This window comes from Panthera pardus, unplaced genomic scaffold, assembly GCF_024362965.1.
Source record: "Panthera pardus isolate Hobbes unplaced genomic scaffold, ASM2436296v1 HiC_scaffold_12, whole genome shotgun sequence".
Taxonomy (NCBI): domain Eukaryota; kingdom Metazoa; phylum Chordata; class Mammalia; order Carnivora; family Felidae; genus Panthera; species Panthera pardus.
The window spans coordinates 88,038,041-88,089,951 of NW_026526677.1; the positions used below are offsets into that span (position 1 = coordinate 88,038,041).

At 46.9% G+C, this 51,911-nt stretch overlaps 1 protein-coding gene across 1 annotated transcript; it reads right to left on the reverse strand.

Moving 5' to 3' along the window:
- Positions 1-7,205: 7,205 nt before the first annotated feature.
- ADAMTS15 (ADAM metallopeptidase with thrombospondin type 1 motif 15) lies at positions 7,206-35,921 on the reverse strand. The gene is made up of 8 exons (XM_019421427.2): positions 34,596-35,921; positions 22,558-22,690; positions 21,873-22,040; positions 21,356-21,639; positions 15,619-15,796; positions 14,392-14,573; positions 14,111-14,286; positions 7,206-12,107 (listed from the first exon to the last, which is right to left on the reverse strand). The coding sequence occupies exons 1-8, from the start codon at positions 35,550-35,552 to the stop codon at positions 11,333-11,335; spliced, it is 2,853 nt and encodes a 950-aa protein (XP_019276972.1). The 5' UTR covers positions 35,553-35,921; the 3' UTR covers positions 7,206-11,332.
- Between the last annotated feature and the right edge of the window lie 15,990 nt (positions 35,922-51,911).

Consider the following 51,911-nt stretch of genomic DNA (forward strand, 5'->3'; position numbering starts at 1 on the left):
AATTTTAGAAACATAATCCAGAGAGGAGATCAAGAATATCTAATTTCCTCTCCCTCTGTTCTGTGGTCATATCCATGTGTCAAAATGGCCTAATTTTATACTTTCCTTTAAAGTGAGGAAATCATTGAAAGGGAAAACATTAATCTGCAGTTTCCTTTGACAATTCATTCACTGTCAGGCCCTGTACACAGTTAGTTATCAAGACTGGCTCACACTTGACCTTACATATTTCTGGAATTTATGTCATCCTCTCCAATTCATTTTGACATTAGTCCAGACTATCAAGGTCCTAAATCTGTATTATTGCAGGGACCTCTTACTTGGTTTTTCTAATAACAGTCTTTTCCTATCCCAGTCCATGCTCACTACAAACTCACAAGACTTGTGAGCTCTTAAAATATGATCTGATTTAAAAATATTTTTTAAAATCCTTCAATGGCTCTCCATTGCCCACCAAACAAAGCACAAACTCTTTAATGTGGCATAGAAGGCCCTTCATGATGACACCCCAACCAAGCTTTGAAGACTCATCACCACCACCCTGCCCCTTGCATTCTGTATGTAGTTCAGCCATATCATACCATACTATGCCCATTCCTAAAGCTCCATCCATACATGCTGACCCCGTTATGAGGAATGCCTTCCCTCCTGTCTACTAACAAATTCAATTCATTCTTCAAGACCCAACTCCAACATTATTTCCTCTGTGAGGTCTTCCCAGATCCACTGAAAGTTATTACTGTGATTGCTTCTTCTATAATCCCATAGATTAATATGCCTGCATCCAATATAGCCTTCCCCACACTGCATCAGAATCATTTGCTTATGCCTGCCCCGTCCCCAATAAAAATGTGAGCTAAGTGTTTCATTCTATAATTCTTTTGATAAACATGGAATTTAGAGTCCTGACTCTGTCACTTACAAGTTGAGAGAACACATGCTAGATCTTTAACATCTTTGGCCCTCAGCTTCCTCATACACAAAAGGGTGCCATAATTTAATATAATTCCTAATGCTGTTGTGAACAATAAATACAATGACACAAGTAAAGACCCTAACATAATACTTGTATATAGTTAATGCTAAGTGATGGCTGTTATATGTATGCCCAGCACTTATGAAATGCAAAGTCATTTAAGGCCTACTCTCAAAGTCCTTAGAGTATAAGCCAAGAGAAAGATAACACTGTGCAATATCAGAAGGACACAGAGGATGCCAGGAGAGTATGAAATGGGTCATCTACTGTTTTGGCTGAAAGTCATTCTAGAAGGAAGGATTGAAAAGGGTTGAATCTGGAACCAGAGACAACAAGGATAGGCTATTGACGTCCTCCAGGTGAGACATGATGCTGGCCTACAATAAGCTAGCAGCAGTAGAAAGGAACATTTAGGAAGAAAGACATTTAGGAAGTGGAATCAAGTCATGTGAATCAATGAATGATAAGATGTGGGGGTCCCTGCCAGAAAGTCTGAATGTACACAGGTCCAGGAGAAGTATGGGTATGCCAATTTTTTTTTTCAGGAGCCATCATTATGCTTTTTTTTTTTAACTGAAGCAATGTGAGAGCATGTGATTCCCCAGGGAAAGTGTGTGTGTGTGAAATGAGCCAAATAAAGGGCTGCAAGGAACACCAGTGTTTAAAGCTAAAGGAAGAAAAGTTGCTAGAAGGGAGACTGACCGGGAACAAGCAGAGAGAGAAAAGGAAGACAGAAGCACAGAAGCAACCAAGGAAGCAGAGAGAAGAATGTTCTTGTTATTCTTAGTGCCTGATACTTGGTAGATATACAGATACTTGCAGAATAAATGAATGAATAGCTGAATTTAAATGACCCACTTAAAACTGAAGACATATGGAAGTCCTCTCATAGGAACAGGGATACATCTATTATTTTACCCCCATAGTCTTCAAGGCACTCAAGATCATGGACAGAGGGACCTCAGCATTCAGTAAAAGAGTAGGGAATCCAACAGCTGGCTGAAATCCATCCCATAAATGAAAGAATGACAGAAAGAAAGCACAAGTTTCCTCAAGACCATCCAGAAAAGAGTCAGAGAAACCAACTAATCCAACAGCTTCACTACTGGTGGAACAGCTGGCATGATGAGACTTCCAACTTGCTGCAACAGAGAGCCACACAGGAAACACGGGGGGGGGGGGGGGGGGGGGGAATGGAACAAGTCAAAAGGCACCATGAGGAAACAGAGAATTAAATTCAATGTGAGAACCTTGATTGGATCCTATAAAAGACATTCTTAGAACAACTGGAGAAATTTGAATATGAACTGGATATCTGGTGCTATCATGGAATTGTTAATTAGGTATGATAATGATATCAGGCTGTGTGAAAGACTGTTTTTATTCTTAGGAAATGTATGCTAAAGTATTTAGGAGTGAAGGGTCAGATGCACCTGAAAATTTAGTCTCCAGAAACTTGGAGAATCATGTCCCAAAAACTGTTCTGCAATATCCAGGAAGCAGGAACCACACTGACTCCTGAAGAGCTAGATAAAAGGCAGCATAAGAAAAGTACAAAAGGGGACACCTGGGTGGCTCAGTTGGATAACTGTCCGACTCAATTTCGGCTCAGGTCCTGATCTAATGGTTCATGGGATTGAGCTCCACATCACGCTCTGTGCCGACAGAATGGAGCCTGCTTGGGATTCTATCTCTGCCCCTCCCTCGCTCTCTTGCACTCTCTCTCTCTCTCAAAACAGATAAACAAACTTTAAAAAAAAACAAAGTACAAACAAATAGAGATATCACATGTCCTATTTTTTAAGACATTAAGGAAACAACTATGAGAAGAATAACTTTAACCTACTTATATTTCAACACAGATTGGGAAATAACCATGAAAACTCTTGGAGAATTATTTTTTTTAATGTTTTTATTTATTTTTGAGACAGAGAGAAACAGAGCATGAGCAGGGGAGGGGTAGAGAGAGAGGGAGACACAGAATCCGATGCAGGCTCCAGGCTCTGAGCTTCAGCACAGAGCCTGACGTGGGGCTTGAACTCACAAACTGTGAGATCATGACCTGAGCTGAAGTCAGACGCTTAACCAACTGAGCCACCCAAGCGCCCCTCTTTGAGAATTATTAAGCCAATGTAATTACTCCTGGTTTAGAGTATAATGAGCTGGCATTGTTTGAGCACTTACTATATAACAGCATTGTGCTAAACACATTAGCCCACTGAATTCACACAATAGCTATAAGAGGTAGGCACTATTATTTCCCCTTTTATAGATTAAAGCTGTGTCTCACAACCAAAAGTCTCAACTCCTGTCAGGCAGCCCCATCTACCTAAACTTCTCTAACTTTGGTCCTCCAAACCATTTCTCCCTTCACCCTTCAAGGCCAGTGTGGAAACTGAGCCCCACAGTTACTAGCCTTGGTGCTACACCAGCTCTTGGGATTTCCCTACCCCACCACCCACACCTTTGTAAACTCTTCTTTATTCCACTCTTTCCTCAGATTATCTCAATTTGAGTGTGTCATCTATTTCTTTCTGGGATCTCAGCTGATAGTAAGAAAGAGAAACAGAGGGGGAAGAAAACTAGAGAAATGTGAATCCTACCCAATAGTAAGGTGGATCAGGAAGCAACCCCCCTTGGTGGACAAGTAGCCCCTGAAAAAAAGAAAGGCAAATTGGCAAAATTCTGGGCATGGTAAAACCACTTGGGAGAATGCATTGCAAATAGCCCATGATAAAGTTGAAGATGGATATACCCTATGGTCCAGAAATTCCACCCCTAAAATCTCTCATATAATACATGCACTGGGAAACATTTGCAAGAATTTTCACAGCAAAAGTTTTGTAATAGCAAAATTCTAGAAACAACCTAAATGTCTATCATGCATATCCACATAATGAAGTAATATACCAGACTGAAAAACAAGTAGAGCTACATGTATGCATATGAATGGCTCCCACAGGCTTAATGTTAAGCAGAGAAAGTAAATTGCAGAAGAACACAGTTGAGGTGCAGGTATACGCAGGTATACGCAGATGCTACCCTATCTGACTTTACCCAGTTGAAAAGCATGCAAAGCAAACTACATTGTTTGGGGAACCAGATATATGTAGTGAAAGAATGACAGAATGGCTGGGGATAATAAACACCAAATTCCGGATAATGGTTAACTCTGGCAGAGAAGGGAGGGGCATGAAGAGGGGAGGTATCCTCTGGGAACTTCAACTCTACTGGAGATGTTTCAGCTCTTACACTGGGTGATTGGCATCTAGGCTTTATTCTCTCATTCTTTGTTCCTTCTGTGTGTTTTAAGTATTTAATTACTATTTTAAGGCAGTGAAGGGAGAAAAAGAAAAACTTCTGGAGGTCTCCAGGGAAAATGAAGAGCCACGTGGATTGCTGGACTCCATTGCCAGTTTTACTCCTTGCCATTCTTTTCTGCTCCTTTGACACTCAAAATAATTCAAACCATTTGAAGTTTCTGGGGCTCATCTGAACTCTAGGTTCATTTGATGGCAGTGTGCTTCCAAGAGCCAGATGCAGGTCCTAAAAACCTCAGAAGAAGCTCCACTGGGAAACATACCAAATAAGCAATCAAGTGAATTGGTTTCCTATTAAGAGATTATGGGGATCAGGGCAAGTTTGGGTTAAGAGATCTTTTAGAAACCATAAAACCTTGCCTCAAGAACATGCTCCCAGGTCATTTCAAAAAATCTTTCAGGACAAAAGAAACAGTTAATTGTCTCTCTGCCTCAAGAGCGGCTGGAAGGCATCCTAGAATACAGCAGAGTCTTGAAGAGCCTAGTTCTGGAAGGAAACAAACTCAAGCTTACATCCTGGCTCCCACTCACTAGGCTGGCTTTGTACAAGTTACTTCACATTTTGAAAGCCAGGCTTCAGCATCTATAAGGCTGGATTGGTCAACCCTCAGAGGGTGGTTATGAAGGCCAAATTGAAACTTGTTTGTAGATTAGAACAGTGCCTGCACGGAGAAGTATCCTCATAGTTCCAGAGAAGATGGTTCTGTCATCACCTTGGGGCCAGATTCCCTAGACAGTGCAGACCCAGTGCAAAAAGGGCTCTTGAAAATGTCATGTCATCCTTCTGAATACCCTTCCTTAGGCTTCTCAAAGTCTCTTTCCTCAAAATCCTCAACACCAACACCATGACATGAGTACCTGCTGGATCACCTGTGGTGGAGGTGATGGGTCCTCTCTCTGCAGAGACACTAGGATCCCAGTCCCACAAGGTTATCCGGCAGTTGGTCAGAAGCCCCAGACACAGTGGCCTAAGCCGCTGTGTATACAGTCTAAGATTGTGGCCCAGATGGGGCATGAGAAGGGGGTGGGTAGAAGGGGACTACTGGTAACAACTTAGGGATGCGGCTGAAATCTTAACTTCCAACCATTCACCATGATGATATTTTCGCCATTTTCCCGATTCCAATTCTTCATGAGGAGATCCCTCTGTCTTCCTCTCTATCTTACTCTTTCTGCCAAAATAGCTCTCCTTTGGGAACAAATAGTTCTGTTTCTTCTTTGGAATGCCTCTGGAAGCCAGGAACTCTTATCTCCCTCAACAACATTCTGGCCCATGCTCGGAATGTGATTTACATTACTGACCAGAGTACAGGAGAACAAAACAAAGGAAGGGCTTCCCAGTAGAGCATGAAGGGGGCAGGGTGGAGAGTACGGGGTGGGAGCAAAAGGGGGAGGGCAGAGTTTCTGGAGTAGCGTGGGGTCTGACCCGCTGCCCCGTCCTTCCACACACAATTGGGAGCAGTGAACGTGTCATTGCAATTCTCTTGTGGGCTGGGGTGATGCAGTGGCATCCAGAGAGCTTGAAGAGAGATGTTCTGCTCTTCTGGGATTTGTTGCTAAGACTGCAGGCTTCGGAGCTGACTCACTCAACAGTGCTGGGTGCAAGCCAAGGAGGCACGGAAAGACTCTCGGGGTCACACACGCTGCCCTCCGCGTGCCAGCTCAGGCTGCTGGGGACCAGCCAGGGCTCGCCGGGCAAGGGGAGTGAGACCCAGATAGTCAAGACCTTTTTGCAATTATTGAGGCTATTTCTCCACTGGGGCAAGAAAGCATTCCTCTCATGAGGATGGATTACAAAGCAAATTGTTCCCGCCTCTCTTCAAAGGCCAAGGAGGTTAGGAAACCACTCCTTCCTTCTCCAGAAAGCCTGAAAACTCAGGCATATTTGTCTGCTCCAGATGGCTTCAGTGTGACATGCTACCTCCTTACCCTACCTGGCTCTTTTGAACAGCCTAACTAGCTGCAGGGTGGGACCCAGACTTGTCTCCTTCCTCTTTTATTTGCTGACCTCCTGCAACATGAGAAATATACTTTTGTCTCCATGCCAAGTTCCTGACACTGGACTTGTAAAGCCCTTTTAATTTCCTGAGTAATAAGGGTACTAGCAGCATTTTTTATTCTGTTTGGTCTTTGACCCTTGTTTCTAACACAAAGCTCCTAAATCCCTTGGCTTCCTGGGTGACAGGAGCATTTCTTATTCTAACAAGGCGACTCTGGGTAGGCATCTGAATAGCTTCAGGATGGGGACTTAACACCAGAAAGATCAAGCCATGATCAGAAGCTGAGAACTTTCAGCTCAACCCCCCATCTTCCAGGGACAGGAGAAGAGCTGGAGATATTGAGTTAATAATCGATCATGCCTACATGAGAAAGCCTCCACAAAAATCCTTAAATGACAGTTTTGCATTGGTGAACACACTGAGAGGGTGACACTCCCCACTCTCAGAGACAGAAACTCCTTCACTCTGGGACCCTTCCAGACCTTGCCCTATGTATTTCTTCATCTATATCTTTCATCATATCCTGTAAAATAAACCTGTAAAATTAAGTAAATGTTTCCCCGAGTTTTGTGAGCCAAGCCAGCAAATTATCAAATGTCCCCAGAGACTGTGGGAACACTCAACTTTGTAGCTAAGTTGGTCAGAAGTGTGGATGCCCTGGAGACCCACTGCTTGTGACTGGTGTCTGAAGTGAGGGCAGTCTCTTGAGACTGAACCCTAAACCTGTGGAGTCTGATGCTAATTCCAGATAGTTAGTGTCAGAAATGAATTAAATTCTAGGACACGCAGTTGCTGTCTGCAGAGTTGGAAAATTGGTTAGCGTGGGAAAAAAAAAAACCCACACATTTGGTGTCAGAAGAATTGTAAGCAGAGAAGCCATTTTTTTTTACCCAGAGACCAACCCGTGGGAACTTTTCCTCAGAAAGGTTTTATTGGCAATTGCTACAATAGAAAACAGAAGGGGTAACAGAAATAACAACCCCAGGATTATGACAATGCTTTGAGAAATTTTATAAAAACCTTAAAGTTGCTGACTTCTAGCTTAGACATCAATCAACCCAAACCCTTCCTGGTCCCTTCCAGGCCTCCAACTAGCCCATAGTGTCAAAGTGGGTTCTTCTGGCTAACTCCTTCTTCCACCAGAACCTTCTATCAAGTGCTAAAGCTTCATCCAAGCTCCCACTCCACACCCCTCGCCCTGGGCCTCTAGGTTTCCAATCAGTCATTCATCCCATGGCCTTGCCCTGCAGGAAAGGCATGAAAGGAACCCCATTCATCTCTGAACACCAGACTGAAACCAAATAATCATCTGCCAAAGTGTAAAATGTAACTGTGCCTAGAAACCCAGACCACTAAAGCTGGAAGCACCTTAAGGAATTAAATCTACCTTTCCCACTTTGCAGATAGAAAATGGGGCCCCAGAAGAGGCTTTTAGACCTAAGACCAACGCAAGTTTCTGGACTCCTCCTAGTTGGATGTTCATTAAAATGGGTCACACCAGTCCCCCGCCTGTATATTTGTTAACATTGTCAGACCAAAACCAAATAAGGAAGAGGGAAACAGTCTTCAAACACAATGAAACTTTCCCTCAGGAGACTTAGTAGGGCCCTCAGGGGTCTGGGAAACCCCACATGAGGGACCCTCCAGCCTTCCTTTGTGCCTTGCTCCCTTCACCACAGTCCTGCCTCAGAGGCCTTCTCTCAGACCCTCCTGCACACCTGGTCCTTCCAGTCACCAAGTCCCAGCATGCTGCTCGTCTGCTGAAAGTCTCCCATCCCCCTCTCAAAAGGGTTGTGCATTTCAATATTTGCAACCTTATTAATATTATTAATATTTGAGGGCCCAAGTTTGGCATGTATACTAAGTGAGGGTCTATTTAGTAGAGACAGACTCTGAATGCTGTCTGACACTTAGATGCTAATCACAGAATGTCCCTAAATCCCATCCTCTGCCAGGCTTTCCCTGGGCACTCTACCCCACACACCACACACACCCAGATGCAAGTTCTCTTTCTTAGCATCAGTTCATCTCTTCCTTGCACCTACCTCATCTGTCATTATTCTGGATCTTTGCTTCCCAACTGTTCACTCTGCCTCCCCAGCTAGCCTGGGGGCTGCACAGGACAGAGACTGTGCCTGTCCTAGTCACTGTTGTGACTATCATAGCCCCTATTCCCATGGCTGGTGCATCGTGTGTGTTCACAGCAGATACAGGGGAATCTATGCATGGATAAGATGAAATCACAGAAGCAGGACACAGATTTTAAATACTTACAACTTTATTAGGAGCAGGCTGTCGTCCCTGCAGCAGCCAGCTCCCATGTATACACAGTATACACAGCCTAGCCAGTACCCAGGTCCTTCCATCCTTCTGCAGCACGTGGAATGCAAAAGAACCAAACACAAAGGGGGCTCTGTAAGTGACAGTGTCTAGTGCCTTTGGGAGCCAACTCCCGGGCTGGGAACAACCAAGCCCCCCAGCTCACCCAGCCCTCTACTCCAGCACAGCAAGGTTCACAAGGTTGGACTCCTCCAGTCAGTGCACACAAAGGGCAGAGGAGGCAGGGGGCTCCAGAGCCCAGATCCTTACTGGTCCACACCCCATGGAAGAAGTTTCTGGAGCCCACAGAATCTCCCTCCTCTTCCACAGACATGAGATACCACCTTAATTTTTTTTTTTTTATCCCATCACCAGAAACCTATACCTTGAGGCTTATCTCTGCTCAGCCTTGGAGAGCATGGTTGGATTAGCAAAATGGTCAAGGATAAGACAAACCTCCCAAGTTGTCTTGGTCATACTTATTTTAAAAAGAAAAAAAAAAGGAAAAAGAAAGACATCACAACAGCAAAAAGCACTGAGACCCAGCTTGTGTCAGGAACAAGATAGGTTGTCCCTCCTTGAAATAATTTGTAAAGCTGCTCTGCTAGGGGGCCAGTCACCCCCACTGATGGCAGCTCCCTTCCCTCCCACCCCATTCCCCTGCCCATTCTGCACAGCCCCTGTGCCACCACCTCCTCACCAAGGATGGGTGCACCAAGCACAGGGTGCAGTGCTATCGTCGGCTAGTGGGGGTCTACATCTGCCCTAGAGCCCTGGGTTCCCTTTGATGCTGCAGCCCCACAGTGTTCACCCACGCAGGGGGGAAGATTCCTCCTCGCTTCAGTCTTCAGAAGTGACTGCAGCCCTGCCTCAGAAATCCACATGCCCTCAGCCCCTCTGGGGGAGCGTTGTTCAAGGGCTCAGCCTGGGGTTAGGCTGGAATTTGGAAAACCATCCCAGAGGCTTGCCTGGATGGCTGGTTTGTGGGTTCTGGCTATTAGGGGATGCCAAATAAAAGGAATGAACCCCTTTCCCAGGGAAGATACTTGCTCTGATGTCACCTTGCTAAAGTCCAGTATATATTACGTGACTCAGAAGCAGAATCTCCCATGTACATGCTGGAGCAGCTGCACCTTCAAGAAATACCCTGCTTAACCAAAGACTGCTAACTCCAAAACATCTTCCCATGTGGAGCTATAGGAAACACCCTGGTATCTATATCCCCAACATGTTTCCAGGATAGACAGGAGTTCCCATTGTGGCTGCCAAGGGCTTCTGGGTCAGATTATTGATTCTTGGTGTCACCTGAAACTTGTCCCCAAGGCACTTGAGGAGAGAGATCCTGTCTTCATATTTGGAACACCAGTGGGTGGTTGGCTGGGCTATGCGGAGCAGGACACAATGCACCACACAATCATCTTTGTGTCTGGGCAGCTCAGTCTATAGGAGGACAACAGCCAGGTCTGCTGGAAGCACCAGGGTCACCACTGCCCCTGGGGAGGGACAAATGTTGGTTCCCAGAGAGCATAGCCTGAGGTAGCAAACAGTGAACCCCACTATCCAACTGCAATGTCATGTGATGTGCCCAAAGCCAGACCACATGTAGCTGGCCAGATGAAAACCAACCTGCAGGCATGTGGATGTTCAGCACCTAGCCCTCTGTGCATTTCCCACGCCCTTCTTAGTGGGGACAAGACCATGGCCACTCTGAAGGTTCTCTGAGGCAACACAGACCCTAGGTAGCAGCCCTATTTATACCTGCCTCTCTGGAGGAAGAAGCCATCTAAACTGGGGCCTCCTCCTCCCCATCCCAGGGTGTTGTGTGCCATAAGTTCAAGCCCAGCCACCAGTGATACAGAACCCCCTACATCACTCTTCAAACTCCGTGCTTTACCACAGAATCCATCATCCCTTGTATCTTATTTTAATGGTCAGATCCCTCTTGAAGAAGGCAGTAGGCTCCCTATTGGCTTCCTATATCTATATGCAGTGTGTCAGAGGGCATGTACTTGGAAGCCCTCCCACCAGCCTGATGTCATAGACAACACAGTGAGAAGAGGTGGGTGGCTCTTCAAGGAGGGCCAGGAGTAGAAAACCGATGAGAAAACTCCAGACTCCCCCTACACATATACCTCTTCCCAAACGGGGTGGCCCAGGCTCCAGTTATACCTAATCCCACTCTCCCACCAGTTTTTGCCCACCCCAGCCATTTTTTATTATTCAGTCCTTGTCAGTCAGAAAGAAAAGGTGGGCTGACAGCACCATAAAAACCTGCCTGTTCAGAAACGGCTTAGAGCCCCCCGGGGCCACCTGAGGGTGCCAAGCTGCTGGGCCATGGCTCTTCCAGCAGCCTGTGGCCTCCCTGACGGGGGCCAAGGTCCCTGAAGTTCTTCCTGGTAGGTGCCCATCCTCCAGGTCCCTTGGAAACCGGGCCCCGGCGCCTCTGCCCAGTGCCCGCACCTCTCAGCCTCTCCCAGAGACTGGGCCCTGGAGGAGCCCGGCGTGAGGTAGACTGTGCATTAGTCACTTGGCTTCCCCCACCGAGGCCAGGGAGGAAGAGGGGACCTCTCACCCCTGTCCCTGGTCCTTGTCCCTGGAAGTGGGTGACGTCATGGCATGGACCCCCAGCCACTGCCCTCTGCCCATGGCTCCAGCTGGTCAGAACAGTGGCAGCACCAATTGGGCAGAGAGTAAGAAGGAGAAAAAGACAGTCCTATTCAGCATGGCCTCAAGATGCAGAAGTCCAGCTCCTGGGGCTTCCGGCGCAGGTTGCACTGGTCCCGAGCCAGCAGCCGCCCTCCAGGGCCCAAACACTTGAGTGGACGCCTCTTAAATCCCCGGCCGCAGCTCTTGGAGCAAGGCGACCAGGCACCCAGCTCCCAGGTCGGACAGGGCTCCCCACAGGCTCTCGTTTCCACTGGCCGATAGGCTGCATCACAGGCAGACGCCACATGCAGCCCTGGGGGACCACGACAGTCGACCGCCCGCTTCTGCAGACCACTGCCACAGCTTGCAGAGCAAGGCCCCCAGCTGCCTGCCACCCAGCGTGCAGGGGGCCTGTCGCCCTGCTGCTCCACCTGATTGGAGAGGCTGAGGACACTGTTGTGGAGCACAGAGGGGCCCCGGGGGTCCTTGGGGTGAGAGGCCTTGTCTTCCCGAGGCTCCTTGGGCAGATAGAAGGAGTAGCGGACCCGGGGTGGCGTCATCTTGCCCACAGAGAGGACCTCCACGGTCAGGGGCTCCAGGATGGGCCGGGAGGCCTGCAGGCTCTCCACCGCGGTCCCTGTGCCACTATAGCGCAGTAGGCTGCCCTTCACCACCAGGTCCCGCTCCACGGCCGACACCACGAAGTGCCCATTGAGCAGGTACTTTCCCTGGCTATTCTTCAGGGCCAGGTAGTTGTCATCTCCAATCAGCCCCTTGTAGCCACGCTGGCGGATGTCGATACTCGAGGCACCCGCAGGGATGGCCACCACAAAATTGTAGCCATGCCTATGGTGAGAAAGGGGATCGTGCATTAGACACCTGCCTGGACATAATGCCCTCATCCCCCTCTAAAGTCATAGCTGATGCCCCTTTCACAACCCCTGCAGGAGGTCACCAAGATGTCAGCGACCGCTCAACCACAGCACGGGAGGTCAGGGGGCACACAAACTGGAAGGCAGTACCTCAGATTGTCACCACATCATCTAAAGCTGCGTACACTGGCTGTACCACCCTGTGGCCTTTTTTATTCAGGATATTTATACTGTGGTGAATTCTTTTATTTTAATTTTTTTTTCATATGTCTTTATTTTGAGAGAGAGAGAGAGCAGGGGAGGGGCAGAAAGAGAGAGAATCCCAAGCAGGCTCCAAACTGTCAGCACAAAGCCCAACATGGGGCTCAATCTCACAAACTATGAGAGCATGGCCTGAGCTGAGATCAAGAGTCGGATGCTTCCCCAACTGAGCCACCCAGACACCCCTACGTGGTGATGAATTCTAGAGCAGGAGTAAAGCACAGGTTTTGGAGCCAGACCCATCCCTATCACTGGCTTAGCTGTTGGCCTGGGATAAGTCACTTAGCTTGTCAGTTGCCTCATCTGTGAAATGGAGATCATAATCACACATACCTCATTAAAGCACATAAAGCCTATGGCATAGTGCCTGCCATCCAGTAAGCACTCAATATATACTAACTGTGAGAAGGAGGAGGAGGTGGAGGAGAAACAGAAGACAAGGCTTCAGTCCCTGAGCCCAAGGCTGGGGCTAGACGTAATGAGACACACTGGCCCTGGAGTTGGGCACCCAGATGAAGCCCTGGCTTGGACACCACCTCCTTGGTGGCTCAGACAAATCAGTCTCTCTGGGTTCCAGGGTCCTCACCCATACAGTGAGGGGGTCAAACTAGATGATATCTAAGGCTCCTTCCAGCTCCACTAGTCCATGAAAGGAGTGCCTGCCATTTAGCCAGTGAAGCAAGTCTGGGGGTGTTTACCTTTAATTCTCCACTTGGTCACCCCCTGCAGATCCCTGTGAACACCACCCACCTGCAGTGCCACCTGTTCCCAGAAAACTTGCCCACCTACAGGCCCAGCAGAGGGCACTGTGTCCAGAAGAGGCAGCTGAGGCTCCTGGACAGCCATCTAGGCCTTTCTATCAAAGCATCTGGCCTCCCAAGTTTTCAGAGCCAACCATAGCCTTGCTCAACTGAGACCTCAGGGACTCTGCTTGCTCCAGCTCCTTCCAGAACCTGGGGCAGGAGTTTCCAAAGGAGCACATTCCCCCTGAAAATAAAAGGGAACCTGCTGGACTTCAGAAAGCCAGGCTCTGGAGGTGGGAATAGAAGAGGCTTAGAGACATTTCTTCAGCTGACCCTGTACACATCTCCCAGGAAGAGGGAATCTATCAGTCCTAGCCACTCACTCTGCCGTTTATTGCCATTCTCACCTCAATCTTATCCCTGAGGCCAGGGCCTCAGGCTCCGGGAGATGGGCAAGCTGTCACATTTTGTCCCCAGGCATGTTTTGTGTTTTGTGATCATCATCATGAACATTTGGTGAGCATTTATTATGCACCAAGCACTACACTGAGCATTTTACTTAGAGTAACACCCTTAATCTTCACAATAGCACAATAGGAAATATATTCATGTTAGGCCCACTATACAAGTGAGGAAATCCAGAATTCCAGAGATGTTGTCACATGTTCAAGATCATCCAGAAAATGGGTAACTGAGATCTGAACACTGGCCAGTCTTACTCTAGAACTCTAGATAGACTCTAATGTTTCTCTGCCATCTCCCTAAATATCATCTTCTTTTCAGTGGTGGACTTCTCAAGCATTCATCTCTGTCAATTGCCTGGCTGACTGGCTGAATATCATACTCCCAGAAGAGTCTGAGTGGCCCCTACACCAAGGGCACAGCCCATTTACCCCAGTCTAACCCAAGTTTCCACCACCTGGGGACAGCTCCACTCATCCCTCCTACCCCTCCTCCAGGACCCAGAACTCACATGGGCTTGGTGAAGAGGCCTGTCACCTTCTTACAGCTCTTATTGTCGCCCCCACACACCCCACATTTGTCGAATTTCTTCTTGGAGCCCAGGTTCCCATCACAGCCAGCCTTGATGCACTTGCCTTGGACACAGACCGAGGTGGAGTCAGGAGTACATGGTGTACCATCCACCACCTGCAGTGCCCCCAGGAAAGGGAGAAAAGGAAAGAAGGGCAGTTCAGCCAGATGCATCCCAAAGACTTTGTCTCTGCTTTGGTCTCCTGCCCCATGCTCACTCACCTTGGGTGCCAACACATAGAAGTAGCCGGTGCCATTGGCTCGGCAGATGAGCTTGCACTTGTCCCGGGGAGAAACACCTGAGTACTTGGGCACCCATGCCACAGCAAGAGTGAGCCGGTTGGTGCTATGGTTGTAGCCATTGAAAGCCTCACACTGCTCCTCCCGGAAGCTCTTGCCGGAAGCTGAGGAGGGAGGAAGCACAGGCAGGAAGCTAAAGGGAAGAGTGATGGGGGAGAGAGAGCCCTCCTCCCCAGGGTGCTCAGTGCCTGTGGCCTTCAACACCTCTTACCCTCATCTGAGTTATCCTCATCCCTTTTCAAAGAACTAAAGCAGGCTAGGACCAAAGGATGCAGGTCACAGCCAATCACACAACCCCCAAGCAATAGGCCGCCTTCAATTCCCTCCATAACAGACACCCTAAACAGTTTGGGGCTACACAATCCTTCAGGAGTCTTCTGAAACTATTTTCAGAATGTTATGACATGAATAAAATAAATTAGATCAATGACAAATAATACTAATTATACTGATATACAACTATCAATATATATCAAAACATATTTGTGATATGTGTGCTCCTTGTTAGCCCAGTACATAACAAGATTCAATAGTGAGTCTAATAACCACCGTCATTTTCAAGTAGTGATGAGAAGAAATGGCATTCTGAGAAATGGCAATAGCTGAAATGTCATATGAACATATCCAAGATCTCTACTGGGGACAAAGTCGCGGGTAGTGCTACTAGCATTGCAGTTTGCTGTCTAATTAAAAGAAATAATAATTTTAGATAGAAAGATAAGTAAAAACTATACTAAACTACTAACTGAAGGGAATGATAAATTTTAAATTTAAAAAGGCTAGTAAAAATAGAGATGTAATTTTCTCCCCTCCAAGCTCATGGACCCTGGATAAAGAGTCCCTGCTTATGAGTGATGGGCTTGTGAGACTTAATTAACTAAGAGGACATCTAGTGTGTCACTCTCTTGGGCCACTTAGCCCCCCAGCCTAAGTAGGGGGAAGAAAACACCCCCGCCCAAGGGGAGTGGGGAAGAAATGATCCCAAGAGGAATCTGCTCCTCTGCACTTCCAGACTTTGTCCTAGGGGATAGAATCTTGACTGCTGTCAATCTGCAGCCATGAAGTATCCAGAGTGTGGAGGATGAGGGAGGGGTGACCTCCAGCCTCGATGTCCCCGGGCACAGGCCAACACTGCCCTCCCCTCCTCACCTGAGCTGGGGCAGGGCTCCAGGTTGCAGGATCGGTATTTCACCCTCACCCCCTCGCAGTATTTGCCCCCATTGGCAGGGGTGGGGTTGCTGCACTGCCTCCGGGCCAGCTGCACGCCCCCCCCGCAGGTGCGTGAGCAGGGGCCGTAGGGCTCCCATTTGGCCCAGGAACCGTCCACCTATGAGAAAGAGTCCGTCATACTCCTGCAGCAGCCAGATGCACACCGGGAGCCTGCAGAACAGCTACACGGGTACAGCCCCCACCATTCCATCCCGTCCCACTGGAACGAAGTCCACTGTGGATCATAAGGGGAAAATGACAAGCAAATGGTCAGGGTCCACACAGCGCCCACAGAACACTTCAACCTGGTCAGTAGCAAATGCCAACTGCACCCAGTTATAAATGAGGCCACTCAGAAGACAAGCGCCTTTGGGCTATGGAGTCAGATAGCCAAGTTCTGTCATCATCTCTGCCCTCACCACATGGGTGGTCTTGAGCAAGGGGTGAAACCTCCTTAAATTTAAGGTGCTTCATTAGCAAAAATGGGGCCAGTAATACTCAGGTGTGAGATCAGACAGATTTAAATGATACATCGTGTGTGAAAATTCCTAGCACTGTGTTTGCCACCGAGCAAGATGGGTTTCTCCTTACCTACTCTTAGTGTATTGACAAGAGTCTCTAAATCTAAGGCAGGGGCAGGCCCCCAGTCTTGCCAGAAAACCTTGTTGCCATAGATATTTGAATATTTTTATTTATAAATGATCCATAATCCAGACTCCTCTCCAAACCAGACTTAAGCAGATCTTAAGCTCAATCGGGCTGAAATTGAGAAAGTTTCACTGCAAGAGGTTCTAACATTTGTGCTCAGAGGAAATGAAGATAGGAGACTACAAAGCAATTCCAAAACTTTGTTTGGCTTCAGGGTGAACTATGCAGTGTTGTTTCATTTTTCAAGAGGGTGGAGAGGGGAGAGAAATGGTATAGTCTTCATTATTGTTTTTCTTAGGATGCCAGTAAAGCGAGTTTTCATCCCCTGAACACACATCAGTTGGGCAACAAAGGAAGCGGCCTAGTTGTACAAGCCTGGGATTAAAATGCTCTCATACATCATCCAAAGTGACTAACCCGCATGGAGCTAATCAGGAACTGGCTGCATGTAATCTAAATACTTTAACTTAGGCATACATGCAGCATAGTTATTCTATCTGCCCTTCTGTCCGATAGCTTTTGCTTCATTGAGTCAACATGTCTCTCATCCAGTGAAAGAATTACTTGCTGTTAGCCCCGCCTCCTCCTGCAACTAGCACCCCACCTCCTCCTGGCTTTTCACTTCCTAAGAGTCTCTACATTCGCTCCTTCCACCTCCTCCCTCCTTGGTGCCTTGTAATATGGGTTTTGTCCCCATCACACCTGGGAAGCTGCTCTCTCAAAGGCCTGACATGACCACTAATAAACTGAAGAGCTGTGTATACACCTCATTTTCTCCAGCTTTCCTTCAGTACTTAACACTGTCTCTGCAGCTTCTGAGATGATGCTGTTGTGTCGTTGTTGTTTTTAAATTTGCATCACTTTTTCCACCCTATTCCTACAGAAAACATTCATCTCACAGGAAACACTCCTGCCATGTGCCATTCATTCACCAAATACCTATTGAGTTCTTACTCCATGTCAACGCTGTGTGCATCAAATCCCTGCCCTGAAAATGACTGCATCCCAGCAGGGGAAGATAGACAATAAAAATAGGCCTGGGCATATAGTGTCAGAAGCGGTTAAATGCAGGCACTGGGGAGAGAGCGGTAGAGAGGGCCTTGGTGAGGTGGGCTGCTCTCCATTACAGGGGGTCATGGAGACTTCACTGCAGAGGTGACGGTGGTGCAGATGCCTGAAGGAAGTACAGGAGGGAGTTGTGCAGATAGGAGGGAAAGAGCATTCTAGGCAGAGGGAGCAATGCAAAGACCCTAAGGAGGGATGGGCCTGGAGTGCTCCAGCATCACATGAGCAAGAGAAACAGGAGGTGAAGGCAGAGAGAGGACTCACTTGTCCAGAGCACACGGAGTAAAGTCCCTGAAGGGTTCTGAGGATGTGGCATGACCTGACTTACATTTTAAAGGATCCCTCTGGCCGCTATGTTGGGAACAGTCTGTGACGTGTAAGACCAGCAGCAAGGAGATCAGCTAGGGTGCCAAGAGCAAGAATCCAAGGGGGAGTTGACAGTAGCTTAGCACAGGGTGGAAGCAGATAAGGTGGGAAAAATAGTTCAATTCTGCATCTGTTTTGAAGATAGAATCAACAGGAATTGCTGAAATAGTAGATGGGCGGGTGTGAGAGAACAGAGGGTTGGCATAAGCAACGGGAAGATGGAGTTGCCAAAGCAAGTTCAGGACAGATGATCAGGAGCTTGGTTTTACAGATGTTATGTTTAGGATGCTTATCTGAATGGAGAAATCAAGATTCAGCGAGGCATGTGAGTCTGTAGTTCAGGACAGAGGTCTGAGCTGGAGATACACATCTGGGAGTCTTCAATGTATCAGTGTAAATGGTACTTAAAGCCATTGGCCTAAATGAATCACCTAAGAAGTCAGTGTGGATAGTGAGGAGAGCTAAGGACTGAAAGCTGGAATGCCCAACACGGAAAAACAAGAATATGAGGAAGAGCCAGTGAAGGGGACCAGAAGGGGCAGCCAGTAGGGAGAAGGGAAACCAAGACACTAGCCTGTGTTCCCAGGGGAGAGAGTAATCAGCTGTGTCAAATGTTGCTAACAGGTCAGACAATATGAGGCTGGTAATCGATCACTGCCTTAAGCAGTGTAGAGGCCATTTGGCGACCTTAGTTAGAGTTATTTTTAGAGGAATAGTGGGACTGAAAGCCAGATTGGAATGGACTCCAGAGAAAAATGGCAAGACAGGAACTGGAGAGAGAAATTTCATACCACTCTTTCCAGGAACTTTGTGGTAAAGGGAGTCAGAGAGATAGATTTTGATTTACGGAGAGGAAGTAGGATCAGGAGAAGTTTTATTTAAGATGGGAGGAATTATAGCAAGTTTGTATCCTGATAGAAATAATTCAACTCAAGAGAGGAGAAATCTGACACTGCAGGAGAGAGACAGAAGAATTTATGGAGCATTTTCCTTGAATAGAGGGGATACTATCCTAAGCGCAAAGCACTGCACCGCCAGGCCCCATATGAGAATGTGGGCAGCTCATCCATAGCAAAGGAGGAAAGGTAGAGATTACAAGCACAGAAGCAGGACAGACAGCGGATGTGGTGGTGGGAGTTGGTGGAAGTTCTCTTCTGATTACTTGATTGCTTGTTTTTTTATTAATGAGATGGGAAGAAAGGCCACTGGCAAAAGTGGAAATGAAGAGAAAGGGTTGGTAATGGCAGAGAGAGGCGAAGGTGTGACATAATCGTGTAGGATGTTGGGAGGGTGAATGCAGTAAAGGAAATAAAATACCATATGACTCCTGAGCAGTATTGCAGGCCCCCCTAAGTTGTCAGGCCATTAGTTTAAGCTGAACCCACTGAGCATGGTTCCATGTCTTTCTCCAGCCGCACTCACCTCCACCTGCACAGTTGAGTGACAGTTGGATTCCACCAGGACAGTGGTTTATCCTAGCGAGTACGACAGAGAGAGGCAGGGGCATGGGAGCCACGAGTGTACATGAAGGAGTGATTTTAACAATGGACCACGGAATTGCAGCTCAAGAAGGAGATTGGTGAGGGCACAGGAAGAGCAGGTGGGACTGAAGAATTGCTGGAGTCCAAAACTAGAGGGCTGGACAACAGGGCCTTGGTAGTCAGAGTGTGATTCTTGCAAATGAGATCCCAGGGCAGCACTGGGGCTGTGTGATCAGTAAGATAAGCTTTGTGCTTTGACCTTGGCTGATTAGGGCAGTGTCCTTTGTGAAGGGCCAGGGTGGTGAAGGGAATGTCCAGAAAAGAGACTGAGGATATGGTGGATGTTGCTGTTGATGGACTGAGAATTCCAGAAAGCATGTGGAAAAACTGTCTTCTCAGATCATTTCCTATATCCAGTATCCTCTTGGGCAACATCTTTATCCTCCAGACTCCTCTTCCCAAGAGAAGGAGCTGGCCATGGCTGGACTGTCCTCGGGACCTTCTGGTGGTCAAGGCAACCCCAGACTAGCCCCAAACCACACCCCCAAAGCTGTTTCCTGTATAGCTCTGGCCTGTCCACCCCTCCAGCTTGCCCCACCTCCCTGACTTTGCTCCATCTCTGCCTGTTGAGACCCTACTCATTCCTCAAGTCCCTCTCCAAATCCGACCTCCTTGCCAAAGTTTTTTCAGACCCCCCCCCCCAATCATCATTAATCTCTCATTCCTTATTCCCCCATGACACGTTTCCACACTTCTATCTTAACACTGAATACATGCCTCTCTGGGTCTTGGATTACAGTGACATTTCTAGCTTCCCCACTAGACTGTGAGCCCACTGAGACACAACCCATGTTTTATTTCTTTCACTGACCACCACACAGTACCTCACATAGTTCTCTGAATACAGTGGGATGATGTCTAATAAATGGCCAAAGGCTTAATTAAATATATGTTCCCAAAACATAGAACAATATTTTACATAATTGTGTACCAAACCCAGCGCAGGGCAACTGATAATGTGCTGGCAAATGCTTTTGTATTATATTGCCCCCCTGAACATAAAACCCCAAGGCAAGGCCCTCTGCATCCAAGACAAGGATGGGGAAGGGACCATCATCTCCAGGATCCAGAAAGAGGATGGACTGCTTATTCCTGTCCGACAAAGTCCCAATCCCTTTGTGACCTCACCCCCCGACCAGAAGAATATAAAGTTTTTATTATATTCAGAGAATATGTGGGGTTTAAAATTTGTTCTTATTCAACTGTTATTCTTTTTACCATGAAAAAAATAACTTGCTCAGTTATGTCTTAGCTTCAAAAAACAATCACGACAGAAACTTGGTTTGGAATGTAGCAAATTACTGAAGCTTGCCCAAACGTCTGTTTCCTTTCAGTTCTGAGCCTGGTTCACCTCTGGCCCAGAGTTCCCTGGAAACAGAACACACTCAGAAATAGATGATAGGGGCACCTGGGTGGCTCAGTCAGTTGAGTGTCTGACTTTGGCTCAGGTCATGATCTTGCAGTTCACAGGTTCGAGCCCTGCGTTGGGCTCTGTGCTGACAGCCCAGAGCCTGGAGCCTGCTTCAGATTCTGTGTTTCCCTCTCTTTCTGCCCCTCTCCCACCCACAGTCTGTCTGTCTGTCTCTCTCTCTCCCTCTCCCTCTCTCTCTCCCAAAAATAAAATAAACATTAAAAAGTTTAAATAAAGAATTTAGAGTGAGTGCTCAATAAATTTAGTCATCATTATCATAAGAAAAAGAAATAGCTGATAAGGGGAGGCTGGAAGAAGCCAACAAGTGAGGAATGCCAAATATCTAGTGATTGGCTTTGGGTTCAGTGCTCACTCCTCCCCAGGTAGGATAAGGCACAGAACTCAGGGCTGGGCCCCCTTATTCCACATGAAAGACTTTCCTCACATGTCTAAGGCCTCACCAAGTTCTCTGACCTACCATATCTCTTGCCTCCAGGCTTAGAGTCAAGAAAGGGATAGGACCACAGACAGGTAAATGGAGGCACAGTGCAGCAATGTGACACAACTATGGCTACACAGCAAACCTGTTCCCACTGGAGGCCTCCGAGTCCACCCCCTGCCTCCCGCTCAGCTCCAGCACACTCACCCTATACTTATGGAGGTTGTGTCTCTCCACACAGGTCCCCTTGAGACAGAACTTGCCCTCGCCACAGCTGGTGCCATCTGCCCAGGGAAAGTGGCGGGTCTGGCACACCATCTGCCCCTTCGCCTTGCCAGTGCACCACAGTTTGGTGCAGTACTGCATGTAGGGACAGGGCTTCGAGCCCACACCAAAGGCAAGCTCACACTGCTGGCTCAGGCTGTAGCTGGCACCCGGTAGGTCCTCAGGCAGGGAGATGGGCTTGCTGGGTTGATCCAGGAGGCAGTCACCTACAGGGAGCCAAGGACATTCATCAAAGATGAGTTGAGAAAGGTGAGCTCAGCTAGCCGTGAGTCTGAATGATAGGGAGACATTGAAGCAAGAGCCAGTGGAATGGACTCCCTTGAGAGCCCAACTCTTTGGGCTCATGCACACCTTAGGTAACAGAGGACAGGTGCAGAGAGGTAGTGAGCAGTCACTCCAGTGACAACCCCGAAGTCCCTCCTCTGTCACTCTGGCTTACCATGCCCACTGTCCAGGAAGTCGGTGACGATGGCAGCACTGCAGGCTGACCAGGGGTTGGCACGGTCAATCTGGATGAGTGTTGGGGACATCATGTGGTTGGCTCGGAGTTTCCCAAACACCTCCTCACACACTTTCACATTGTCATGGGGCATGTTGAACACGTGGCCTGTGGGGCGAGGCAAGAGGACTCAGAGGGCAGAAGGATGTGGGCTATGCAGTTTTAAAGCAGCAGGGCGGAGGGGAGGGGAGGGCAGTTCAGCTGAGGAAGCTAGAGAGCCCATGTCAGCAATTTTCAGGCTGGTCATTTCTACCTAGTGATAGACTGACTGCTTTGCAAATGTTAAGATGGTGTTCTTGTGTTCTCTGTCCTGTCCATCAGGCTATGGGCTCAATGAGAGCAGCAGTGTTATCTAATATATTCTCCCCTTCATGCTTAATTGATGAGATACTCTGACTGCTGAGTCAGACAATATTGCTGGCCAACTGGGCTGTGGCAATCAGAAAAAATAAAACCAAGCAATTGCTAAGGCAGACTCTGACCCTAAGAAAGGATCCCTAAAGCTTCAGGACATGAGGAAGCAAAGACAGATGTCTACCCCCTGACTAAAGCACCCAGGGCAAACCCAGAAGGACCCCAGAGGGGAGCTCTCCTCCCTGTACCCAAGAGTACCCTCCAACCTTACCCAGCTCATGGGCAGTGGTGAAGGCTGATGGAAGCCCATCATCCTCGATCACAGAACAACTTCTCTTGGGGTCGCACATAGTGCCCACATCAGCCATGCCCAGCGTGTCACAGGTGGTGGCCCCACACAGGTCCTGCCAGGGTGGGGGAGAAGCAAGAAGCCAGGCAGAAATTAGGATGGGGTACAGAAGGAGCCTGGAGGAAAGAAAGGCATCCTATGGAATGCTCAGCTCATCCCAACTCCCAGTCTAACGAAGTCCAGCACCTTCCTAGCCAGGTCCTTTCTCTCAGGGTGTTGCAGGGCTACACATAGAATCAACCCAGACTGAGGGAGGAAGCATCAGGAAGAAAGCCCTATGGCTCACTGAGAAAACTGTGCCCAAATCCTACTCATAGAGATCCTGTGGGAGGAAATTAGGAGGTACAAAATTAAACTACAAGGTCATTGCTTTATATAGAGACAGACTTCCAAACCAGAAAATGGCGACTCCTACAGCTGGGTGAGGTTCCAGTCATGGATAACTGAGGCAGGTGGGAGTGGAAGGCAAGTGTGTTCCTCATCCAGAGTCAGCTCTGAGCAGTCTCGGTCCTTGCAGAGTGACTGGACAACCGTGAATTAAGCTCAGATTCTCAGCCAAAGTGTCATGGGCCAAGGACCCGCCCAAGCCAGAGATTTGGCTTCCTTGAATTGGGAGGAGGCAGAATGAGGCAGATACAGTCTCCTATCCAGACATAGCTCAACTGGCTACAGAAGTTCAAGGGGACCACTGGTTCAGCGGCTGCTAGGAACAAAAAATAAATGAACTGCCACCTAAGACAGTCCCTCTTTTTTGTACTGAAACCTGCATCAGAAACTAGGACTTCCTGCAACAACCCTGAGCACTTCTGGGGATGGATATCTTAATAAACTTATTGAGCCATCAATGCACCTACATATCTTAAGAGCCCAGGAGTTGGAAACAGGACAAGATACTTAATCACAATAGAGAAGACACTGTTGAATCAGTGATACCGGTATTCTCTCCATTACATCCTTGTCTTCATTCACAGTTTACAAGAAACTATTACATGTATCATCTCATTTTAATCCTCCAGAGAGTGTTAGGAGGCAGATACATCATTATACCTATTTGTCAAAGGTGAAAACTGAGGCCCATGCTCACAGTTAATCACGGCGATGATTTATTAAATGCTGACATTGTGTGTGTACTTAACGTGCATGACCTTACTTGATCCTCACAACATCCCACTGGAAGAATGACTACTATTATCACCTTCCACAGACAAGGAAGCTGACGCTCAGAGAGGCCCAGGTCACAGAGCGGAAATGTGCACTGGGGTCTGTACGACTGGGTACCAGCATTCTTTGCACCATGTCACAGCTGATTGGTCACCAGCTCCTAAGTGAATTCCCAGGAGAAAGAGTGGTGTGTGTTCCCTGTGGTAGCCAAGGCATTCACATAAACACACCCAGAACTGTTCTCAATCTTATTTCTCTTTAGGGCTGTGTGCACATGCGTGTGCATGCACATGCTGACGGTGGGGAACAGCTGGGCAGCAGAGTTAGTGGGGCCAGGAGGCATAGGAGGAAAAGTGGTCATAGTACAGAAAATCAGCAAAATTTAATCCAGAGCATTCCAAAGTTTACCACCTGAGCAGTCAAACTTGGCTTCCCACGGTCAGGTGATAGTCACACCTCCTAATGAGCGTTAACTCTGGCCAAAGAACTGGGAGGGTGATCAGACTCCAGAATACACAGGTCAACCATGAGCGGTGGACACCTGGCCTTGATCTGCTGTCCTGGGCTCACATGTGGCATGTCTGCCATTTCTGGGAACCCTTCAGGGTGAACCTCAAACTCCCTCTCTTCCAAGTACTCTTCCCTTTCCAAAGGCTTACTCTTCCAGAAAGTTCTCCTTCCTTCAGAGTTCTGAGACCTAGAGGAGAACTGCTATCAAAACCTGGGAGGGGAAGTTCACCTGACAAGCAGTTTAAGGAACACAACTGCTGAGGAACAGGGTGGGGTCACACGGATCAGCTTGGGAACAGAGGGAGAAGAAGGCAGGGGACAAAGAAGGAAAGAACAGAGGTTTGCACAGAGGCATGGAAGGGGGAGGGGGCTGGGCCCATTCATCCCTAGACACTATAGTACAGCCTCCCCACTAAGGCAGGGGTCTCTGAAAATTCTCGTCTAGTGGTCACAGCCCATAGGGAGAGCCTGTAGGACAAACATGACACCATCCTGGGGCCACCATGCACACTCACTGCAGGCTTTGTGTAAGAGAAAAGGCATGGGAACAAGGATGGAAAAGCCTAGACTCTGGCCCTGACCCCACCGCTAAGTAGATGTGTGTTTTGGGGCAGGTCACTTCTCTCCTCAGGCCTCAGTCTCCTCTGCTCCTTCCCTGATCCCAGGGTGCTCAGCCCCTTCTGGCCCTGTAGGTTATGAAAGGAACACACACAATGATAGACTTCTAGAATGGAAAGAACCCTAAGGATGATCTTGTCTACTAATCCGTGAAACGAACTCCCAGAAAAGTGAAGGTCACCCATGTGGACATTCAGAATCCCATCTGCTGCTCTGCTCAGCAGAAATGGTGAGACCAGACTGACAGCTCAGACTGGGGTCTAAGCAGCCACTGGAGCTCCACTGCCCAGCAGCCCGCCTCTGCCGCTGGAAGGTCCTTAAAGCCAAAAAAAGGCCTCCATTCTTCTCTGGGAGGGTGGATTCTCTCTGGAGCATAGACATGCAGCTGCAGACCCTTCCTGGCCAGGAGCAACCTGTTCTTTCCATCAAGAAATCCCGGTTTCCCTGGATCAAACAAGAGGAACAAGGAAGGAGCCGACAGATTTCCTGAGGGTCAGGGTGTAGCTGAGAGCAGCAGGCTTGCAGTAACCAGTGTCTTCATTGTGGGAAGATGCAGCTGTTTGGGGTCAGGGGCTCTGCCTGGCCCTCTTCCCCCAGCCAGGGACTCAAATGAAGAATTGCTGGATCTTAGTTCTTTGAACGCCTACAGGCGGGTGTGCAGGGCTCAGTAGTGCCTCATTTGTGGCACTGAATGTCTCCACCCTTCTGGAATGAACTCAGATGCACTCAAATTGCCTTAACCTCTTCAGCTCAGGCCCTTGTCTCCAGAAATAGAAACTGTTCTGGTTCCTTCTGCCTGGAGGGTGGAGGCACTTCCCACCCAGCCCCTACCTGCCTCACTATTTCTGGTAATTTGCCATTTCTCCTTGAAGCTACAGCTGCTGTTCCAGATGACCCAAGAATCATCTTGGCCAAGACCCTGGTCTTCCCAGGTTATTGTTTTCTCACTGCACCTTTTCATAAAATAATTTAGGATTGGAGAGCCATGACTTGAAAGCAAGCACCTTGCAGTGGCCCAATCCACATTTACCATGCCCACTCCCTCCACGCCTCACCACAACTCCTCGTGGCCCTCCTTCCCACCTCCTCTCATTTCCCCAGCCACATACTGAGATGCTCATATTTTCCAGCAGTATGGGGTGGAGGACCCACAAAAATCAAGCACATTAACTTTTTTTTCAATGCAGCAGAAGATATGTGTTCTCATGCAGCCAACTTCCTACTCATTATGAACTCATAAGCATGTGGGCCAGTGCTTATATTCATGGCCACACTGCAGCTTCCAAGTATTGTACTCACACAACTTGGGAGTCAACCTCTCACTCTGTAGATGAGGAAACTGAAGCTCCATGAACTCACCCAAAGCCATACAGCTATTAACTAAAGAATGAGCTACTGAACCCTTTTGACACCAAGGCCAGCAGGGGTCTTTGGTCTGAACCACAGCACGCTAGTTAGGATAGCATAAGTACTGTTGAAAACCACCCTGCGCTTGTATTAATATTGTGCCTTTAACTTGTTTCCCATCTGAATCTCTGGCGTGCATCTCTGTATTTCCTCATCCAACCCCAAATCTACCTCTGTTTGTAATCCCTAAGCATGGGAGGGCCTTGCTTTGCTAGAAGTAGGGGAAAAAAATAGCAATTCTGGGTGTCTGGGCAATGGGACTAGGGATGCCTGGTGAAGAAGAGAACCCACTCTGGAAACATCTATCAGCAGAGTGGGTTTCGCTAGAATATTAATTCCTCAAGATGTACAAAATGGTGTTACAGTGGGAGACCAAGGTAACTAAGACAAGAATAAGAGAAATCCAAAGCATGCAGGAAGACCAAGCTTTCTCTGGAAATCATCAGTTCAAGAGAGGATACATATCGAATACAATGTTAATAGCTAACACTGAGCTGCTACCAGGTGCCAGACACTGTTCTAAGAGCTTTCCTGTATTAGTTCTTGAATCTGTACAACAGCTTTATGAGGGAGATGCCATTGTCAGGCCCCATTTTACATATGAGGCTCAGAGAAGGTAAGTTACTAGCCCAGGATCAGTGAGCCCAAGGTCAGACAGGAAGGGAGGGGCAGAGTGAAGACTGAAATCCAGAAGTGCCGCCTGAGAGCTGAATGCTTCCCTCACATCAGTACTGCTTCCAGAGATGAAGGGGCTGGGGAATCTCAAGATGGCAAGACTTTCCAGCCCATACCCTCAGCCCCCAAAGCACAGGTTGGCCACTGAAGAGGGAGAGGCCTGGGAGAGGCCCGGGGAGAGGGGAATGACAGGATTGACTGCCAAGAGTGCTATTAGAGCAGCGCCTGCACCCCTTTCCTGGTTGAGCAAGCTCCTGGCTCCTTGCCCCACACCTGCACTGACACACTGACCCCGTCCCTCCTGTGCACCCTGTCTGCTGGCTCCCTGCTGGGGCCTCTCCTTTCTCCAGGGCAAAAGCTGATGGCAAAGAGCCAACACGAAATGCCAGAAGAACCTGACCCCTCCCAACCCTGCAGCCTGACAGCTGAAAACGCTGAGTTAATGATCCCCAGGAAGGCAGGTGAGCTACCTAAGCACCCAGAGCTACACACACTCCTTTCACTAGTATCAGTGCCTTCCTCCCATGAATACATAATGAACAACGGCAGCATGCACGGCCCACTGGAGGGGCTACAAAGACACAAAAAAGTCTTTTTTTTTTTTAGATTCATTTATTTATTTTTTAGATTCATTTATTATTTTTTAAAATAATTCTCCATCCCTTCCCCTGGGGTCTGCTAAGTTTCTCAAATTCCACATATGAATGAAAACATAAGATATCTTTTTCTTTTTTTAATTTTTTAATGTTTACTTATTTTTGAGAGAGAGAGACAGAGACAGAGAATGAGGAGGACACAGAGAGGGATATACAGAATCTGAAGCAGGCCCCAGGCTCCGAGCTGTTAGCACAGAGCCCAATGTGGGCTTGAACTCACAAACTGAAGATCATGGTTTGAGCTGAAGTCAGCTGCTTAACCGACTGAGCCACCCAGGCACCCCCAATATCTGTCTTTTTCTGACTGACTTATTTCACTTAGCATAATACCCTCCAGTTCCATCCATGTCTATTGCAAATGGTGAGATTTCATTCTTTTTCATCACTGAGTAGTATTCCATTGTGTATATATACCACATCTTCTTTATCCATTCATCAGGTGATGGACATTTGGGCTCTTTCCATAATTTGGCTATTGTTGATAGTGCTGCTATAAACATTGGGGTTCACGTGCCCCTACAAATCAGCACTCCTTGCTTAAAGGAGTTTACAAGTCAGTGGGAATGTACTGAGTCCATAATTTTCACACAAAAACAGACATGTATTAAGTGTACTTACAAGTACAATGAGACAGAATGCTTTAAAACAGGGCCATCCCAAGTGTAAGTTCTGGCAAAGGATCTGTAGATAATTATTCAACAACAACAAACATACTGACAGACCACAAAGGTAGTGATAACAACAGGTGCCTATTCTGGAAAACCCAGTAACTTATCCTTGATAATGCCTTTAAGTTCAGTACCATTGTCATCATCATTATCCTTCTATGGATAAGGAAAGTGGAGTCCAGGTGGCTGATTCGTTCAATGACCATTGCTAAAAGTCAAGTGGCAGGACTGAAACTCAACTCTGCCTGACTCCATGTTCTTTCCATTGTGCCACACAGCCAAGACCAGGCATCAAGGCAAAGTGTGGGTAAGCACCATGAGTGGCACAAACATCTACCAAGAAGTTCAAAGACAGGATGAGAGCAAGACCAAAGGAGGGAGAAAACCTCATTTGCCTTCCTGTCTAAACCAGCGTTCAATAAAAAGAAAGAAGAAGATTCTGGTGCACATTCCTCCTGATGTTTATAGCAGCATTATCTACAAAAGCCAGATTATGGAAACAGCCCAAGTGCCCATCAACTGATGAATGGATAAAGAGGATGTGGTATATACATACAATGGAATATTACTCAGCCATCAAAAGGAATGAAATCTTGCCATTTATGACATGGTTGGAGCTAGAGAATATTATGCTAAGTGAAATAAGTCAGAAAAAGACAAATACCATATCATTTCACTCATATGTGGAATTTAAGAAACAAAACAAACAATCAAAAAGAGAGACACAAACCAAGAAACAGACTCTTAACTATAGAGAAAAAATAGATGGTTACCAGAGGGGAGATGTGTGGGGGGATGGGTTAAATAGGTGATGGTGATTAATGAGTGCACTCATGATGAGCACCAGGGGTTGTATGAAGTGCTGAATCACTAACTCATATACATGAAATTAATATTACACTCTATGTGAACAAACTGGAATTTAAATTTAAAAAAAAAGATTCTGGTGCACACTCCTTCCTCCAAACTTCCTCCCCCATCCTCCATTATTAATATAGGCTTCCTTATTTGGTATAAGTAAAAGAAGGAGGGAGAAGAACAATCACCTTCCAAGTCTGGGAGCAACCATATTCCACTCCTTCCTCTCCTATTCCCCTTCCTCCCTCCTCCCTCCTCCCTCCCAGAAGTAGTGTTCAGTTTCCATTCAGTGATAAAGATTTACAAACTCTTAAATACCAAAGCTACAGGTACCCCTCTTTGCTAATATCTTCCAAGGTCCAACTTCCAAAAGATTCTGACAAAACTATAACTCTCTTTATTGTATTAGGAGATATGTGTAAAATACATGTTATCATTTTATTACTTTTTTTTTAATGTTTTTTAACGTTTATTTATTTTTGAGACAGAGAGAGACGGAGCATGAACGGGGGAGGGTCAGAGAGAGAGGGAGACACAGAATCTGAAACAGGCTCCAGGCTCTGAGCCATCAGCACAGAGCCTGACGCAGGGCTTGAACTCACGAACCGCGAGATCATGACCTGAGCCGAAGTCGGACGCTTAACTGACTGAGCCACCCAGGCGCCCCTTATTACCTTTTTTTAATTGAACGCTAAATTTCACAGTCATATGGCAAGTCATTTATTATAGAAAGAACTAGCCTCTATCTCAACTGAGCCTCCAGAGTGCTGTTCCTCTCTACACAGTATAGAATACACGCATGTGCCCCCATAAAACATAGTACTACTCAAGGCCAAAACAAGGTAAGCACCAAGCTGGGGACTAAGAGGCAGAAAGGTGAGGACATGAATGAAGGAAACAGAAGAGAAGAGAACAATGGCAAGCAGCCTGCCCTGGAGAATCTCAAAAGAGGAGGAACAAGAGCATAGAAAAAATGGTGAGGGGAGGAGATGGGGAGGGAACGGCATACAGTCCTACTAAGTGCAACAGAATAGGGGCGCCCAGGTAGCTCAGTTGGTTGAACATACAGCTTCCACCCAGGTCATTATCTCATGGTTCATGAGTTTGAGCCCCACATGGGGCTCTGAGTTGACAGTGTGGAGTCTGCTTGGGAGTCTCTCTCTCTCTCTGCCCCTCCCCCACTCGTGCACTCTTACTCTCAAAATAAATAAATTTGAAAAAAAAAATAAGTGCAACAGAATAAATAAAGTAAATGAAGGAATACTCATGCAGAAAAACCACAAATGGCAAATCCTAAAAAACAAAGTCTGTTCAAAGGAGAAAATGTTACAAATAGCAAAACAGATGGTGGAATGGAGAAGAGGGACTCCTGCAACGCAGGAAACAAGTTTCCTTTCCCATCACCACCAGCTCCCAAGCCCAATACCTTCTTGCCACCTGTCCCTTGTCCCCTTCCCTCAGAGGGCCTTCCTGGCTCTAGCCACAAGAAGAACAATCCCCCACCGGACTTCCAACAGAGGGCTCATGCCTCCCCCATAGCACTTAACACACCCTTGTGTAATGAGCTATTTCCTTGTCAGGCTCCCAGATATCCAGTGAATTCCTGAGAGCTAGAGGCCACATCTTAATATCTGTACCCCCACAGCCCAGGACAGTACCTGGAAATAACAGCTGCTCAATAAGCACTTTTGAAATGTAGAATAAATTCACGAAAGCTAGTCTGCCACAAAGTTACCCAAATTGCAGAGGCATCGGAGGTTAAGGGAGAGCAGACCGAGAGAAATGCAGTCCTACTGAGCCCCAGCACCAAATACCTCATTCCTGCTGCCCAAGGCAACAAGAAGCCACTGAAACTTGTCTTCTCACGGAAATGAATGTCCACCCAGAAAGACTGGCTGTAATTCTCCACAGATCCTGGTTCCAATCCCGTGCTGACCTCACCCTGCTGTTATGAGTCTGGAGACTGATTGCTTTGCAGAATCAGATGTGCACTCCTTCTCCAAGACCGTGAACTGACTCTGAATCTTTAAGAAAACTCCTCAAATTGCCAAAATATTTGTTGTATGATCAATTCTTTTTTTCTCCTTTGTGCACAGCAAAGTCTCCTCCCTGGGTCATGTCTTTCCAGTGTTTTGATTTCAACACCCCACGCCCCTCCCTCTGCCCGCCAAGAGGACAGCAGCGTCTCCCCATAGCCTGGGCCCAGACTTGTTTTCATGCACAGCAACTCTGACAGTGGGTCAATGGGGGTGCTCCAGTGCCCATCAGTCCCAATGCTCCCACTGTTCCCCCTTCAGGTACCTGGCACCTGGAGCTCTACAGGTACTGTTCTCGCCTCTTCCTCATAGGAGGAAGTACAGTCTGATGGAGACTGACCCTTCCCTGCTTCCTTCCTGTGTGCTATCAGAGTCACCAGCCATTTTTCAGAATTTTCTGGGGCAACCAAGGAATAGGTGACTCTAAAGATGTCTGACAGTTCAAGATCCATTATAGACCAAAGGTGATTAACAAAATAAGCACATTTCTAGAAACTTGTTATCCAAACAAACCATATACAATTCACCCTTGCACAATATGAGGGTTAGAGGCACTGACCCCCATTGCAGTCGAAAATCCACACATAACTTTTGGCTCCCTAAACACTTAACTACAAATACCCTAGCGCTGACCAAAACATACCAGTAACAGTCAATTAACACATGTTTTGTATGCTATATGTATTATACGCTGTACTCTTACAGTAGAGTAAGCTAGAGAAAAGAAATTGTTATTAAGAAAATCATAAAAGAAAATCCATTTATAGTCCTATACTGTATTGGAAAAAGTCCACCTGTAAGTAGACCCATGCAGTTCAAACCCATGTTCAAGGGTCAACTGTAAATATAGATAGATAGATAGATAGATAGATAGATAGATAGATAGATAGATATAGATATAGATAGATAGATATGCAATCCTACTGCATATCCTATATATATATATATATATATATATATATATATATCCTCATTTTAGTTTGAAAAAGCATTGCTTACACCAACATTACAATAATCAGGGAAGTTCATACCCAACTTAAAGGATTACTACTAAACCTTACAAAGTAAAACACAAGTTTCTCTTGCATTGGAGTGCAGCAGGAGACTCCTCCAGGTTCCCGGAGACCACATCTGCCTTCATCTACAAAGAGCAGCTGCAGGCTCGTGTTCTCACCACATACTGTACCTTCCCCAGGGGAATTCAGGAATGAGCAGTTCCTAAGACCCTGAGAATGCTGCAGGCCCTGAAGTCTGTGCTGGCAAGGAGGCGAGGCAGAGATGTTTACTCGAAAGCATTAAGCACATACCTGGATGTCGGTCCTGCCAACACAGCTTCCCCACTTTCTGGCTTCACCCTCTAGAAGCCTAAGAGAAAGACAGCTTCCAAAATTCTCATCTTGCACATCACTGCTTCTGACCCAAGTGGCCATGCATCTTGTACCCATTATGCATGGTTAGCATAGCCCCTGGGTCTAGACACCACTGACAAACAGAAGCTGTCATGCTGCTTGATTGCTTCTTCTTTAAAACGCGAATCCTTCTGATGATGTGGCCCATACTCCCAGCAGGAGTCCTCTTTCTAGGGCTGGCTCCAAAAGTCAACCTAACCACAAAGCGGTGGAGACTGAGGTCTGTTACGTTAGAAGCACTGAGTGACCTCCACAGGGGCATCCCAGGTAGCAGATGGGCCAACAGCTGCTTTGCCCATTAAGATATCCTGTTCTTGGCCTTTGCTTTTTCCCCCCCAGCAATCTGACTGCCGAGTTGGTCTGTGTGCAGAGGTCGAAGCCACCTCCTCTGCAGTTTCCCCATGACTCAGACAGTGTGTGCAGGGGCTGAGCAGTGGCAGCTCTACAGACCTCAATTGGAAGAATGAGTGCAAGGAAACAGACTCAGGCCAAAGACCTCCCTAGAGGAACCAGGTGGTGGGAGGAGAAGGCTGGGAAAAGAGGAAGTTCAATTCCAGGAGGGGACAGGCGGTGCCAAATGGGTTAGTGTGGAAGACTTTAGCTCCAGCCCGGTGTGTGCCAGTGCAGCTCTGAGTGGCCTTTGGAAACAGTGGAGAGTGAGAGCCCCATGGGTAACCAAGGATTCTGTGCCATTCCCAGAATGACGTGGTTATGACAATAACAAAACAAGAGCATGGCACCAATTCAAGTTGCAACCCCCAAAATCAGAGGAAGTGGGTCACTTGGATGCCCCTCTTCCTCCCAGTCCCATGAATCTGAGAAATTTCAAGAATCCAAAATCTTCAACGTACCCAGTCACCACAATACCTGTGAATGTAAATTTTCATAAAGCCATAGCAAAGAGCAGAGGTGCTTCTGTGATCTGACCATCTTTCCATTCCCAACACTCAGTACCTTTCCAGTCCTGCACCTGGGGTCTCCAGATGCTCTTTACTAAGCTCACACCACCTGCACACTGCCAGGGGCAGAAACTGGAGCCCTATAGTCAAGTGTGGTCATCAGAAGTTTCAGTGAATCGGTGTCATAAGTAACCTCTGCTGCTCTGCTCCATAACACACATCAGGGCAAATGGGTCACCCTCGGCCAAGAAGGAAATGGGAAAATTGAGAGATTTTTCCCAACTCGGCTCCAAGTGCAACTCCACTTGAAACTCCAACCTCCAAACAGGTGCTTCAACTAGATGGCCTGCTCTGAATGGACTGGAATCCCCTCAAATAGAAGGCAGGCCCAGCACACAAGGGTACAGGAGAAGCAGCAAAGAAGGACGGAATGCTCCCAGTACTTGAGTCTGTCTTTTTCATTTCAACCCACAAAATATCCCAATTGATTCCCTTCGTCCCAATCCAGGTTTTCCAGGCCCAGGACAGAGGATAACTGAACATGTTACCCAGAAGAAATGTAGCCAGGCTCCGAACTGGAATGCTTGCATCACCTTCCAGTTTCACAAGAAGAGAAAAGAAGCCTCAGAAGAGCTGTGTGGAAGGATTTAGACGCCCTGGTTGAATAGGGGCGGACCTTTCCCGACCCCTCCAACACCATCCTCAGAGCGCCTCCTATCTGCCTTGGAGATACACTGCGGCTCCGGGGCGGCAACTTCCTGGGTTCCGGCCCCTCCGCGCCTGATCTAGGAGGCGCTGATTGGCCACGCCAGGCCAACACCTTCTGAAGTTGCAGGCGCTCCTCCGACAGCCCACGTGCATCCAGATGCGCGTGAGCCGACGCTCCACGGAGCCTAGGAGCGGACTGTCCCTGTTAGAACCAAAGTGGGAGACGGGAGAGATCAACAAAATTTTAACCCGGGGTCACTTGCTTGGCACAAAGGGCATTTGGAGAGCTAAGGACGGTGACCCTAAGAAAATGGGGTTATCTGGGTCCAAAGAGGTGACAGATCATCTAACTCACCTGCCTGGTGAAGAGGATGGCTGTGTCCCAGTACTCTGGGTGTTTGTCACTCACTTTATTCAGCTTCTTCTGCCAGGCGCAGAAGTTGCGCAGCGTCAAGGCCGCATTGCCCGTGACCTTGGGCCCGGCGTCGCGGTCTCCAAGAAGTAGCACCTTGACCACAACGATGGTGATGGGGTTGAGGATGCTGGGATGGCGGTAGAGTCGCGCCGCTGTGGCCAGCAGCGTCAGCAAGTAATGCTCCAAGTCCGCGCCGTGGAACTTCACCATTGACTCGTCTGCCACCACCAGTGTCTCCACGAACCGCGGGATAGACACGAAGCGCTTGGCGCGCCCGGACCTGCGCCGGCTGCGACTCTCTCCTAAGCCGGTCCCTCGCGGCTTATAAGGGTCCAGCGCCCGCAGGATGGCGGGGTTCCAGCCTGAGGCCACCCCGCAGCGAGAGGTGGGATCTCCGGGTGGCCCGCCAGGGGCGCCCCGGCGCTGGAGGAGGTGTGCGCCCTGGCTGTTGCGCTGCACTGCCTGCGCGCTGGCGTTGGGGAGTGGGCTAATGACATACTCGGCGCCTCCGTAGCCAAAAGCTCCGCGTAGACCCCCGCACAGGCTCACAGCGGCGAAGGAGTCTGGTTCGGCGTTCACGTCCCCAGAGTAGAAGCAACGTCGCAAGTCTGCAGAGCTCCCGGTGAGTCCCGCGAGGGGGACGCCCAGATGCTCAGTGGCGAAGGCGGGCGCCAGGAACTGAGCATCTGGAGTTAAGTGTAGGTAAAAGTCTTCCTGAAATGCTGTGATCTGAAAAATGAGTCCCTGGTGCCCGGAGTCCTCGGGACCCCTCCGGTAGTAGTGGCGGCCATTGATGTCCGGGTCCAGTCGAATGGGAACCACCACCTCCTGCTCTGGTTCTGCCCCGCCAGCGGGTCCCCCGGCGAGAGCCAGGGTTAAGATGCCCAGCAGAAGCATGGCGCCGGGCAGCGCACTGCCGCACTCTCAGAAGGGCTCGGCGCGGCTCCCCGGCCGCCGGCGAGTCTCCTTGCAGCAGGCACACGGGAACCACCAACGCTCCGGGGCAGTCCGCAGCTCCCAGAAAGCAGAGCAAAGGGAGAGAGACTCCTCCCAGAGCAGTGAGCGTGCACCGAACAGCCCGCGCCTCCTACCTGTGCCTTTCCAAGCAAAGCGCGCCCTGGGAGCTTGAGTACAATCGCTGTCAAGTGCAAGGACAGAGATTTGCAGCCGAGAACTAGAGGGAGGTGCCGGGCCACTTCGAACCGCAGCCACTCGCTGCGCTGAGAGCCAGGAGCTGGGCGAGCCTATTAAAGGCCCCCTCCTCTTTGGACTGCCCAGTCAGCGCCCCTCCCTCTCTCCCCTCCCAGCCTCCCAAAGCTTGCAGCCCGAACCTCCCTCCAGGGGCCACCGGAGAACTCGGTCCCGCCTCCAGAGCGAAGAGCCACTTGGCGGGGAGGGAGTGGCGTTGAGCTGAGGCAGGAGGCGTGGGCTGGCTAGAGAAACCAACGCTTACAGTCTCGGTTCGCATTTTGCCCTCGCGTTATGCCCCAGTGCCCCCATACACCAGTTACTTCCGTCCCGATCGACATCTGTCTGCTCCCTGGGTCAAGGCCTTTATCTCAGGGCAGTTAGGGTCAGGAGCTGGGAATGAAGACTCACCGTTGACCCCTCCCCTCCCCTCCCCATCCTAGGCCCGCCTCACCCCTCCCGTTGCAACGTCCCTCCTGTTTCTTCATCACAGAGTCCCCTAAAAGACCCAGAACCAAGAATTGTCCCTGTAAATGTCATATCGTCAGAAGGACGAATTCCCAGGAACACGGAGAACCCTTCTCGAACCCGTGTAGGCCTACAGTCTGCCCTGAGGCAGTGGTGTGCTGGGTGGGCTGGTTCAGAGGTTAAATTTTCAGGGATTTTGCCAGGTGGCTGTTAAACACCACCGTTACTAAAAATTACACTATATAACTTACAATCATAAATTGTTTAATAACAAAGCCCGTCACTTCCTAATTATTTAACTGTAATCTATGCCCTTGAGCCTCCAGAACCACCAACCCTCCAGGACAGCCCACAGCTCCCAGAAAAGACAGCAAAGGAGGTGAAAGTATGATGGAAATATTAAATGCTACCTCATTCAGGGACATCACAATAAGAGCTGGAAACAGGTCCCGGGGGAGTATCTACACCACCAAATGGGCAACTACTATCACCTAGGGCTTGGGGAAGGGAAGAGAACCAGTGGGCCAGCACCAATGCCTGGAGGGGATGTGCAGAAAGGGGTGGTTTTCCTGCCAGAGAGGGGCTGAGGGACTGGTGGGCAATAGGAATATCTGCCAGTACTTCCTTCGAGTTTCTCTCGTTAGATCCTTGACCAGGTACCACGTAGGACACTTGAAGGGAAGGCTGAGTGTGGGTCAGTGGGGACAAGACCATCAAGCCATGAGTTCCCATCTAGTTCCAACATAGTCTGGGGAGCCCTGTTTCAGGCACTGGTCCCCAAGATGCTCTGTACCTCTCCAAAAAATCCCCTTCTTTCTTCTGACAAGGAAAAAATGCAAGTAGAGGAAAGAAGGTCTTTGTAGTTTCTCCTAGTATCTAGAACATCTTGTCAGAATCAAAAGGCTCCAAGTGAGTTTCCAAGAGGAGAGGACAGGACAGGGGAGGATGCAGTGATTTGAAGCATGAAGTGGGGTGGTACAGAAGAATTTTGGAATTTTCTTAGGGACATGGCTGCTCAAGTGAACAACTCTACTGCTAAAGGAAAGAGAATGCCAGGACCGGTCCATCAGTTAAGAGTACTTTTTGCCCATTACCTTCTCCCCACAAAAGACTCAGTCTTCCAAGAGCCCCCTGGCACCTTGGAGCAGGAAGCCTGCTCAGATACCCATATTTCTCCTGGGCCTCTCCTCAACTGAGATGCACGGGGCTGAAATTCATTATGTGAATGAGTAAGAGATGGGTGTTTATGCTCTATAAATGCAAGGGAGCATGTGCATATGGCAGGAATGTATATGAGAGCAAGGAGATTCAAATTTACAAAGCCCTTGTGTGTTTGAGTGTTTCAAGAGGGCCTATAATTAAAGGAAAACTCAGACAGACCAAGGGCAATCATAAGTCACTTATTTAGAGCAAGCAATTGTTTTCCTACACCCAGCAGTTTTAATGATGGGTTACAAGGTTTCCAAAGACATTTTACTTTCACTGTGGTGGATGGGGTTCGGTAAGGGCTGTGCCATGTCAATCAAGATGGCAGGCTCAGGGAGAGGAAGCCCTTCTCCACCTGTGTGTCTTGCTTCCTCTTCCCCAACCATGGTCCAACTGTTCTCACCACTGGGCACAGAAACCAGCCATGTGGACTTTCTCAAAGGCACTGGCATGCATTGAGCACTCACTCTGTGCTGAGCACCACACCAAGAATCTCATGTGTGTTATCTTACTTAATGCTTATCTGTCCCCTCTTGGAGGCTACAGTTCTGTCCAGTCACTTCCGCCAGGTTCGTGTATCTAGGGATATGCTGAAATAGATTACAAACAGCATTCGAGTAGAAGGCAGAATTCAGCATCAACCCTCTATTTCCATCACTAATCTGATACTCTGACTCTTAATTTTCCCATCTGTCAAAAGAGGAGGGATTACCCTAGACCAGAGGTCTTCTCTTAGAGGACCGCATTAGAAATCTCTGGTCTATATGATATCTAAGATCACTTCCAGATCAAATATTTCATGACAGTTTGACACCTATGGAAGGCAACATTGCATGATGATTGAAAGTCTAGGCTCAGAGGACCCAGAGGTGCAACCTTGCTCCACCAACCTCAGTTGTGCAATCTCAGGTACATGACTATGTGACTGGACCTCCCGAAGCCTCAGCTTCTTCATTATTAAAGTTAGGATAATAATACTACCCATCTCTATCATTACTATGAAGATTAAATAAGTTAATGCTTAAAAAGTGCTCGGACATGCTTGGTACATAAAAAAATGATTCTTAAATGTTATTTAATAACTAATATTCTCATTAGCCATTATTATTATTATCAAGCTTTCCTTGGCCCTCCAAGATAACTGCCATCATCACCTTTTGAAGTCTTCTGATATTCCTAACAGGGAAGGGATGGAAGCTAATGGGAACAACCTCTCCTAGCTCTGCCCAGAAACCTCCAATGTCACTTCGACCACCCCACCTCACATTAGGACACTGCTGTTGCCTCCCTCTGGCTTCTGCCTGTCCTCCACCATCTTCTTTTTTATTTAATCTTTATTTATTTTTGAGAGACATAGAGAGCGAGCTAGTGGGGGAGGGGCAGAGAGAGAGGGAGAGAGAGGATCTCAAGCAGGTCCCAAGCTGTCAGTGTGGAGGCTGATGCAGGGCTCGAACCCACAAACCATGAGATCATGACCTGAGGTGAAACCAAAAGTCGGACACTTAGCCAGCTGAGCGACCCAGGAGTCCCCCTCCACCATCTTAAGATCTTTGAGAAATAAAAAGCCAAAAACAACTCCTTCCCTCCAAAGAAAGACTGCCAGTGTAGTCCATGGTGTCAAATCTAAATACTTCAGCTTGGCCAGTTATGCCTTTTGCCAACTAGGCCGACCTCTCCCTGCCCTTCAGGTCTCCAGCCAGGTGCTGCCTCCTGAGAGGGGACTTCTTAGGCCACCTGATCTAAGAAGCTCCAAATCATGACCATGATTCCATGTTTTATTTTTTCCATGGAATTTAATTCTATTTAAACCTGTTTTATTCACTTGGATCTTAACTTTCTCATCCCAACTGGAATGAAAGTGGGACCTTGTCTGTTTCATTCCCTATTATATCCCCCAAGGCCTGGCACAGTGCATGGCAAATAGGAGCTCTCCATTCATAGTGAGTGGATAAATCGACTCAGTTCTAATTCCAGCTTGGTCACTCATAGTCTATGAAACTCTGGAAAAGGTACTTCATCTCTGGGGGCATCTGGGTGACTCAGTTGAGCCTCTGACTCTTGATTGCAGCTCAGGTCATGTCTCATGGTTTGTGTGTTTGAACCACATATTGGGCAATGCAGATCCTGCTTGAGATTGTCTTTCTCTCATTCTCTGTCTGCCCCTCCCCTTCTCTCTCTCTCTCTCTCTCTCTCTCTCTCTCTCTCTCTCTCTCTTCTCTCTCTCAAAATAAATAAATAAACTTAAAAAAAGATACTTCATCTCTAAAATGGGGATAAGACTAGCTTTTAGGAGAGTTTGGAGTGCCTGACACGCTGCTCCCATGATTATTAACTCTCTTCAACTCTCTGATGGAAAGCTCAGCCCAGTAGCCTAGTCACCTAGCCCACTCATTTCCTAGTTGAGGCAGCTGAAGTCCAGAGGGATGGTTACTTATCTAAGGCTCCCAGCCAGCTGCTTTGCTCATGTCATAAACTTGTTTCTCTCTACCCTTTACATGAAAACCTGGCTCTAACTTGCCTTCTTCTGCCCAGAAGCTGTTCTTACAATATGCATAGCTTTGTGTAAACCATTTCTCCCATATAGGATGCCCTCTCAGCCTCCTCTATGCCTATGGATTTAACTTTCACCTCCTATGTGAAAGCACTTCACTTAACTCACACAGCACAGCTTTGTTCCTTGTTTCTCAATTCCTTCAGTGTATGCTTATTCCATTTCTAACATAAGAATATTCCGTTTGGGGGTACCTGGGTGGCTCAGTCAGTTAAGCATCTGACTTTGGCTCAGGCCATGGTCTCACAGCCTGTGAGTTCAAGCCCCACATCGGGCTCTGTGCTGACAGCTCAGAGCCTGGAGCCTGCTTCAGATTCTGTGTCTTTGTCTCTCTCTGCCCCTCTCCCGCTCATTCTCTCTCTCTCTCTCTCTCTCTCTCTCTCTCTCTCTCTCAAAAATAAATAAACATTTAAAAAATTTTTAAAAAATATTCTGTTTGAACTTGCCTTTTCTGATTAAATGTTCAACCCTTTTCCTGAACTGGGCTATGGCCACAACAGACTAGACCAGAAACTCACCAAAACCAGGGCTTCCTTTTCTTTCATGTCCTCTTCCACAACAACACCCAAAGCAGGTGTTGACTGCTAGGCTGAGCCATGTGGATGCAGGAGGCTCCAGGTAGGAAATCATCCCTAAAGGAGGATGCACAGAGGACAAAAGGAGGCAGCCACAATGATTCAGTTTGGAGACTTAGACTTCATTTCTCTCAGATTGTGACTTTTTTCAACATGAGAACCAAGAATGACTTCCGCCTACCTGGAAAATCAAGCATCCTGGAGGATCTCCCCAAACAGGAAAAAAAATATTAAGGAAAAAAGAGAATGGGTAGGTGAAAAAATAAGAAATGATCTCTATGGTCTAGGCAATATTTTAATGAGGAGGGAAGTGACTGACAGAGGTCTCCCCATCGTTCAAATGGGGTCTACCCATGTTAGGACTCATTGGTCTACCATGTTAGAACTTAACTTAGGCTTAAATTAGATTCTTCATTCTTTGTCAAAGATCTCTAAAAGCCCCAGATGTATTCAATGTGCTCTTCTTGGAAACTGCACCGCAGAAATGGGCAAAGCACACGACATCTAGAAAAGGCGTGGGTTTGAGGAAGCTTCTTGGAAGATTCAAGGAGTGTTAAGCCACTGAGCTGCATCATCCACTGGCTTCCACCAGTGCTGGATTCCTTGGCCACTCTTCTCCCAGATGTGGAGACAGCTGAAGCAGCTGGAGATTCATCTGAGACCCCATGAATTATAACCCTGGGCCTGGGTCCATTCTTCTTTGCTCAGAGGAAATACTTAACTCTACTTTTTCCCTCTCAGCCACCCACTCTGTTTGGTTCTCTGGGGCAAAGTATTTCATAGAAATCCCTCTGGTACTTAAGTCCTGTATTTGTTCTCTTGGATGCTAGGAGGTGAGAACAAAGGGTCCTGACTTGGCTTGAGGAAACTCATCAAACCATGGTTCCCTGCTGCCTCCTGCTTATACCCTGAACCTCCCCCTTATGCAGTTTGAAAAACAGCTGCTACCCTTGGATCTCAGGCTTCCCAATTTAATCATTCATTTTATAGATTTACAAACACACACACACACACACACGTAAATTACTTTGGAGCACTTGGCTGTTCAAGAGATAACTAGCACTCAGGCTGGTGGAGGAGAAAAAACTAGAAGGGAGAAGAAATGAATACTAAATCCTCCACTCCTGTCTGGGGATTTAGAAAGAAGTTTTTTCTGCCAAACTATCGTCTATCCCCTCCGCTCCTCCCAGTATACTCTTTTCCTGTCACCATCAGCACCCAGAATAGTAGCTTCAAACTGGGCACTTGAACTTGAGCCTCAGGCCACCAGCCACCATCAGCAGGAAAGCACCACCCCTGAACTTTAGTACATTAGACAAGGATCCAAAAAAAAAAATGCATCATTCCTCCCAGGTGACTCTGTTTTCTTCCCTCGGCACATTTTCCTTCTTAAAAAATTTACTTGACATACACAAAAGAGTGTGTGATTTGTAAAACGAGTTCCTACATATGATCAGACTTCATCTTCACAGAAACACTTGGGGAGGGAAAATGGTAGGACAGGAATTACTGGCATCTCCACTTTGGACAATTAAAACTAAGACTTAAAGAGGTTAGGGGGATAGACAAAGGTCATCTGATTAGTAAGTAGCAAGAGGAAGACTGGAACACTCACCTGGTATTAAGTCCCAGCCCAGAATGTTTCCTCTCTACCTCACTCAGCTGCCTCTCTTCTGGCAAGACCGTGCCATTTTCCTCACTCCCAACGTGGGCACACCCCTTCTGGCCTGTCGTATACCCCCAGCACGCAGTTCTTTCCTCATCTTCCTTCCATACCCACACCCCTCACACTCCTTGAATGCTTGCTCACAAGCTAGTTTAAATAGGATTTATAGGAACACCGTGACTTGCCTGGAAGCCAAGTCCGACTCTAGATCAACACCTAACTTGATGGCCTCAGTGTGATGGGTCTACTGTCTTTGGAGCCTTTACAAAAAGCCACAGAGAACACTCATCACAGAGGAGTACTATTTAATTTGTATTAAGAGAGCATTTTTTTCTGTTGTATTCATTTTCACTTCCTTCCCTCCAGGCTACGGCACTAAGGGGATTCGACTCACTGCAAGTCAGTAGAGATCACAGTTTGCTCTAATGTAGTGATTCTTCACCATTTGGAGGCCATGGAGATGTCATAAACACTGTGAAACCTCATCCCTAGAAAAGTACCAGGAATGTACACACACTTGAAACTTGGCCCATAACTTTGGCAGATTTGTACTCTCAGAAGCCCATTCCCTAGCTCCTGAACTATACCAAGCAAGCCCTGCCCATGCCCAAACAGGAAGAAGCCTCTTTTCACACATGTTGTTAATACTTGAAAATCAGATATGGTTGCTCCAGGACCTGAGCCTAAAACACCAGCCCTTATATGACTGAGAAATCAGGAGCATGGAACAGTCAAGCTGACTGCACAAAATTGCAGATCTTCAAGCCAGGGCTTAGCCCCAGCTCTGTTTGATATTGGGTTATTTGGGGATGCTAGTTAAATGGCCCAGTCTCCAGGAACTTTGAATTCCTTACTCATGAAAATGGAGTAATATTCTTATTATCATCAGTAAGAACACAATGAGCCCACAGAGTAAATAGCATTACGTGGGACTCTTGTAATTAGAAAGTATGATATAGGTCTCACTTCCGGAGTTTCCAATTTCTCTGATTTGTTCTGCCAAAAAAAAAAAAAAAAAATGAAGTGAGCTGTAAGCTCTTTCTCTCTTCATGTAGGTAAAATTAGGGGGTAGGTACATAGCCTTTGGAAACCCAGGACAGCCAACCCTTCCCATCTGCGCTGTGCTCCTCCACTCTTGTCTCCTCCAAGCATTCTAGCCCCTCCCCTCCACCTGCTACACTCCCTGTCTTCCCCACCCCACCCAGCCCCTGCTCTGCTTTCTGCCCTCTCTCTAATTCTTCTCATACATCTTCAATTCCTTTCCTCAAAATTTGCTGCTGCCTGCATCTTAATTTACACTCAGGTGAAAACAGCTGATAACAGTTTCAAAGTGCTTCCCATTCACATATATTTACACCTTTAAAGTATCAAAGTCTTGTTCAAAATACAGTTGTGATGGTGGAATTTCAGACAGGACCAACAAAGGAAGTTCTTTAAGAGGGAATAAGGGGTCTCACAAAGCCTTCCTAGGCAAGGTCACCACTAAAGTTGAACAAACCACCTGCACAGCAACAGATTCCATCTCTCCACCTGTCTGTCATCCATCATGCCTCTTACTGGACCCAATAGGTTGGGAGGGTTCTTACTAAATCTCCCAGGATGGAAGGATTTCCACCTCATAAGCTACTGCCCACAAATTTTTATCTGGTTTCTCATTTACAAAATCATGTGGAATGCCTACCTCATCTTTCCCTATCTCTTACTAACTTAGTCGATGTGCATTGCCTCATGTCAGGTTTCATGCCTCTGTTTCACTCTGGAAGTGAAGTGGGTGGGCAATGGGAGATGAGCAACAGATATCATCATGGACAAGGTGAGAGCAGTGAGCCCAGAGTGGCAGAAAAGATTTTCAATAGAGTGTCCACAACCTAATACACATGAGGCTTATAGGCATGAGCTTTCTCTGATCCTCAGGAACATCAGAAATTAAAGGGCAGAAAACTCTGGTATTTAACTACAGAATAACATCAAACTAGACTTTGACCCAGATCAGTGGTAGAAGAAAAGCTGATTCTGGCTATCCTGGCCCAGACCCACTTCCCACTTGAGTGTGGATCCCAGAGCAGAACCCAAGGCACCCAGCAGACCCCAATTGTCTCCCACCTTGGGTTCCAATCCTCTGCTGAGAAGATAGATGTTATCTCCTTCATAAAGGCTTGCTGTGCTTTCCCTGCCCTTCTTCCTGCTCCCTACAGCTCGGTGCAGCCTCCTTTGTCACCATTGAGAGCTGAGAGGTGATGGGATACAGTAACCAGTAACGTCACTTCTTAGCCAAACTGGCTGGAGCAGCCCTGCAACTTGTCCAATACTTTCAAGCTGTGGTTGATGAGACTCTAAACATCAAGTTACCCCCAGTAAAGATTTCTCCCTTTCTCCTCTCTTTCTCTCCAAGTCACCCGGGAATCTCCTCCTTCCCATCAGGACATCCCACCCTGACAGGGTGAATCAGCCAACAGACCAACTGGAAGACACTTGTAGACCACAGAGCTCCACTGGGTGGAAATCACTGCATTTCATAAAGGCACATAAAGGGTGCCTATTGCTTCTGGAAAGGTCCCAGAGGTGGGAAGAGAAGAGACAACAAGAGCAGTGACTGGACCGACAGATCTCACCTGTGCTCTCGAAAGTGTGAAAAGAGAAAAGTGGAGGAATGGGGAAACTGAAAAGATGAGTAGAAATTTAAAAGAAAACCCCAAATTTTACATATATTCATCCAGCAGACTGCATTCTTACGACTCTAACTACACATCTTGGCATTTGGCTCTGAATTCCGCATTCGTAGTCCCCGTGACTGCTGAGCTTCCAGTGACATACCAGAGGGTCCCTAAACAGGCCTAAAAACAAACTCATTAGTCCCTCTTCTGAACATACCCTCCACAACATACACACATGCACACACCTTCTTCTTCCTGTTTTCCCCAACTTGGCCAATGGCATCTCTGTTCACCTCAGCCCTCAACTAGTCAGCCTTGCTACCTTCGCCCCACTGAGCCTCTGCACCCATCACCCCATGGACCCTGCGTACTCCTCTCCATCACCACCACCACATCCTTAGTCCAGGGCCCTCACCATCTCTGGAAAGCTTGTTCTAACAGGTCTCCCTTTTTCCAACCCCTCCCTTCACGTGGTCCTCAGTCTATATAATTGCTAGAGCTGTCCTTCTAAAAGACAAACGTCAGTTACTTCCCTGCTTAAGTCTTTAATGAGTCTTCATTGCCTCTGGAAGAAAGCTCCTCAGCACCCAGGGTAACAAATACATGCCCTCATATAGTGGCCCATCTTACTGGCCCAGCTAACTGTCCCAGCTTCATCGCCTGCCACACCTGGGCAAGACCTTACACTCCAAACCTGCAAGATTCACTTTCCCAAATGCAAAGGTTCTTGTATGTGTCTGTGTGTCTAAGAGAGAGACAGCATGGCTTGAAGCTTGGCCACCATCATAAACCAAACAGTAACTATCCAGACCAGGAATTCACGGCCAACTGACTACTTCACAACAGAAACAAATGGTCTTTGATGTCTGTCACCCCAGAAAGGTATTAGTACCTAAGATAGAAATTCAGGAAAAACAAGCCAAAACCACACCAGGTGTCACGTTTGTATTTGAATTTAGAACCCATTTTGGTGGTGGCAAGACAATGGGCTTTGGCATGATTTAGGATTCCTTGGAGTATGCAAAGAAAAATGAACCCAAACACAGACTTGCAGGATATGGCCTGTATGAGAAGAAAAAGACTTGGGGCTCCTGGGTGGCTCAGTCGGCTAAGCATCTGACTTCAGGTCAGGTCATGATCTCACGGTTTGTGAGTTCGAGTCCCTCATCGGGCTCTGTGCTGACAGCTCGGAGCCTGGGGCCTGCTTCAGACTCTGTGGCTCTCTCTCTCTCTGCCCCTCCCCCGCTCACACTCTATCTCTCAAAAATAAATAAATGTTAAAGGAATTTTTTAAAAAGACGCAAAAGGGGCGCCTGGGTGGCTCAGTCGGTTAAGCGTCTGACTTCGGCTCAGGTCATGATCTCACGGCTCGTGAGTTCGAGCCCCGCATCGGGCTCTGTGCTGACAGCTCAGAGCCTGGAGGCTGTTTCGGATTCTGTGTCTCCCTCTCTCTCTGCCCCTCCCCTGTTCATGCTCTCTCTCTGTCTCAAAAATAAATAAACGTTAAAAAAATTAAAAAATAAAAATAAAAAAGACGCAAGAAAACAGCAAAAGGAATGCAAGAACAGAATGACGAAAGTCAGGGGCCTGCAAAAGTCAGTATTGGCACTGGCAAAAAGTGAACTAGAGATTGGACAGCAGAAGGAGTAAAGATTCTGCAGTGACTTTATCCGTGGTGATTGTGCAGACTTTTTTGTAAGAGGATTAATAAACTAAGAACTTTAAAAAGAGAGAGAGCATGGGTGTGAGCAGGTTACACATGTCACACAAACCCTGGGTTCTGCTATAGAGCAGCAGGGGGGACAATGGGATTAGATGTGACATGGAATGAATGCAGGGCTGCGGATCCACATTCTAGCCCTGAATCTCCTGTCAACCGGGGTGTGACTCCGGGAAAATGACCTCCTTGCAGATCTCAATTTCCCTATCTGTAAAGTGAGAAGTTAGAAAAGGATCTCCTCCTCTAATGTCTGTGTCCCTCTTCAAAATTCTGTAGTGCCAATGAATTTGATGAGACTCCAGACAGAGCAGACTACAAAAAAGAATGTTCTTTAAAAAAAAAAAAAGAAATCGGGGCACCTGGGTGGCTCAGTCGGTTAAGCGTCCGACTTCGGCTCAGGTCATGATCTCACGGCTCGTGAGTTCGAGCCCCGAGCCCCGCGTCGGGCTCTGTGCTGACAGCTCAGAGCCTGGAGCCTGTTTCAGATTCTGTGTCTCCCTCTCTCTCTCTGACCCTCCCCTGTTCATGCTCTGTCTCTCTCTGTCTCAAAAGTAAATAAACGTTAAAAAAAAATTTTTTTTTTAATAAATAAATAAATAAATAAATAAATAAATAAGAAAGAAAGAGGGGTGCCTGGGTGGCTCAGTCGGTTAAGTATCTGACTCTTGATTTCAGCTCAGGTCATGACCTCACGGTTGGTGAGTTCAATCCCCACATCAGGCTCTGTGCTGACAGCTTGGAGCCTGCCTGGGATTCTGTCTCTCCCTCTCTCTCTGCCTCTCTTTCCATTTCTCTCTCTCTCTTCTCTCTTAAAATAAATAAATTTTTTAAAAATAAAGTTTTTGTTAAAAAAAAAGAGAAAGAAACAAGTCCTATAACCTCAGGAAGCATCATCAGTGGACACCTGCACAATTTGCTCTAGGCCTAGATGTCTAAAAGAAAATAAAACTGGATTTTTTTTAAATCCAGAATCAAAAGAATGCTCATTTCCTCTGAGAATACTTGAAAACTAGAATGGATGAGGCCTTAAAGATCTCCTCTCCCACCCAATTCAAGAACCCTCTTTCCCACTCCCACTCCCACTCCTACAGTTATTCTGCCAGGCCAGATGGGAATACATGATGGTAATGATGATGATGACAATGATGATGATGGTGATAGAAACAAACACTGATGTATGCTTACCGTTCTTAGCGCTTCAAATTCCAACTCATTGTGAACATATTTCTACACAGTGGATAGTTTTTACATCAAGTCCCTTGAAATAAAGAACTTGAATAAGCATCTTATCTGCTCTGAGAAATTACCCCGCATCGGAAGATCCTGGTTCCTTTCCTTCATCTCTCTTTCCTTCCCTCTAAAACAGGGAGAAAGGGTACAGTATTGCAAGTTAATACTATACACACACTCACACACACACGTGTGTGTGTGTGTGTGTGTGTGTGTGTGTGTGTATGTGATCAGATGTGGTTAATTAGACCCATGGTTTAGAGATTTTAGACGCTCTAGGAGCAGCTATAAAAGGTACATGTGACAAGACTACCATCTAGTGGTTAGAATCAATAATGAATATTTGGGGGAACCTACCATTTGCGTTAATAATTAACCAGACGTTCAGAAACCCAACCACCCTCGCAATTAAGGTGGTCCCAAGCCCTGGAGACATCTCAGCTCAGCCAGCTTTCCCAGACTGCCTGATGATTTGAGTTGAGAGACACTGGACTGATGACCGGAAATCAAGGTGAGAAAAGAGCAGAAGGAAGGAGAGAAGCATGCGTTATGTTAAACAAGACAACCACACAACACCTCCTCCAACCTTCTCTAGTGGCTGGTTGTAAGAAATGTGATAAACACTCAGATTCTTATTTGTACGATTTTGAAGAATTCCCGACTCAGACTTTTATGACATGATAGAGATTTCTAACGTTTGAAGAAGTTGCTCCGAAAGTTGTAAAAGAGGATAAATATGAAGTTCCAACAATGCCACCTGCTGGCCATAAGGTGGTAAAGCGAACATGACCTAAGCCTCTGTTATCAACCGGGTGTCCATTGTTACAGCATATAAAACTCAGAACGCACAAGTTACACTAGTAATCACAGATTGTAATCACAGACGCACTGCACATGAAACCTTGGGCAACCTTATATTTTGGATGCCCAACATTGAACCCAATAACTCGGCAGTTAAGTCACTGAAAATACAAACAGCAGAAACAAAAAAGCTTTATTTGCTTCTTGGTATATTAAAATCCATTAAAATCTGGCCAGCAAGCAAGTCAGTGTCAACATCACACAAAAGTTTGTGCTAGATCTGGTTCTCAGAGATAGAGATAACAGGATTGAGAGCTCATCCATTGAACCTGTGACTGTAAACACCAGAACAACCAAATGAAGGTAGGTTAAGCATTCAAAGTAGCTAGCACTTTACAGAAGTAAGGAAATTGCACTTAAAGGGGCTTCAAAAATATGAGTTAGTGGTTTCCCAAATAGTGGGTGAAGTTCCAAAGGTTCTGAAAGAACATTTAGGACTAAGAAAGAATTAGACAAATAAAAATACATAGGGATACTTGTGTACATACAGGTGGCAGACACAAAAACTTGCATGTCAAAGAGATTAGGGGAATGTCAGCACATAAGTGATGTCAAAAGTCAAACATAATCTTCCTGGGATGGATGCTCAGTAGTGTGACAGATAAAGACCAGGAAACTCTCTCTCTGTTATAGGGCAATACAGGGTCATGGCTATTACAAAATAGCCAAAATTATAGAAAACGAACATAAATTGTGGCAAAAGGAGTATTATTTTGTTTAGAGAGAAAGAACTCTGTTTATGTTTAAGTGCTACAAACAGGCTTTTGGGGAAAGCTGTTTATTCCCTTCTGTGGGATCTTTAAAGATGAATCCTAGAATCCCTTCCAGCTCTGTAATGCCATGATTTAATCCTTGGTTCTAAACAAAGGAACATTAATTCAGCGCAGGACATTATCACCGGAAAATAATATATTTAATTGGTAGCTTATGAATGTGACCTTGGTTAAAAACACTGTCTCCACTACTTAATATTTTTTAGGTTTATTTATTTATTTTTTTGGAGCGGGGGGAGAGGTTTATTTATTTGAGGGAGAAAGGAGAGAGAGAATCCCAAGCAGTCTCCACACTGTTAGTGCAGAGCCCAGCATGGGGCTCAAGCTCACAAACTATGAAATCATGACCTGAGCTGAAGTCAGTGCTCAACTGACTGAGCCTCCCAGGTGCCCCAACACTGTATCCACTACTTATTAACCCAACGACCGGAAGCAAGCTAACTCACCTCTCTCATTCTATTTCTTTATCTGTGGGATGCCTTTTTCAGAGGGTTGTCATGAGGATAAAGTGGAATCATGTTTGTGAGCTGTTCAGCAGAGTGCTTAGCCCATAGCAAGCACTCTCAAAAGATGGAGACTATCATTTACCGAGGAGTGAATGAAAATTAAACTAAAATGAGCCTCTAGAACACTGCCGGACCCAGAACAAGCACTCAATTTTAATGAAAAGGTATGAATTGCCAGTGAAATTTGAAAGTAATACAATTTTTTTATCTTCATACAGGGGGGTATCACAGTATTTTAGGAAAAATTTAACCACTAATTATGTGTCTTTGGGCAAATCACTAAAACCTCTGCATTTCTGTTTCTTCTCTGCAAAATGGGAATGTAAGTAGATTAGATGACCACTTATGTCTCTTCCAATCTGGTTCTAGAAGGAGGTCCTAGAGAATACCAGAGCTTAGTATAGATAATAAATTGATAATATACACTCTATAAAATTCCAGTTATGAACTAAGATATAATCAGTGACCAATAGTAGAAGTTAATTAAAAACTTAAAATTCACAATAGACCTACAATATAAAATACCATAAACACAAAAGTCCTTTAATTACTTAAGGACTGATTAAATAATGAGTAAGTGCTAGATAAAGAATTAAGGACATAGATATTTGAATTTTAAGTTTTATATAGTTTCCTTTATAGTCACACCAAGAAATTATTTTGAGCCTCTCATTTTGTAAAAATCACAAGTGAGTTTAAATAATCCCATATTCCAAATTTTGAAGACTCGAAACTAATGCTGCTTTACTGTAATTCAGGAGTCAGCAAATGTTGCCTGCAAAGGACCAAATAGTAAATACAGTTTAGGCTCACTCAACCCTGCCCTTATAGCACAAGAACAGCCATCGTGTAAATGAATGGCTATGACTGCATTCCAATAAACCAGTATTTGTGGACACTGAAATTTGAATTTCAAACTGTTTTCAAGCATCATGAATTTTTTTTTCATTTTTTTCTATCATTTAAAAAACATTAAAATCATGCTTAGCTTGTGGACTATGTGAAAACAGCAGCGCAGGATTTAGCCAATGGGCTGGAGTTTGCCATCCTGTTGTAATTACATTATTTTGGGAAAGAACATGATAATGTAGGGAATCCAGAATTGGCAAAATACCCCTCTGGGATTTTTGCTGGTTGGTTGGTGTTTGTTTTGTTTGGACTGTTTTCATCTACCATTCTCCTAAAGGCTTTCACCACACACCAGGGACCCTTAGTCCCAGGGGCAAGGGCACACACTGGGTTTAAGCATAAGACAAGCCTGACACCTTGAGGTCGCTCGGCAAGTGGCAGGTGCTACCCTGGAAATTAACTAGCAAGGCACATCTCTCAGTAAGTGTGAATCCAGGAGGGGGCAGCCATGCAGACTCAACCCAGCAGTGAGCCAGCCAGCAGCTGTTGTTATTGTTGAAATGGGGCAGGATAAAGTCCACAGATCACTGTCTGACTTCTCTCTCCAAAGGGCTGTCTTTAGGGGCATTTCATTCTATTAAAAAAAAATAACTTCCAGAGCCTTCCCAAATGAGACCAGAGGGCTCCAAGGACATTCAAGACTTTCCCTGGGCTGGTTAAATCTCCTGCCTGCAGCTATTAATACATTCCAGAGGAGAGAATGGGGAATGGAGCCCAATGGCCCCATCCTTCTCCTTTGAGAGACTTACAAAGGAAAAAGAAGGAAAACGTATAGGGACATAACTGCTATTGAAAATCAGCACTTTGACTCTGGGACTTAAAGAAGCAAAGACCAATGATCAAAAATGTTACAACAGGCTTGAAGTAAATAGGATTATTCATCACCTGTCCAGGTCAGACTCTACCAGGGCCATTATGCCATTATGCTGGGATGCAGTTTTACTCATTT

Bases quoted from the DNA above. Each gene is read 5' to 3' on its own strand.
- ADAMTS15 (XM_019421427.2), bottom strand. From the start codon at position 35,552: ATGCTTCTGCTGGGCATCTTAACCCTGGCTCTCGCCGGGGGACCCGCT. The intron at 22,041-22,557 runs GTAAGGTTGGAG...CTCGCCCCACAG, and splicing joins CACCACTGCCCATGAGCTGG to GCCACGTGTTCAACATGCCC. The intron at 14,574-15,618 runs GTGAGGAGGGGA...CTCCCTCCTCAG, and splicing joins GGAGCCCTGCCCCAGCTCAG to CTTCCGGCAAGAGCTTCCGG.